Here is a 69244-nt window from a genome sequence, read left to right on the forward strand (position 1 = left end):
GCCTTAGAGGACTCAGTAACTATGCCAAGTCAAGTCTTCCCCATTGACTATTACGTCAATTCTGTTGTTCGCTTCTTGGACATTATACAGTACAATGACACCAATTACACGGCAGAAGAGCGCGTGGCCAAGCTTCACTATGCGTATACCAAGACAGCCAGGCACTTTGCCCATCCCGACAGACAGAGGCACATCAAAGCCAGCCCGAAAAAGCTTCAAGCCTCACTCCAAACCATTGTTGCCATGGTGGTTTATAGCTGGGCCACCGCTTCGAACGAAGTCATGGCCGATCTGAGCATTCACTACACCTATATGCTCATACTTGACGACAGTCACGATGACCCCGCAGACAGCATGAAATCGTTCTACAACAACATGCTTGCCGGTCGTCCTCAAGAGCACCCGTGGTGGCAAATGGTGAATGACCAGTTTCCCCAAGTCCTTCGACATTACGGCCCATATTGTGGCTTGAATATGATTCGTTCCACTACAGACTGTGAGTATATACCCTTCCGTTCTAACAGCGCACATCGATACTGACTACGTGATTCGCGAAGTCTTCCAAGGCTGCTGGGTAGAGCAACACAACTTCCTGGGATTCCCCGGGTCTTTTGACTACCCAAACTTCTTGCGGCGGTTGAATGGTCTGGGCCACTGCGTTGGGGGCTCCATCTTTCCTAAGGAGAGATTCGATGAAAACGAGCTTTTTACAGAGATCACTACTGCAATTGCGCAGATGGAAAATTGGATGGTCTTCGTGAACGACCTGCTCTCCTTCTACAAGGAATTTGATGAGCCACGCGACCAGACGAGCTTGGTGAATAACTACTCTCGGTGCAACGAAATCACGCTAGAACAGGCTTTGGAGAAGTTGACCATGGACACAATCGTAGACTCGGAGCAGCTCCTTCGCGTTTTCCACGACAAGGACCACAAGATCCTGCATACACTGTGCAAATTTCTTCAGGGTTACGTTACCTGGCATCTTTGTGACCCCCGTTACCGGCTTCAGGAGCTAGACTCGCTGACTGACGAGCTTAGCGGAGTCTCAAACAAGCTTCGCAATTATCTGCAGTCCGCCAAAGAGGTTGGCTCCGTTGATCCAAAGGCGTGGGCGTATCCAAGCGTGGCAAATCTTGCGGCCGAGTATATGGCAGATTCCACGCCAGTGGAGATATCGGGCGCAACAGATGAGGCTATTGAAGCCATGTGGGCTCAGAACCTGCGCGACATGGAAGACGCCACAGTGTTCCCCGTTGAGCAGCCCTCCGAGTCAAGCAGATCTTGCGTTCGAGGGCATACATTGTATACATTATCTGGCTTTCCTCTTATGGAAAACCTGGCGGCACAAATATCGGCTCCAAATCTCATTCACGCAGCATGGGCAACTCTGATAGCTAAGGAGACCAATGCAACTTCTGTTACCTTCGCCATATCAGCGTCAGATTCATATCCAACTCCAATAGTCGTCCACATGAATGGCAACCTTTCTGTTGGAGAATTCCTGCGAGAGGTTGAGCAAAACACAATCAGGAGCCTACCATTGACCACTTTTGCACTAGAAAAGTGGGGCAAAATCCCATTGACTGGCCTGAACACTCTGATAAAGGTAGATGCAGATGATGAAGGTGGGAAGCCTATCACGAATCTGCACAATGATATTCCACGCGATGAGCTTGATGAACTCGAATCTTCGTTTCCGCTCGTCCTGGGAGTGTCCGCAAATCAACAATATTTTGAAGTCACCGTGGACTATAATGCACAATTCATAGATCAATCGAAGGTTTCTGTGCTAATTGAGCGACTTGATTTCACCATCAGCCAACTCTGCGATCCGTCCTCACAGAAGACACTATTAAACGACATGAACTTTTGCAGCCCAAGGGACATGGCAAAGATCCTCAAATGGAACAGTGCCAGTCACGAACCGGTGGACGATTGTATCCATTGGGAGTTTTCCAAGCAAGCAGCACTTCAGCCGGAGGCAGAGGCAATCTCGGGCTGGGATAGATGCTTTACCTATCAGCAGCTCGATATCTCTACTGCTCAACTGGCGGAACACCTCCAGTCCTTACCAAAGCCCGTGGGTCCGGGAGTGACTGTGCCTATTTGTTTTCCAAAGTCTGCCTACGCTGTTGTGGCCATGTTGGCAGTACTTCGCGCAGGTGGTGCTTACACACCAATCGACCCAGCCTTTCCACAGAGCCGAATTCTGGAGATCCTTGGGCAGCTTGGATCAACAACTGTCTTGGCGTCCCCAGAGAATGCTCATTTGTTTGACAAAGCGGCGGTTGAGCAGACCGTTGAGTTGTCGGAATCAACTCTCACTGCGCTGGCTGCCGACGTATCGACGTTTGTTGTGACGAACCTACCAGAAGCAAAGCCATCTGATCCGTGCATGATACTCTTCACTTCTGGCAGCACTGGAAAGCCAAAGGGTATTGTCATGGAGCATAAATCTGTGTGCAAGGTGTTTCGGGAACATGGAAAAGCCTCCGGGTTCCGGAAAGGCATGCGAACTTTACAATTCTCCGCTCATACATACGACGTCTGCCACGGAGAGATCTTTGAAACACTATACTGGGGTGGCACGGTATGCATTCCATCTGAAGAAGAGCGGATGAGTGACATTGCCGGGTTTATCAATCGCCACAACGTTGACTGGGCTTGCTTGACACCGTCGGTGGCTGGCCTCTTGGATCCTACCCAAATGCCCTGTCTCAAGACCCTTGGTCTGGGGGGTGAGGCTGTGCCCGGTGAGGTTTTGCGCCTTTGGAGGAACTTTGTTCGCATCGTTTTAATGTACGGGCCTTCTGAGTGTAGTATCTACACCTCGGCCAAGGACCTAGAGTCCGATTCCGACATTGGGACACTCGGAATAGGCCGTGGATGCTCATTGTGGATCGTCGACCCTCATAACCACAATGTTCTCGTTCCTATCGGCGCCGTTGGGGAACTAGTGGTCGAAGGGCCAATTGTGGCACGCGAGTACCTCAAGAATCCCGAATTGTCTGAAAAAGTGTTCATCTCTGATCCGCATTGGCAAGTCAAACGAGATGGTGCGAGTCAAACGGTGCGTCGCTATTGTAAGACAGGTGACTTGGTACGTTATGATGCGGACGGCGCTGTGAGATTCGTTGGCCGAAAAGACACCATGATCAAACTACGAGGTCAGCGGCTCGAGCTTGGTGATGTCGAGCTTCACCTCAAGCTGGCATTCCCAATGGCCAAAACAGTTTACCCCACCATAATCATGCCCGAAGCCCTAGGCACAGCACAACATTTAACGGCTTTCATTCTTATGGATCGAGTTACTCAACATGCTTCGCCAATGCATGCTACCAAGGACATTGACCCTTCCGGGATATATGTGTCTATCCTCGGAAGCGATGAATGGCACAGTATCGTACAGAAAGCTCAAGATATATTGACAGCGTCCCTTCCCCGCCACATGATCCCAACTATGTTTATTCCTATGCTCCAGCTCCCGCTTAGCGCGTCCATGAAGACAGATCAGAAGCGACTGCGCGAGCTTGGAGCGTCCTTGACACTGGACCAGCTTACTCTACTCAATGCCGCCACAACATCAAAGTCATTGATCCAACAACGGCAAATGTCCAAGGAGGAAAAGATCATGCACTCTCTTTGGGCTTTGGCTCTGGGTCGTGAAACCAGTCACATTAGTCTAGGTGATCATTTTTTCCTTATTGGGGGAGATTCCGTTCTAGCAATGAAACTCGTGCGACTCGCAAGAGACGCAGGCTATGCMATCACATACAAGGACGTCTTCCAAGCTCCAATATTGGCGGATCTGGCCAAAATCATGACGGAATCCGTTCTCAAAGAGTCAAGTCCAGATGTTGTTGAGCCGTTTTCGCTTCTGAGCTCGGGAGCAAGCAAGGATGAAATCCTTTGGCAAGTCGCTAGACAGCTTGATATCGAGCCATCAATGATTGGAGACATACTGCCTTGCACACCATTCCAAGAGGCCTTGATCACGAGTACGGTCCGGCAGCCAGGAAGCTATGTGGCTCGTTCCGTCTTTCGTTTACGACAACACATCGACGTGCAACGGCTACAATCAGCTTGTGAAACCCTCGTGTCTTCGACACCACCTCTCCGAACACGCATTGTAGATTTACCAGAGCAGGGCTTTTTGCAGGTTGTGGTGGATGAGCCTCTGCAATGGCTGACACATGGAACTAAAGCCTTGACAGATTTGAGTCGCAGCACTTTGGGACTCAATTCGCCGTTGGCATTGTTCGAGGTTATTGAAGGTTCAGAGGACGCTGAATCATGCCTGATCTTGACTCTCCATCACGCTGTGTACGACGGACATTCTATTCCGTTGATGCTTCGAAACCTAGAGTCATTATATTACGGGGAGGCCATGTTATTCTCCCCAACACCGTTTCCACTGTTCCTTGACCACATTAAGAAGCAGCAAGATCAAAGTGTTGCCTTGCAATTTTGGAGGGACCAGTTCTCTGGAGACTCCGCTGCCTCGGTTTTCCTTGGGCTTAATCTGCCAAACCTTGTTCCCTTTGCAGACAGCCACAAGAAGCGATGCATCTCCAACCTTGCGTGGCCCAAGGTGGATGTGACACCTGCGACAATAGTGCGTACCGCCTGGTCTATCTTGCAATCCCAATACACAGGATCGCTGGATGTCTTATTCGGAGCCAGTGTGAGCGGCCGGCAGACCCCGCTGCCAGGCATAGACTTTGTGGTTGCCCCTACAATGGCCACTGTGCCCGTACGCATTCAACTTGACGAGACTACGACCTTGGACAAGATCCAGCGCAGAATACAGGCTCATGCCCTGGAGATGATTTCTTACGAACAGGTCGGACTACCATACATCAGACGCATCTCCCCTGCTGCAGAACATGCATGTCAATTCCAGACCTTGCTCATTGTCCAACCCGCTTCTGAAGACAAGTCTTTCTCGCCTGGGCTCTTCCGGCCGCAAGAGAGCTCTAGTTCTCATGTTATTCACAGCTTTGTACATGAGGCTAAAGATCTTCCGCTGGTACTCGAATGTCAGCTGGAGCGTGACGGCGTCGGCCTGCATGTCAATTTCGACGCCAGATTTATCTCCGACGAGCAAGTTGGCAGAATTCTCATTCAGTTTGAACATATCCTGCGCCAGACTTGTGACATTGAACTTCGTCAAAAGACCCTGTGTGACATAGATCTGATGAGCCCAGACGATATGTCCAAAATTTGGAACTGGAACTTTCAAGTTCCCGAGACGATCGACAATTGCGTGCACGACATCATCCATTCCATGGCGCAAGAGCAGCCTGAAGCTCTTGCCATTGAGGCTTGGGATGGCAAAATGACCTACCAAGAGCTGGATACCAAATCGACAATACTCGCAGAGCACATGCTCCAGCAATTCGGTCAGTGCATCGGCAAGATTGTCCCGCTGTGTTTTGCCAAGTCCATGTGGGTGCCCGTCGCAGCGCTCGCCGTGATGAAAGCGGGAGGAGCTTGTCTGCTGCTAGATACAGCGCAGCCTAATGGGAGACTTCAAGCTATTCTCGAACAAATTAAACCAGAGATGATGATTTGCTCTGTCACGGAACACTGTCGGGCCATAGCGCTTGGTGGCACAAATATTTTGACGCTTGGAGAGACGCAGATGAGTGACATATGTTCTACGCACAGAGCCCCCGAGATTGCTCTACCGAAGGTCCCGGCATCAAGTTTGCTCTACCTTACATTCACTTCTGGTAGCACTGGTGCGCCCAAGGGAGTTCGCATCAGCCATGCCAATTTTGCCAGTGCGCTGCATCATCAGAAGGGGCGCATTGGATATGACAGGAATTCGAGAGTCTATGATTTTGCATCGTATTCTTTTGATATCTCGTGGTCCAACATCATTCATACTTTGGCATACGGCGGGTGCATCTGTATTCCATCGCTACAGGAACGGGGAGATAATCTTGTGGGCTCTATACAGCGCTTCAAAGCAAACGCAGCCAATCTGACTGACAGTGTCCTCGATCTCCTGAGCCCCTCAACCCTGCCACTCTTGAAGACTGTCATATCGGCCGGAGAAGTCACCAAGCCGTCGACGCTAAAGACATGGAGCTCTGCAGTGTCCCTTTACCAGATCTATGGTCCAGCAGAATGCACACCTCTCAGTACTGGACAGCTGACACAAGACCACTCTTATCTAGCAACCATGGGAACTGGACTCGGATTTAACACATGGGTAGTTGATGCTTCAGGCAAAAGACTTGTGCCAATAGGTGTTGTCGGAGAGCTTTGGCTCGAGGGACCAGCTGTTGGTTTAGGCTACCTTGACGATGACGAGAAAACGTCACAGGCATTTGTTGTCGACCCACCATGGCTCGTCGATGGTACGGTGTCCACCCCTGGCCGTCGCGGACGATGCTATAGAACTGGAGACCTGGTGAAGTACCACGAGGATGGTACTTTGGAGCACATGGGACGCAAAGACGACCAAGTGAAAATTCGTGGCCAGCGAGTCGAGCTTGGCGAAATAGAACATCAAATCTCTCGTGGATTGGTGGCGCTTGGTGAGAGCTCGGTTACCAAAATTGCCGTGGAAGTTGTCATCCCCAAGAACTCGACCGAACCAACTTTGCTTGGCTTTTTGACCCAGAACTCAGTAGTCAATGACGAGAATACCTGGAGAGCCGGCCTGACCAAATTGGGAGACAAGCTCAATTCGTGGTTATCAGATTGTCTTGTCGCGTATATGATTCCTTCCGGCTACATACCTGTCACTGACTGGCCTGTCTCCAGCACAGGCAAGCTGGACAGACGGCGGCTGCGCGAACTTGGTTCCAAATGGAGCTTGCAGGACCTCCAGAACCCAGGTCTACAGTCGCCCGAATCAAACGCGGTTGAAAAATCCATGACTGCCGCCGAAACACGATTGCGGGCTCTATGGGCCATGATCTTGAAGGTTGACGTGAGTGCTATCCAAAGCAAGGACAATTTTCTGCGAGTCGGTGGCGATTCTATCAAAGCAGTCCGCTTGGTGACAGCCGCTCGCAAACAAGGTCTAGTGCTCAGTGTGGCCAAGATACTCAAACGTCCAAGGCTCAGTGACATGGCATTAACCATGACAGAAGGCAAAGAGCTCAAGTATCATGAACCTCAGCCATTCAGTCTTTTGGAGGGCGGAAGCACTGAGACCCAGAGACTTTTGAAAGAAATTGGTCCAGTCTTGAGCTTTTCGACCGATCAAGTGCGAGATATCGCCCCAACCACATACACTCAAGCTCTGTGTGTGGACGCCGCTACGTACACCCCGCCGCAGGGCTGTTTCGTCTTTCACATCGACATACCTGGCCATGTTCCTCTTGAGAAAATCAAGGGCTTTGCTCAGATGCTCTGGAAAAATGTGGACATTCTCAGGACCGTCTTTGTGAAATCTGCCTCAGGAGACATTTTACAAGTTATTCCTGGTGATGTTCCCGTTCCGCTAGAAACCCACGAAGTTGATGCAGCAAGCACGCTGCAAGACGTGGCAGCACTGGTATTTGAGAAGAGTCTACAACCACGCCTCGAACTTGGAGCAATCTATGTCAAGTTCATGCTCATTTACGGCCATGGAAAACCAACAAGATTCGGATTCCGCGTTTCTCATGGCCATTTCGATGGTGTCAGTCTGATTCCCATTTTGGCTTGCCTTGCTGCGACCTTGCAAGATCGGGACTGGCCGATCATTCCCAAGTTTGTTGGCTACATCGGTCATGTCCATAAGCAAGATGCAAAGACCATGGAACACTGGAAGAGAGCTCTCAAAGGGTCAAAACCTATGGCCTTGCAGCCTACCGGAGCAGAATCTCGAATCATGACAATGACCAAAATCATAGAGTCTCCTCCAAGAATCCCAGACTTCACTGCAGCCAATATCTTCCTTGCCGCTTGTGCAGAGGCGTTAGCTCATCTCCACGATACACTGGATGTGAACGCCACACTGACGGTTTCGGGACGTACCATGTTGCCTGGTGGACTGGACAACGTGATTGGCCCTTGTTTGAACCAGGTGCCTCTGCGAGTTTCCCTACCCGCCGATCGATCCTTCGGAACGACACTCACCACAGTGAAGCAGGCTCAGCTAGATATGTTGCCGGCCGAAGTTGCTACATCACAGAGCATCTACAAGACTTGTGCCCAGGATTGGCCTGAACACCAACGGAAGATGTTCTACAATGTACAATTCCACAATGTTATCTTCCCATCCGTCGACCTATTGGGCGACGGAGTCAAGACGCCTTTGAAGGTACACGGCCCGACCGGGGTGTGGGAGCATTCGGAGGAAATTTGGGTGATTGCTAGGCCTGTGGAAGACACTTGGCACATTGCTCTCAGTGCAAATGCTTCGAACTGCACCCAGAAACATTTGGAGAATGTAGGAGATACAATTGCCTCTATCCTGGCTTTAGTGAATAAGTAGGAGCGTGGTTTAGACTTGGAAATACAGGGAGCTTGGGGAAACAAGAGCGACAATGAGACAATTGCTTTTTTGAGACACTTTTTACACTATTCTTCAGTAAGCATTCACGCTAAAATAGTAGATGGCCACACTATTTTATAACACCAACACTGGGCCTAGAGGTCGACGCCGTGTCTCGAACCAGCGTCTTTCTATGAAAATCTAGCTTCACGTCAGGCGTCCCGACTCGCCGATCCTTTTACCAGTGGACGGAGCTGGATAGCCAATTAGGCAAGCAAATGCTCCAATTGAGCTCCAGAGTCTTGACTACTTATGGCCTAAAGTTGTGGTCGGTGCGGAAGCTTCGGAAGTTTGCCTCATGAAAGGGAGCTAGGAGCGGGATAATTTCGGAGAAGTCGGAAGGTGGATTTAAAAAATCAAAGACAACCAAACATATAACAAAAGGGACAAAAACATACAACAGCCGGGATTCGCTGGTGGTCACCCACCCAACTACTAACCGGCCAGCGTGTGGCTTAAGTACGGCTGAGCGGACGGGAAGCCCTGTTCTCCACACCCTGTGGTCGTATGTGCTAGACATCAAATAAAATATGGGAGATACGGTGTGAAAACTGATGTTGACCGTGTTTTGAGTGGCCTGGCAGACTTCTGCGGTGCTAGCCTCCCGTAAGCGCTGGAGGCGATTGGAAAAGGATAGGTGAAGCGTTCAACACGTTCGACCTAGCGGAATCGGGGACCATTTCTTCGACTGAGTGTATTTTGCGAGATTCGAATACCAGTGGTCATGTACTACCTCCTACTTTAGACAGTTAAACAATGTTCTCTGTCGTCCGTTACCGCGATGCGTTTGGAGCGGTCAACTATTGTGATTTTAGTCAGCCGAAGTCTCCGGATCAGCCCCATAATATAACCTTAGCTTTTCAGCGATCTCGTAATATATCCATCGACCCTAATGCAGAGGTGATAATACGAGCAGATGTACAAACCTCCTTGCTGGACCTATCCTACTGTTGGTACTGTAGCTCAAGGCTTTCGGCAAACTCCTGAGGCCTACACCTGCGTATCGCCTGAATGGAGCTATCTCTTTGTCCTGTTTTTCAAAACCTAATTTGCCACATATACTATCACCAAGATTCCCACTTTTCTGCCATTGAAGGTCTTCGACAACCATTGGTGAATAGGGAATGGTTCATGTTCTGGTTTCACTTCAACTCACGCTGGTCGCCACTTGAGTCGACAAAAACTAGTCTACAGCAGGGAAAGTACTTTTTCCCGCCAGTCAGGGACAATGGCCACGAACTTCCGATTTCCGCGACATCCAATATGCTTGTCTTCTCTCGGCATACACAGCAATGTCCTTTATATCAGTTCATGGTCTAATACTAATTGCTGGTGGTAGAGGTCTAGATACCTGAGTGTTCGGTGTGGCTTCGATACAGTACATCTTTGCTAGCTTGTTGAGACATCCAGTATTGCTTTGGTATTAAGGCCATCGAGCTTGGAATGTGTAATTCTTCACCTTCTTCAGTATCTCCGACCTCATTGCATGGATGGCTCCCTGTGGATACTGTAGATCAAGCAGCCCTGAATGAAGGATCCCAAGATGACAATATCTGCAGATTCATGGTTTCATCTTCTCCGAGCCTCATGTTTGGCAGAGAGATCAGCTGAGCAAGGGTTTCTAGCTACTGGCTATCCAATTCTCTTGGCCAATGAGAAAAGATACCGTCATCTTTCATGAGGTTGAGGGTAATTGGTAGCCTTTTTGATACTGAAATTGGCGACGACAGATGGCGTGGAAGGTGGTAACCAAAGTCTCCGGGGCCCAATTTCAGGTCGATCTGGCTCAAGGCCGGCAATCCGACATTAAAGAGAGGAAGACAGTGCAAGGAGTTTGCCAATTCGAGGGTCTTTAAACGTGGGAAGTCCACCACTGTACTGTATCTTTCACCTCCTCTTTGGGGAGCTCTCGGGGACCTCGAGGATCTCGACGCAACATTAATGATGTTAAGGACAGTGTTACAGCCAGAAGGTGATCGGAGATCAACTTGTACAATTCAACGAGAGTATCGAAACGGGAGAGAAGACAAAGGAAACAACTCTTTGGTGGGCGATACTGATATATCGCCTGATAAGGAGCACCTTCTTTTATCAGCCCGATTCGGCTATGTTTGTTCCCATCGTCAGAACCTCAAATCCATCACCGATTCATGTCCTGATCGTCCCACTTGTCACAGACAGGGAGGAACTGCCCTGTAACATCAAGCTCAATAAAAATGAAGGTTTGTAGCTGTGGCCAGCGCCGCTGATCTTTAAGAATTGTCATTAGTAGGTTAACAGTGAATATGATAATTGTTTCTTTATTTTGTTCTGTTTTCTTAAAGAAAAAAAAAGATTTGTGGGCTTCCTTCTCTCCAACTAGAGGGTTAAGCTTAACATCTTTGTATAGAGGACCGTTACGGCATTAGCCCTGGTCTGCTATCTACTCAAAACTTTCTCGGTTAAAGAGGAATGTGGGATTTGCCGCACCTGACGCTATACTTGAGGTCATCAGGATATAAAAATGTAGCAGAATAATGTGGTGTCTCATGGTTAAGATCAAAAAAAAAAGAGAGAGAGGAGAAAAGGTGGGGGGGGGAGGAATCTTATGAGTAAGATAAACCAGAAAATGAATCTTCATATAAATTTGTCTTTGCTAGGCTGAATACGAGCTCATTACTTGAAGGAAAATATATAAGAAGTAATATAGAGTGAACACTATTGTATTTGCTATCTGAAGAACAAAGAGACACAAAAGAAGACGTGAAAATATGGGTGGTGGAAGGATCGTAGGAGAGTTTTGAAGAGAAGATCAACCTTTGAAGCTGTCCACAGGGTAAGGTGATATCTCACACCATGGTAGCCTGAGGCTTCTTATCACTATCTTCAACCACAGAAGGTTGTATAGTCAAATGTGCAACCGTTATGGTTAATATCAGGAGCGCAGCTTAGTGGAACGTTGATACCGTAGCTAGTATAGCGATTACATTAGCCTTCAAATTTTATGCTTTTGAGAAACTTGGAAGCGGTAAAAGCTAATCAATTAGCGTGTAAGATAGATAGTACTTACCAGTTCGATGGGTTGCAATAGGTTATCGGCATAGGCCCTGACAGGTTGTTATCCGTGTAGTCATAGTTCAGCGAGTAACCGGAGATACAGCCTTTTCTTTAAATTAGAATACTAAAACAAGACTTAGGTATAAGGGGAAGGGATAAAGAGAGAGAAACGGCGAATGTAATCAAAACATACCAACATTTTGGTCTCCTGTTCCTACTTGGCCCTGGCAGGTTTGAACACCATTATCTGTTGTGGTTATGTGGCCCGGGCCTTCAAAATAAATGTTTGTCGATCCTGAAATTCGCAGGCATGCAAAGGCAGAAGGTAAAAGGCCCATAACTAGAGCAGCCGTAGCCAAAACCTTGGAATTGTTTACGATCATCGTAGTGATTGAAGGGAGTAAAGTCTGGTTTGTAGAGGAAAAAGCACTTGAGGTATGTCTGATCAATTGATACGATAGGGATATGATGGCTTTTATACCTAGGTATATGGTCGAGTTTCTATTTGTAAGATAGCCCATTCAACATCTAAGCAACTTGGAACGTCTACTAGTATTTTGCCACATGCGACCACTAGGTATCTAGTAGAAATCCACTCTTATCTCCGCCAACTCGTCCGTCATTCGTCGCTGCGTATCCTCATGGTTTTAGTTCAAGGCTTGTAGGTAATGGCTGCATATCCAGGGCGCCTTAATCCAGGGCGCCTTAATCCAGGGCGCCTTAATCCAGGGCGCCTTAATTCAGGACGCCTTAATCCAGGACGCCTTAATCCAGGACGCCTTATAGAAAAAACCAATCAAAACTTCCATCAACTCGCCCGTTATTCGTCGCTGCGTATTATTACGCGGTGCCTGCTGGTCACTGTGAGTAGAGCTGCTTTAGGATTATACTTGCCTAGTTCCACTGCGGATCCCAAGAGTATCTCGCAGCCGTACCATTGCTATACTAAGCCTCACACGGGCTCGGATCCTATTATCTTGTAGGATGTGTCAGGAGTGCGCGCCAAGTACAGTACATCTCGAAACTGGTGCAACAAGAACACTTTTAAGACACTGTTTCCAGTCCCACTGCCAAGACCTTAGCGCAGATCATTTATTAAGGTTGCCACTAAACCTAGTTAAAATCTGCCGCAATAGCCCCATTAGCTAGTACAGTAGCTATCAACTTTACCCGACATCCAAAGCATAGGATCTATTTTTACGAGACGGAGATACAATACCATACAATATCCATTGTAGAGGACCTCAACTTAGCAGGGTCACCTCAATAAATAATCTGCGCTAAGGTCTTGGCAGTGGGGCAGGAAAGAGTGTCTCAAAAGTGTTCTTGTTGCACTGGTTTCAAGACGCACTGTATGTTGTTGGCCCAGGTCAAACAAGCTGACCAATCAGCTCTGTCTGGTGATGTATCCCCCAACATCACCAGCTAATTATAGGTTAAGTCATCTGCGACTCCTTTTCTATTCCCTTGCAACTTCCAAAACAGATCCCTGTGACTACTAAACCGGTTCACTGTAGCCATCAAGACGGTCTCTCAAACTAGAAACCCTATCTGTCCTGTGACACACTTTCTGTCCTGCGACAACCTTTTTGATTCTGCGACACTCTTTTGGTTCAGCGACACCTTCTTAGTCTGCGACGCGCTTTATATGCAACATTATTTTGCTTCTATTTCCGTCAGTGGTATTCTATACCAGGCCGACTATGTAGCTTTAGGCTTCCATCTCATCAGACTCCACATCAGCCTGATGATTGGTTTACAGGAAGGAAGATGACTAAACATGCTTCTCTGGTGTAACGTTAGTAAATATTTCCCCAGGGGGTGTACGTACGAAGTCATCCGTAGGTAACTGGGATAATATAACTAAATTGCTATTCAGAATGGCGAACTGCAAACTACAAACAAGCCCTTGAGATGCAAGCAATAGTTTGCCATACCACAGATCCAGCCAAGCAGAGCCTGAGCGTAGAGCGATAGCCGGTGTTCAAGGTCTGGAATATTGCCCGCAGCTCTAAGGGAGCCTCTTTGTATAGAGACTCATTGGTGTGTACGAGACAAGCCGCCTGCAACCTGCGGGGAGTGACGACCACCAACCAGACGACCCGAGCTGGAGATAGGTCACGTGAAATATACAAGCCACAGGGATCTCCTGCGGGAATGGACGACGCACCCATAGTTGTTTTCCTTTTTAAAGAAAAAGATCCGTCGCGTGGCTAGGACGGAGTATGAGTAAGTCCAACATCTGAAATCTAAAAGCTGAGGGCTGGGCTCTCCTGAGAGGTATTTCTCTCTCCCATAAATATCAGTGAAAAGGACTATATATTAATTAAAACCATAGAGGTAGAGTTGCATTTGGTCCGAGTTCGGGCGAGTCCAACTAGGGTTGGGACCGAACCGCTGCGATTTCGAGTCCAAATCTTAGAAATCGGAACCAAACCTGATCCGTTCCGATTCGGTTCGAGTTTAACCGCAAAAACCCGCTACTAGGCCTAGATAGGCCTAGCTAGGTCCCTACTAACTAACCATGGTTAGATTCGGTTTGATTTTGGGTTGGATAAACCACTACTCCCTTGGTGAAAGTTAACCATTTTAAAATTTCAAATGATCATACTATCTATCATACTACACCCATGCCTATAGAAATTAATTATTTCTATATGAAATATATAGTAATTATCATCATACTAATCTAGATCTAAAATATCAATTCAATATCTATAGAGTTGAATGGGTGGTGGTTAAAATTATCCTTAGATTATAGTGATTGTCAAAGGTTGATGCATATATACATATAAACCATCACCGCTTCCATAATCCATACCAACCCCTGAGAGAAATGATTATTCTCTTATATCTTACTAACCACTAGATATTTTGAATTGATATTTCATATTTAGATAGACTAGATACTAGGCTATCTAGTGATATAAATATTTCTAGCGAAATCCTAGAAATTCCTGATTACTAAGCAAAATGGTGAGGTTTGGTGAACCTGATTTGATAAATCCTCAAAAACTGTAACCGACGGTTTTAACCGAACTCGAATCAGTTTCACCCTACCTAAACCGAAACCGAAGCGATTCCCTAGGCTAGGAACCGAACCCTCACCGCTGCGAGTTCGGTGAGGGTCGGATTCGATTTTAGCGGTTCGGTTATGCAACTCTAGGTGTATTCCAGGTTGGGTTTTCCCTAGGTCTAATCACCACCTCTCATCACTACTCGCGAGCCATCTTCCAGAGTGGTGATGAGGAGTAATAAAGTCCTCACCCACATCACCAGCACCCATGCTAAAATTATAAGGTCGCTTTTTCAGGGGAGGAAGGCTTTTTAAGAATTTACTGCGTTCAATAATAGGCTTAAGTACGGCTGAGCGGACGGGAAGCCCTGTTTTCCACACCCTATGGTCGTATGTGCTAGAGAGGAGACAGCATTTGGATGACATAGTGTGTAAAGCAAGGATTATCCGCGTATTCCGTCCCCCGCACAGTGGGAATTGCCATCTTTCATAGCATTGTTCTGATGGTAACTTCGAATAACTCGGATTTTGTAATTTCCTTGCTTGAAAATATGAGTGAGAAATTTCTTCAATCTTTATGCGAGCAATTGAATCTAGTCGCCGTGGCTCATCAAGCAACTCCAGCAGACAATCAAGATGCTCCATCTGTTCCAATGGCTCTCCCACTGTATATCCTGCGTCGCATTCACACTCCCGCCGGCAAGTGTCACCACCCACCACCTGACAAGCGGCTCAGAATCTAAATTGAAGTTCGCTTGATTGCCATACAAAGACTTCTGCCGCATATCCCATGACGTCTGGACCCTCTAGATCGGACATTCCCACAGCGAGCAGGCCCAAAGCTTGCACGGTTGACGTATCAAAAAGTATACGGACGCGATGTTTCTCCAGAAGTCGCAGGTGATCTGGGGTGCGGGATAAGTACTTGGTGCCAGAGAAGCGTCTGCAGGAGTAAGTATATATTAATCGCTGCCCAAGGCAACCGGTTCGAATACCCCCATGGCTAATCGCTGAGTAGATTGATTGACTATTACAGTGTAACATTTGGCCATCTTGTCCCACCTGATAAATCCAAGCCTGTACAGATTAACATTATTAACATTGAGGTTGACAATGGTGTTTATGCAAATACATGGCTCTTATTTGCTGTAGATCCGGCGTAGTGTCTGGTGTAGCACCTGAAGCGATCTCGGGAATTGAGGCGCTATGAGCTGTGGATAGCTATATACGCAATTCTTGAAAAGTAATTAGTAGCTATTATCATAACGCCCAGTTATCTGGCAACACAGCCTGTACTAAGATTAATATTAATACTCGATGTGTGCAATGACCATGTCAGAAAGGGATCCCGCATGCAGCAGAACCACTAGCGCGCACGTGCACCGGCATCCATCATCCGCAGGATGTTTTCCAAAACAACCCGCCTGCCTTGATTCATTCCTCAAAACTGTCAGATTCTTCACTCCAATGGATTCCTCCGCAGATGGCCCATTTTGGGGCCCCCAGACATCCTATCTCAAGTATGTTTTTATCGGTGTTGAATTCCTGATTTATCTGAACTGACACGCTTTAGCTTCTGTGAAGAGGTACGCCCGGAACAATTCCGCGTCTGCCTTGCTTAGATCCACTTCCATGCACTAACCCTTGACCTGTTCCCAAACACAAGGACTATGTAATAACTCGGTACGTTGCTGAATTTATAAACACATTCAGCAGCTTGATATACAGTACGTTCGAGAAGCATCCGGGGAGTCCGTAAACATTGTCTCATAGCCCACTAATAACCTCGCCAAGTCATCTACGGAGTTTACGGTCTGGTGAAGCTCTATCAAAAGCGACATGCCACCCTTAGCCGCTCAATCCCCTACTTTGGTCTGATGGGCGTGGGGGCCTGCTCAGCTGGCTACCATATGACCCTGAAATATCACACMCAAATGTGTATGCACCCCTGCCTGACATCGCTGCCGCCACGGTTGAGCTTACGCACAATCCTGTCTGTTTCCAGCGGATGAACTATCAATGCATCTACTTGTCACGCCTCTTCTCTACCGGATCTTTACTATCCAGGCTAGCCCGCAGAATACTAGACTCATAGGCATCCTCCTCCTGATTGAGTTCAGTGTTGTGATGGTGGTTCACATGGTCATGAATGAGTTCCTTCTCCATGCCGTGACCTTCGGGTTGGGGGTCCTTTTGGTCGCGACACAGACGATCAAATTGGTCTCCCAGCGGGTCCCGCATCCTTTCACTCGGAAGAAGCTTCGGAACATCGGCCTCTTTGGCGTCTGTATGTGTTTTCTTCCTCCTCCATCGGAAGCAACCTCCGATTAATCGAACTGATAATGAGTTCAGGTAGCTTCGTCTTCGGCTACATGGTCTGGCTGATTGACGAGTGGGCTTGCAATCCCCTGATTCGAATCAGACACTCGGTCGGCTTGCCCTTGGCGTTTGTGTTCGAACTGCATGGATGGTAGGTTTCGTTTCTAATGTCCTTTCTCCGTGGGATTCTAGATCTAGAAACATGAGACCCTGATTCGGCAAATCAATCCAGGTGGCATGTCTTCACCGCAATTGGTGGCTATATCGCGGTGGAGGTTGTGGACATGATCACATCGGGTGAGGTTCACGAGGATCCGACGGATCAGCTTGCTTGGCCAATCGCCGATGTGGCAAGATTCATAGGGGGAGCACCAAGGACCAAGAAATTGAATTGACAACACACTTTTGATGGATGAGTAGCTGATGATGGTCTAAGCTCCATGTGCTATATGCCATAGCACTCCCTGCCAGAGCGAAGGTTGCTCATATTTTCGTCAAGAGCTCAGCCACGACTGAATCCGTACTTCCTCATGATATGAATCGGAAATATGATGCTTGACACTGAAAGTTCAGCCAGTTACGGAAAATACAATAGCCCTTTTCTTGAGAGATATTTTTAGCACAGTGGCAGGTTTCTGGATGAAAAGTCTCGATAGCCTACATATACCTAGAGATCCTATGCTTAGCCCAAGCAAACGTGAAATTAGACAACTGCAATTTAATTCGCAATTCCTCACGCCTCTCCCTAAATTCCTTGGCATGGTCACCTCCACTATTCGACCTTGCCCTTAAGCACCATTCTGCGTCCACTAATTTAAAGGTAAGGCTGATGGCAAGGGCACCCAGTCCCATATATTATTAGACCACACCCAAACACATACTTAATTAAGTGACGCCCCCTGTGGTTTAGTTCTTTGACTAATTAGTTTCATAGCTATAGATTAAACTTGGATGTCCTAGACCTCTAAATATATAGTGATTAGCTTTTCCATACCACGAAAGTATCCAAAGGGCCTTTGGAAGGATCTTCTTCAGTATCTGTGGATGATTTAGAAGCTGGTGAGAAATCCTATTCAATTAAGGCTTCCTTCAGTAAACTGTACATCAGGATTGAGAAAGACGAATCCAATACTCTCTTGAGAATCTGAAATCGTACAACCAATCATACGAATCATATCCCAGGAATTGCAAGCCTTAATGTTCTCCAAAATTGGAGATGTAGTTTAGTAAGGACCCACTTCCCCGAAGCTCCATCCCCAAACGTCTCTCACTCTCTCTACATCAGAATTGCCAAACGCAGATCTTCGCTACTCGCATGCTAATCGCAACACCTTATTCACCCATTCATGACACGACGGCTCAGGATGATTAGAAATCGACCGCCCTTTTCCGTCGGAGACTTCATGTGGATTTCAAGTCTAATGCTATCTTAGCCACCAAGTTGAGAAACCGAGCGGTCCTTTTCACCTATATAATGGGGAGACCACGTCATTGGCACCTTTGATATTTCGAACCTCTTTGGTCAGCAGAAGGACTGGAATAACGGCCAAGGCGGACCTATTGACGGCGTACTTCGTGAGTACGTCTGCTTACCCGCTGCCTCTGTCGTGCAAATCCCCAAAGAGTCGCCTCTGAGTTTTTGTGAATGGCCTATTTTGGTTTGCACTGGTGTGACTGCCTGGAATGCTCTGTACGGAAATATTCCGCTCAAGCCAGGCCAGACTGTCTTATTTCAAGGTGAGCAGCCTTTAATTCCTTAATTATCATCATAAACATTCTCTGACCAGTGGAGTAGGCACAGGCGGAGTATCCATCACTGGCTTGATCCTCGCCAAAGCCGCGGGAGCAAGAACCATCGTTCATCTTCCAGCGATGACAAGCTCAACCTTGTCAAGCAGAATTTCGGTGCTGACCTCACCGTCAATTACAAGACGCACCCCGAGTGGTCCAAAGAGGTCCTTCGTCTGACGAACGGAGAGGGTGTGGATTATATCCTTGAAAACGGCGGATCCGGTACGATTGGCGAGAGCCTGAACGCCATCAAAATGGGTGGTAATATCTCAGTTATCGGCTTTCTGTCGCGAGCCGAACAGTCGAAAATGCCTGATATCGCTTCCCTGGCTCTTGCCAGGGGTGCTGTCGTGCGTGGTATCGTTGTTGGATCCACGCAGCTGCTGGAGGAGGTCACGCGCTTCGTGGCAACCAAGGGACTTAGACTGCCTGTTGACAAGGTTTTTGCCTTCAAAGAAGACGCAGTCATCGAGGCTTACGAGTACGTCTCTTCCGGTTCTCAGATCGGCAAGGTCTGTATCAAGGTCGCGGAATAAGTGTTCTGCGGTGACGGTTTTAAAAGCCTTCGATAGACACATGGGGACGCTGGTGTCCTCGACACAAAGATTTCAAATAGTACTTTCCCATCCTCTATTTCCCGGATTATTTTAATAAAAAGAACTATCGGCCTATGATATGGCGCTACAGTCAGGCTGGACACAGTGCATATGGATATGAATAAACATAGATTCTGTTGATCACTGCCTCCTTTTAGTCGCCACTTCTTTAGTGAGGAAAGTAGTAGTCCTAGTAAAGGATCTCCATATAGATCTGCTCCTTGAACTAGATCATTATGAATAAGGATAAACGATCTCTGATTATTTTAGACAAGAAACTAGCCATTACTTACAATTTCGCGGAACAGAAAGTGATTTTCCACCGCTCTCTTGAGTGATTATCACTACCAGATAGTCTAGTTCATTAATTTCTGAGCTGAAGTACACCAAAAAAGCACTTGAGATGCAATAAGAAACTAGCTGAATAGGTGTAATGGGCGGGACAATCAAAAACTTTGAAGAATGCATGACCCGACTTATGGCCAATCACGGGGGTCCCAGAATGATATCAGACTCGAAGTTGTAGAGCGTAAGGCAGTTGTATAACTAGGAACCAGAGAGAGTTCTGGTGATACCGGTTAATTCGGGAGGCGTTCCTGTTCCCATTCATCGGCTACGGGTAATGCAGTTATGAAGTGTACCTCATCCGGCTTTGAGTCTTGAATGTGGTCCTCGTAGCGGGGGAGAGATTCCTCTGGTGTATTCAGTGTTGACGCAAGGCTTTCGAATTCTAATAAGTAGTTTCTGTTGATGGTTGTCAAGTTCAAATGAATAATACTGGGATGTTCAAGCGGATCTGCGCGGTTGTTAGGATGATTTGCCGGCACAATGCAACCGAACATACCCGGATTATGTCGCTTGGCATTGTGACAGTAGGTTTAGCGTCTATACTCATTCCTTATCTCATTGGGAGTCGTTCTAACGAGCGATGCCAGCCATCCGTGCGTTGACAAATCCACCAAGGACAAGGTGAATCCAGCGTCATGTACATCCCGGCTTGTCCAGTTACAAAAGCCAATTCACGCTACGTCCAGCGGCAAAAGCAGGATTTCTTGGCTGGTTCTCCACCCCCTGACTTTCCGGAGAGCAACAGAAGGACACCTCAAAGGACGGGCCAATGCAAAGGGTCGAAGTCTTTCGGATTTGGCTCGTTGGAACTCACGGGAGGGTAGTCTCCATCAAAGACAGCGTTGGTACTGGAGAAGGCCAACGAAATCCTTAGATTGTAAATGACTACCTGAGTGTATTAACAGTTAGTCTATAACAAGTTTGTATAACATATCGTCAACATGTAATACAGATATATTCAAATGGTGTCGAGGTTATGACTGAGAGCATCGTCGTACGCACCCAATTATGGCTAATATTTGTATTTCCGAATGACGCAACCCAGGTTAAAGTGGCTATGTGTCCAACGTGGAAGCATTTGCCGACGGGTCAGCCTATGGGTGAGCTCATGTTCAACGCGATAAAGGACTTGGGAGCTGAGATTGCGGCGTACATGGAGTCTCTTTCTGTGCGGGACAAATTCACAGGCTCTGAGGGTCGCCCGAAAGGCAGCGGCATGCCCAATTTTGTTCGCCTTCGACACTACACTTAGCGAAAAATACAAGACTTCTCGTATCAAGATCTTCTACGCTACCCCAAGGACTGCCTTCAATCGTATGGTTGATGTCTTCACCCTGGGAGGACGCCTGATCGAGCCGGAAATGGACCGCGCCATTGAAACCCTCCGAATTCTCTGGTCCGCTGTGCGAATGTCCCTGAGCGACCCACAGACGATGAGGATATTTCACCTCAGAACCCGCATCGGTGCGCGGGAGTCATGTTCAAGTTCGAGATCTGGCCGGGTGCTAAGGGACCAGTGCCTAAGATTTACCTGCCCGCCGCTTATTATGGCAAGCCAAACCTAGAGATTGCGGAGGGGATGGATGTCTTCAAAAGTCAGGGATGGGACCAACCGTTCCACTCATACAAGCAGAATTTTGTCAAAGCCTTGTAAGTTGTATAAACTGGGCCCCACCACTCCACAGAGGTGGACCCCTATTAACTGATGGGTGAATTACGCGGCAGCGGCAGTAGTAGTCGGATGAGATCTATGGGCGGGGCTGGAGTAGTAGTGGTCATGAATCCCGCGTCGTATGAACTGGTAGTGGCAGTGGAGGACAGGAACTCTGTCTGGGTCAGACTGGCTGTGCCAGTGCCGGACGCAGCACTGATTCCGGAGAACAGTGTACTCCGACACTTAGCGGGAATGATGGCAGCGTATGCGGGATATCGGCTGTAGGACACTTTTTGATGCAGGCAATCAGGGGGTCGTCCGGGCCTTGGAAAGACGCGCAGGTGCAGTCTGCGAGTATCTGACCAGTTTCATCGCCCTGGCACGTTGAGACCTCGCGATAAGACGTTGCACAGCTGATGACGCATTGGTTTTGGCTTTGGGCGATGGTCGAACATACGAGAAGGAAGGCTGTCCAAATGCTGGTGTCGGGCCACATCTTAACTGGAGAGCGTAGAGGGTAAGGGTATACTGGTATTTTCCTATGTTGAACTGGAAAGATTCACCCCTCAGCTGGGGACGAGAAATCCGAAAAGAAGCTTCTGAAGGGTCTTTCAATGCGCGGGGATTAGGCTAAGCATGATCTAGTAGCGCAGCCACCTCGTATTCTACGTCCACTTAGGATCTGCGGCAGCTCAAAGATCTACGTAGTATCCTGAAGTCTACCAATGATGGATATGGACAAGAGTACAGAAGATTGTAGTACCTTCCTGTTCTGGTAACGACTGGTTGATCTGCGGTAGGAAAATTCTCGCCTGGTTTCAGACACTAAGAGTGTTTATCCTAACATAATTTGTCAACTGCGTAGTTACTAAAACTACCTTGATACCGGAGTTGGGCCAGTAACATGTGGATGGGGGCCATTTTCTGTCGCCTCGAACACTGTCATAACACTCATCAACACGTAGACAATCAGCTCGCTGTACCAACCACCTAGGGGAATAGCCTCGATACTCTCCGTTTTCGCTTCTTTAAAGCAGCAACGATGAATTTCGCATTCTGCATGGTGGATCGAGCCATATTACATTTTGGCGCGGGCGAGAATGGCAAGTATATTGGAACCTTACTGCTAGGAGATGGTGGTTTTTAAAGTTCTAGAGGCAGCAAATACTGCTGGCAAAGACCAAAGTGGTATGGCTTGCGAGGACCCTACATTTAAGACGCTTAGGAAGCGTTGCTCCATGATTATCAAATTAGGTGTCGTGCTACCATAGCTTCCAGCATCCACTGAGCAGCCTTTTTGAGGCATATCAACAAAGGGCAGTGACAGTTTTTACCACGGAAGCTGCTCGCGCCCCTGGAACGGCCCGAAGCGGCGTCTGACATGTGATAGTCACCACTTTATTGGCCGGTTCTAAGCCGCCTCCCATACGCCGCCATATTACCTTAGCCTGTCACTGCTTAGAGATTAAAAGCAATCCATCCTGATTCGGGAACGCGGTCGTGCGACGTACCAAATCCAAAGTTTGATTGTCCACACCCAATACAAGAAAGATTTGGCCGTCTACTCTTTCTCACCTCTTGAGCAGCTGTTCAGCATTTATTACTTCATCTACACCGTTGCCCGTCTTAGAGTACATCAATGGTCATCGACTCGTCAAGTCGCTTGTGCGATACGGTTGGGCTATTCTTGACCCCTCAGGATTAGTCTGGCGTCTGGCGAGCCAATCTCCAATTTGAGAGTCTGGGGTTCGTTTCTCCATTATTTCCGTTCCACGGCTTCGCTTATTTCTCGCCACCATTGCCACAAGGAGATCACGGTCCTGATAGAAAAACGTCATTGTGCAGGACATGACATATAGAAGTACAAATAAACTCAGGGGTCAGTCAGAGTTATTCACTATCGCTCAGAGATGGCAGGCGTGCAAGGGAGAGAGTTGTATGGATATTGCCCTTATCTCTCCTTCCCTTTGGGCGAAGGCGAAGATAGACGGAACATCAGGCTGAAGAAAATGTAGTGGATTATAAAGATCCTTTCATGGTAGGCTCCCACACGTAATTCTCCTTCTCGAGATGGATTAGGTTGATACGGCGCGAATACATTAGATGGTAGCCGCATATGACTTTAGGGGAATATTAATACAGGGGGCTGCCATTGACGTAGCTAATGATAGATTACTTCTCGTATCCGATTACACGAAATCACATGGATGGACGTCATGGCTCTACAAAGTAACTGTACTAGCCTTGGAAAGCAGAGGCTCTACATAGTACATACCTCCTCCCACCCCTTCCCTGATAGCTACGCTAGAAGCAATTCTAGTTTACAAGCGGGGAGCACGAAAACCAATTAGTCACCACTTACTCCCACTTCATGTTCTCGGAGCTGTCCAAAGTCATCCACAAATGCATCACTAAATAGCTCTCATGTGACACTCTGTTTGCGCATGAATGCAACCGTCTCCTCCCTTTGGCCAATCGGACCCCTGACTCTGACACCATCCATGTCCTCGCCCTGGGACAGCAAGCTCAAAGGTGCTACCTCTTGCGGGACAGCAAGAATGTGCTCGTTGATTCACGCAGGCTCAGCCGCGTCCTGCCTGGTTAAATATAGAGGCGAGTCTACCCCTTCGAAGTAAATCCCAACATCAGTCCTGAAAAATACCAGACCTTCCTGGATCTGTTCAGCATGGCAGTCTCGCTGCAGGACCTCACMGTCTCAGATGTCGCCGGTATCATCGCTGCAGCCATTGCAGTCGGTACGTGTGAACAGCCATGCCTGTTGGAGTGTGCATAGTGACTGACTAAAACGGGTTCTAGTTCAAGTTTTTAACCCAGTCGCTCTACCCGTGATTTTGCTCGGATTTCTCAAAAGCTCCACGGCTACGTTGTCCGCTGTCACCTGGTATGCATCGCTGTTTGATATTATGGTCTGAAACAAACTAACTGCTGCCATGTATAGGTCTGTCCTTGCACGAGAATTACACTCTTCCTATTGGCCGACTATCCTGAGGACGGACTCGTCGGCGACATCTGACGTATACAGACCAGTGGTGGTCATTTCATGGCTGAGGACTGGCGCCAAAATTCTGGCCGCCGTTGCTGCTGTAGTGACCCCTCTAGGTTTATACGAAGATATTGTCCCTCAATCTCCAGAATCGGCACAATTTCATTATATCAAGGACAAGTCTCTTTTTGGTGAAGGGACGCCACCACGGGATGCCGAACTCCGATTTAGCCGGGCCTGTGGAGGTTGGGCCCCCGTCGCATGTCCAAATTCCTACGCAAATATCACTACGATCGAAAATGCTACCAGTGCGACCGTAATCGGAGATTGGTACGACACTCACGTTCCGCAGTATGTGATTGACTCGTTTCAGAGTGGTCTTTCCCTCATGGAGCCTTCAGTTTCGAGCATCTTTGATATTCAGTCACGCTACTTGACTTGGTCGCAAATGATTCAAGGCGGAGATATGGTCACGGTCGACAATAACACAGCACATCCAGTAAGCTTATTCCGACCAATTAGCTCCCTTATTGCAGAGGGAGGTATTCAACTGGCAGAAGGCCTGGTAATCGATCTACAAGAAGGGGGTATCGGCTTTCGCAATCATACAGCGCCGCGGTGGCAGCCTTACGGGAGCGAGTGGGCAGAGGACTTGCTCTTCGTGCAACCGGAGACGCAGTGTGTCGACCTTAACATAACCATAGACTATGACGTGGCTAAAAGCTATTCCCTTGGTGGTGGCGGATATCAAAACCTCGTTCTCACCGATCGTGGCGGATTCGCGCACCTTCCGGCCGACTTTTCTCCTTTAGATTGGACCATAACTAACAGTCAGCAGAACCCGGAACTCTTTGAGCGGGCATATACTGGCGCATGGGTCAATAACTTTGTGTCGATGATCTTTCTCAATGTTACTGAACCCGGTAATCACACCAAACCAGGAACAGCATTTAGATATCTAGATTCCTCTGTGGGCAAAACGTTCCCTCTACTGCGGAATGGGACTACATGGAGCTTCCCGTTCGCCTCCATTCCGAGCTTGACTATTACAGCTTCATACGGGAATTACCTGCAAGACACAGACATTCCTTACACTGGAGTTAACATGAACGGCACTAATTACACCGATTTAGGCAACTTAGCAGACTCCCAACCTGCACTGCAACCAAATCCCTTTCATATTGATCACCATAACTTCACGTCTGCAGGTGGGGTTCATTTTTTGCCAAGCTTATTACAATTTAGCTGATGCCTGTGCTCATGCTACCCAATAGGTGTTCTATGTGGCAGGTCAACTAAGTTTGACTACGCCAATATAAGCAATCTCGCTACAGGGTGTGGATTAGTCTACGGTGTTCCGCAGCGCCAAACGCCAGGGAACCCTTTGCTATTTCAAGAACCCGGTTCATACTGGTCCATTCCCCTGTATTCATGCACAACCGGCATAAAGGCCTGGATCAAGACTGTGTCCTTCAAATTCAACGGCACAGACGATCTGTCCGGTTTAAAGGTCACAAATATCACTGCAAAGACATATCAAGACGACTCCTCCAAGCCACTGTGGGGTGTCGAAAATACGGGCTTGACTTTACGTGATGTTTCTCCGCTCTGGGGGTTGGTGTTGCCAGAAACTGCCAGCCAATTGAATGTTTCCACTCTTCGACAGGAACACTTATGGCTGCCAGGTAGTGGCGAACTAGGCACATTCTCAACATTACCAAATGGCGACAATCTTCCGGGAATAGAGTTCTATAAGAATGTCCTTGCAGGGACATACGATGTCCCAGTGGGCGGCAGCAGTTTTGATTACTCTGGTGCAGCCAACTATGCACTTTTGCAGCGATGGGGACAACTATCACGAACGGCAGGAGGAACGGCGCGGATTTTGAACCTGATTTGGACGGATCTTGCGGCTAATCACGTTCTGGGAACGAGAGGTTTGACCACACCCGCCTCTGAAGATACGAGTATACCGGAGATCCCGGTGATATTTTACGGGAGCAGAGTGCGGTACCATGTGGTGTACGGAATTCCTGCATTTATACTTCTTGGGCTGACAGCATTCGTCTGTATCTTTACTGTCGGATCCATTTTTGTGCAGGGCTCTGGACCGCAGAGGATGCGTAGCTTCTTGAGCGAAACTTCTCCAGGGCGCATATTTACGTCACTTGATTCGGATTCTGGAATCTTTGCTATCTCTCCGAAACCGACTCCTAAATGGATTCAGGAGGAAGGTAAACGTTCCATCACTGTTAAGGAACAAGAAGACGAGCAGCCGACCCAACAGAAAGATGATGCTCCGAGCCAGCAGGACCGATTACTCCATAACGAAGATGAGAGTTAGTAATTTGGCGGTAATTTCGGAAATAAAAAAACTCCTGTCAAAGATTGCCATTTTGTCACCACTAGGAGGCCAGGTCCCCCTACTAAATCCATTGTTAATGAATCCCGCGTTATTAAGCCGAACTCTCTCTCTGCAGCTCTCTGATCTTACCATCATTTGCAACGGGGCCACATTCCTAGTATATAAAGCAGTTGTCTGCTCACAGTCACCAGTTATAGACGCTGCCTGTACCGGGGACTTCAAGGCAAGTAATAATACTGAAGTAGACCTCTGATGGCCTAACTGTGCCCAGGGAGGTGAAATTTACTAATGTCATTACGGTGGGTTGTCAGAAGTGGCCGCTTGGATGATACGATCATTAAGTGCATCTAGGAAAAAGGATAGAGAGAACAAAGGACTTGAGGTGATTGATATGTTTAATAGGACCAAACGATTCATGATCAGCAACATGATTAGAGTAGAGTGTAGCGGAGTAACTCAACTACTACGAGTACATAGTAATTTTAGATGAAAACTATAGATGAGATTATTTAGGAGAGACTGTGACAGAGATGTCGATGGCGTTGTTGATGCTCGTAGATGTGAATAAGGCCAGAGTACGCTTGTCGAGTACGTACTGCAGCAAGCTGCCGTCAGGCGAGACCTGCACTTTATAGCCGTTGGGGAATGTGGATGGGGGCAGGATAATTTCAGTGGGCGCTTTAATATTTGGATCAGACGTGAACTGCAGCTTGAAGGTGGCCGAGCTCTCATCAAAGCTGAAGCTGTTGGGAGTGCCAGCGACGGCTGCGGGGTATGCACGGCTGTAGTGCTTTGCCAGTTCAGGGTAAGGCTGGCCAGATGTGCCGTTGTACAGGTTCTCGTACGCCCAGCCGATCCAGGATACCATGTTTGCGTCGGTCGCCGACATGGCATCTGCTAGGCCCTGCATCTGCTTATCATCGCCCATCCAGAAGGTGAGCTCAGTCAGCACACCGGCGGTCCTAAGGCGCTCGTTGTCTTTGCGGCGGTTACTGAGCGTGGTAGAAATAGACGACAGCTGCGGCGGGCTGTAGTAGTGAAATGAGTGCACTGACTTCGAGCCGTCCCCAAGAGGGACGTTGTTGAAACCCGACAAGATGTCAATGGTGGCGCCTTCGAACCAGATGAGCGTGTCATTGTCGACGGTACGGATCTGCTTGGCCGCGCGGTTCCAGAGCCCTTCTAGGACCTTGTGGTCGGCAACACCTGGCACTAGCAGAGTCGGATCGGCCATCGAGTCACCCACCCACGGCTCATTCAGCAGGTTATACCCGACCACGTTTGTCGTCTCGACATACTCTGACGCCAGCTTCTTCCAGTACGCCGCGAACGCGTCGCCCAGCCCGTCGTAGTTGTTGTATAGCCGCCCGAACGCGTTGCACACCGCCACCGATGTGTAGCTTAGAGACCAGTCGACGGTGCCGCAAAGCGACTGCGGCGATGGGAACCCGCTTTTATCCACAGGGAACGGCGTCAGCTTGAGAGGAAACGGAAACATCTTCCAGCTTGGTACCCAGTCCTTCTTAACAAACCACTACGAAGCAGTGTCAGTATCAGGTATGCCAACATGGCTCTGCATCTACTTACGTCAGGGACGCCGTGGCCACAAAGCTGCCGCGCCAGGACGTCCTGATGCACGTCCACCAAAACATAGAGGCCATGGTCCTCAGCCATCTTGGTTTGCTTCTTCATGATATCTAAAAATGTCTGGTTGTACTGCCCACGAACAGGTTCTGCACCGGCCCAGCTGTGGCCTAACCGCACAATGTTCAGACCTAAGTCGTGCAGATTTTGGACATCTTGTTCGCCAAATGATGAGACACCAGGCGTCCACTCTAATGGCCGATGCCACGGTGGCTCCTTCATAACGACATTGGTTCCGTGGAAGAACCGCGTACGGCCAAATTCATCAACAATCTGATGCGTGTCTTGGTTCACCTGGCTGATACGCGCCATACCTGGATGAGCCTTGTACCAGCCCTCGGCGTCCTGGGCCAGCGCACCCGCTGGCTGTGTACCAAGCACAGCTAGCAGCGATGCAGCAGCAATGGGAGTGAACAGCATCTCTATAAAAGGGACAAGTCAATTTCGGTACGAATAAACAGAAACAGGAAAGGTGACGGAGGGAGGAAGTGTTCAGATAATAATAAGTTCGAGGGGCCACAGGGAGATATATATGCCCAGTGCTGCTCTCTACATAAAGTAGGATTACATCTCTTCTACCATTCTCGCTTAATTGCCTGAGTAACTGGTTGTAACATGCCCCGCAAAACTACTGCAGAACTAGGATTAAGCGATGGAGACCAGGCGGCTGGGCTCGGCAAGCTAATCAAGTGACGATTTCATTGATACACCGCTGAGGAAAGAAGAGCTGAAAGCATCTGCTCATATAAATTGCGCCTATTCGGAAGATCATGTGTGATATTTCACATATTCAGAAATGATCAGTGCAGCAATTATCAGCAGCTCAACCAAGCCTCTACAAAAATATAGGTAGGCAAATATGTGTAGTATAAGGAGATCAGACCTTTTTACTAAGTTGAATTAGATAGCTATATCATAAATACCATTGGTCGAATAGTATACTACCATCTTTATATTAATAGTTGCATCAATTCCGGGCGGCTCCCTGTATGATCACACCTGTTATGGTAGTTTGTATGTGATGGATTCCACGTGCTTGTATCTACGTTCACGATCAGTCGGGCCCTACGATCGTATGGTTATATTAAGAAAGTAGCCTGACGAATGCCTAGACCTCGGCAGGTGTTCCGGATTACCCAACCGAAACATGTGTCAACCCCAAATAGATAGGCTCGTCTCCCCGCGGTGGCATCGATCAAGATCTCCAATTTCCAGCGGGGTAGGTAGTATTAGCCTCGACGAGAGAGGGGCTAAGTTGTCCTCTTGTTTTACCTACATGCTGTGAAGGCAAGAGTATTAAACATTAAAACTTTGCATCCGAATTGAAACATATTCTTTAACTGTTAGTTAATTAAGGCTCTCTAAGGCCTCAGGCCTGCCAAGTGCATCAAGGTGGATGCCCCTGAGGAGGATACAACCACCGTTAGCCCTAGAGCTACAATGATGCTAGAAAAATGACACGAGGTACTACGTACCTTATTGTGTATTTAGTGTTAATAATGTTCATGATTATTTCTCGGTAGACAGAGTGCTGTCATCCAACATGGTTGAAGGCTGCAATCGCCTGACAGTTGGGTTTGGTCCAAGCAATGATCCCATTTCAAAGGAACATACCGTATGAAATATTAAAACCAGTCAATCAAAGTGAAGCCTATTTTCATATATAAGAGGAGTTGTATAAGGAGGATACATAATATATCACTAGCATACCGATTATGGTCTATTGTGCTACTGTAATATAACGATGGAATCAGCGCGAGGTACTGTTTACCTCCCTTGCCAACCTACTCTGTGCCCTTATTCTCGGACCGTACAAGACTCACACCGAAGGGCCAAGCCAGCGGCTATACCACCCAGAAGGCTGGCTGCTGCGCCAATTTAAAACGATCTCGTGGTTTGTGCTCCTGAATACACTATTCCTATTGATCCCCTGGGCGGGTTTCATTCCTACACAGGGAGTCTGCGGCAAATATGCCTATTAATAATGCGCATGTTGCACATTTAAGCTAATGTGACAATGTCATCCCTGCATGCTTAGAGCTACTTGCGATTCTATGTTCCTAAGGCCCTAAGCAAAGTTCACTTCTGACTAAATCTGCAATAACAATATCACATTGATAATATTATCTGTTGCGAATATCGAGATCATCTGATATTATGCACGCGGTAATATTATGAATGTGGAAATATTAACATCTTCTAATATCTTCCATAGGGTTATATTCTCAATCGTAAAATATATATATTCTAAGAACTAGAATAAATCACTTAGTTCTTACTAAGCTATTTAATTCCTCTATTACTATTCGCGTGCACAACGTTCAGAGAAACTATTATCTGAGGAAGGCAGTGGCCCGCGATGAAGGCTTGCCAGCGGTTCGCGACGTGACACTTATCTTCCCAAAGCCAGACAAGGAAGGGATGTACCAATATACCTTCATAGACCCTTCGGTAAGGGGTTCGAGTATGATGAGAAGATTCTAATGGGTGACGATGTAATAATCTAACCCAGTTCGCATCCGCTCAGTTACACAAGCAGAAATCATAGTCGGTGTAGTGGGCAGAGCGTGACCGGCATTTTGAGAGTTGAGCTTTTGCGTTCAATAGCCAGGAAATCCCTGCATATATGATATAATAACTATCCGCGGGTCTCATTCGGAATGGATCTTATGTGATTAAGGCATTCGACTAATAGGTTCAAGGTTCAATAGTGGGAACGCGTGTGGTAGCACAACGCCGGTCATTTGATCGAATCTTGAAAAATTTTCATGACGCAGTGTTACACAACTCATTATATTGCAGGACCCGGATAATGTTGCAGCAAAGCCTGGGATGAGATTAAGTATGCAGACTAAATGCCACAGATACTTTCACAACCAAAACCTTGAGTGTGCATCATTTGCCTGGGATATGAATATAAATACCCGCGAGGAATTTTACCTTGCGTAAATAGATTTACAAACTCACCCAGCCCTGAACCTGAGCCCAGCGTCGCAGCACCATGAAGACCTCTCATATCTCTATAATGATGGTTCTTTCCATTACAGCTTTTGCGACATCCAATCCGTCGCTCGGTAATCAAGGCAAATCCGTCGACAGACTCAATATACTTGAAGCCCGGACACCTTGCAGTGGCAACCGGATGCACAGTGATAGATGCTCAGGTAAACGGTTAGGCCCACAGAACTCCTTCMACAATTGGTAAGATATATACATAATCTTCATTTCGATATATTGCACATCTAATAAGTGTCTAGTAAAAACCGAGGTGCGCATTGCTGTGCCAAAAATAAAGACGGAAGTGGTGGATTGGATGCATTTAAGGGACAGGGTCGCGAGGACTGTGGCTTCTGTTTTACAGGAAAGTGTAAAGGAGAATAATCAAGGTACGTATCTTTAGCCAGTCTTGGTTCGAGGTTAAGATCTGATCAGTCTGATAGAGGAGCCTAATCTGTTGTCTTGTATAATGACATTGCTGACAAGGACCGTGAATTCCGACGACCGAATAATCTGATTAGTCGGATGTGGTCAGAAGTGGGAAGCAACTATGACATAGAGAACCAAACTTGCTGTAATGCATCATTCTTAGATAATCACACTTTCCAGAATTACTTATAGGTTGTCAAACGTCAAGAAAATGGGGGGCTAGAGAAGTCATAGACATGAGGATCCCAAGGGACGACCTTCATCAATTCGCAGTGGAGTAAACGCATGCCTAATGGAGTGGTTTGTAACCCAGAATTCTTCTGTAAAGGGTATCATAACAAACATCTTGTCTGTTTTTAAGGGCAGCTAATCATTGACCTTGGTCTTCCATAGGCGCCCAGTATTGGTGGGATTTGAGGCATGTGAATCATGTGATCCCCAAGACCTAACTTTGATTCGCGACAGTGCCACTGGAATGTCACGTTCCGCCTGCTTAGGGAGTCGAACTGGCTACTTATGCCTCACATATCTGGGAAGCCCGGCCGTCAGCAGTTTTGACCTTTTCCACCCAGGAGACTGAGAAGGAGAAGCCATATTCTTTCCCACGAAGTAGAAGAGAACGAGTAGCTGTGGTGATGACCACTATCTATATACTACTCAGGCTCCCTGACTGAAGATTACTGACGGGAGGCACTTGACAAATATGTAGGCCTGTGTCAATGACCCATTGGCCAGTATTGTCCAACCATGAACCTTGGGCAGGCGGTCAGTCCAGAATGAGCTACCAGCCTTTATATAGTTATGTGGCCTGCCTCCCTGGGAATAGCAGCGTCCGCTGCTTATGGCCGCACGGGATGTCCTAATAACTCAGGTTTCTTCATGATCAGCCTAATCATGAGCATTAACCCTTACGGCCTTAACTACTTACGACGACATACAGGACTACCATAGACTTATTGCGAACTTTTTTCCTGGGATTAGAGAAGACTGATAATTAATTCTTTTACACTAGCTAGCTCTTGCATTCTTAAGTTCTTAAGATTCCTACCTCTTTAGGGCTAGAGGAATCCTCCTGAAACATATGGAAGAGATCTCTAGACAGTGCATCCAAACTACTATTATGCCCCATCCGTTCCTCACTGGTTGAATACTGGACTCCACATACACTCGCGAAGATTAATCAAAGCATATTAATTGCCACAGTATGGATCCAGTAGATAGCTGCATGATATTTACTGTGTAGTACACACCAAAACCAGTTAGCTTGGTTAAGTCCGTGTCCTATATTACTGCACCGGGGAAGGTGTGTCTTTATGCTTAAGCATATAAAGGTAGTAAAAATAGGAAGAGCAAACTCACTCACAAATTAGATAAAGCAGATAACATCCAGGATCTATAATGCCTTGGCGTAAAGGCCACCATGGTTGTACTCATTCATGTAGTTCTGTAGATACCAGAACATATTACACGACGCCTTGTTCCCAGAATACCTCAGTCATAGCCATTCAGCAAGGTCTAGCTGCAGATAAATAGGTCCTTCACTTCTGCAGATTCCAGTTGTCGCCCGCGGCGATAGCCATAGTATAGGCTAAGGCGCCAGCAGCAATCAAGGAGCCGGCAGTAAGGATGGATAGCTTCATTTGAGGAGTGTATTGTATTTAAGAGATAGAAAGGTAAAACACTGGTTCTTAAGGAGACTGGAGGATTCTGAAGTGGAAGGAAGTCTTCTGCAAGCAGCTTTGTTACTTTTCTCTTCTAGACCTCAGGTGTCTCTAAGACCAGCAAGCTTATACAAACCCTGGAAGCACGTGCAATAGTCAAGGTTAAGGAAAGTCAAAGATGCCAATACAGAATGCAGAAAAGAGGACATCAATGATATCTCATTGATATCAATGCAACTGTTGCATTGACTTACTTTAGTATTCACCTACTACTCAAGGTAGGAGACGCTCTCTTACTCAACTTCTCGACTCTCATCTCAGTGCCGTTTCCAGGGGATGCTTTTAGCAGGGTGGTCATTGTGCTCTAAATTCTACACCTAGTAATAACTGACAGACGGACTTGCGCTGCAAATGCCTACTCACAGCCTCTGAATATACTCTAGATAGGCAAGACCCGGAGGGTAGCATGAAGCTTGTTTAGCTTAAATGTTCATCTTCTAGATCTCTTCCACTCTTTATAGTATTGAGGGAAAGCATAGATTTTTCTATTTATTGCCAATAAAATATCAATATCCTGGCCTCTTTCTACTAATTATGCACATATACCCAGTTCAATAGACTCCAGATGCACATCCTTCCGCATCAGCTCTTGTGATGGTCTAAGCCCAGGCTATAATTACTTAGCCAGTCTCTCTTACCCCAGATAGCAGCGACAGATTAGTAAATATGTGAACTGTGGGCCAAAAAGAGACCTGCATTTTAGCTCAATTTTGGTGGCTTCAATGACTGCGGTTCGGGGGTAGATGATGTTCTTTAGATTGTTGATGGGTTTCCCTACTTCCCATGTGATGACCGGTGAGCGTATACTGTACTGAATTCCCTGGCCAATCTTGTGTAGATCCATCTATTTTTATATAATTTTACTATTGTGTGGATGGCGTGGTTGAAGAAATTCGTATGCGCCAGAGAATGTTTTATTTGATGTCGGCGGCCGTACAGAGACATTTGACGTAGAACTGTACATGTTCCACTATCCCCTGAACAGTCGATCACCAATGACCTTGCTGGACGGGTTCCCTTTCGATGCCTGGCGCGGCTTGCACTATGCTCACAAATTTTATAAAAATTGATACTAAGGGGAAGAAAGATGAAGCGAGAGTCTAAGTCGTTCTCTCGTTTTACCTACTTGCTGTAAACATGAGAGTATTCAAAACACTCAAACTTTGCATGCAAATTGGAACATATTCTTTAACATGTTAGTTAATTAAGCCTCTCTATTACTACCAAGTGCATCAATGTTGATGCCCCTGGGGGAATATAAGCACCATTAGCCCTAAGTTACAATGCTACTAGAAGAAATACACCATCAAAGGTGCTATTACCAGTTTGATGATAAGAAATTTGGGAGGTTGAAATCATGCGATGGTATGGCTGTTTTTCTTTCCCCTGCAGATTGTGCTCTGAATGAKACCTTAGGGCAGAATGAAAAGTTGTAGAATCAGGCGAAAGAGTTAACTAAGAGCTCCTGCAGGAGGGACGTTATCGCCTTCATATGCCTAGAGCCTGATCGACTCTCAGTAAACTACGTACTAGTGTAACAATAATTTTACAATTATTATTTGTAAAAACTGCAATATTACTGTTGAATTCGGATTTCGAATACCAGAAATAGATAGTCCTTTTACAGAATAGATGTCTCTCAAAATTACATTGTTTTGCTACCATTGACCACTTTTACCATCAGCCACACGAACTAAGGACATACAAAAATTGATATTTTATTGTAATGCTGGCTCTTCAGACGCTACTCAAACCTCCTGGGCTTATCGATTAGTGTGCCCTCCATACCTTGATGTTACGCCCCATATCGTGGCACCTAATGATATACATACTATCTAAGAACTTCCGGTTCCGCCGTACCCAGGCCCTTCATCATCTCCTAACAAACCATCGGTCTCCCCAGCATGGACTGCCTCATCCATAGCATCCCTCCGAGAACGCCAACAAAGCGCGTACCAAAACAAAACCCACTGTCCCACTGCATAAACCGCATCATCGACAACCGGCCATCCAATTATATGATACCAATACATCCAATCCACAGGTCTTCTCATCGGCATCATAGGAACAGGTTGCTGTACCCTAAGTACCCATAGTCCGGAAACCAAAGCAAATACTACAGCCTGATACGCCAGGCCTCTCAAACTCAAGACCGATGACTGCCCCCGTCTGTGGCGAAAGATCAGTCGGGACTGATCTATAAATCCCACGATGCGGAGCATGGCCGATAAAGGCAGGATGGTCATAACATGAGCGGAAAGAAAGAGTCCGATGATCCAGTTCCTCTCACCCGTTGGCGGCCTTTGTTTTCTCGTTTCCTCGGGAGTGGTGATTGCGTCGATGATCTCGGGCAAGATAGATATGCATAGGTATGAAATGTATATGGTTATTAGGATGAGTTTGCGGCATAAATTGATGTGCAGGTTGTGGATTGCTTGACTGAAGAGGACTAAAAATCCCATCCAAACTGCCAAAAACTGGCACAAGTTCAACCAGTCTCCGGTCGTGGGGGGTTCATGGATGAGGACATTTCCGCCGCTGTTTACCAGCAATGCGAATAGGATGGTAAAGTGTTCTGTTGCGCCGATTAGGTTGAAGAGAAGGTAGGCAGTGGAGATGCCGTGCGTGGATTTTTGAAGTTGGATGCACTGGATCTGTGGGTAGAAGGAGGACGTGGTCAGGATGATGAGGACTCTGGCTGAATTAGACTGAATACTTTAATAGGTATACACAGGTATTTCGGGGAAGGGGCGCTGATGGAGAAGTCTAAGGAGACTAGTGCACGCACATCCTTATCCAGTTAGGAAGTGTTGGTAGAGTCATTCTTTGATACAAGGATCAATGCCAGAAGGACCAAACTTGACAGAGATGGAAGGCAGAGAGAGGGTAACATGTGCGGAGATATTATTAAATGAACTGTGGAAGATACATAGTACTATTAAAAGATTGCGGCCTATTGTGGAGAATCTAAATAAGTACACATGGACTTATCGTATGGATAACCAGAATGATAGCTTATGCAGGTCCTAGCGCCTATGTCTCAGCTGAGCCTTCAAGTCCCATTGCTTATCATGCCAATAAGCTGCTTCCCTACTACTCAGTGTAGAAGCCGAACCCCACATTACGCCCAATAAGCCCATTGCATGACTCAAATCACCGCATATATACCCCTATCACAGAATTAAGGCCCCCAATATCGCTATGAATGATGCCAGAGNCTCATGATTTGGTACCATTCTGGTTCATCCTGGTACCATATTCGGGCTAGTGATTGGTTGCTCCACACAGTACGCCCAATAAGCCCATTGCATGACTCTATCACCGCATATGTACCGCTGTCACAGAATTAAGGCCCCCAATATCGCTATGAAGGATGCCAGAGCCTCATGATTTGGTACCATTCGGGTTCATCCTGGTACCATATTCGGGCTCGTGATTGGTTGCTTGTAAGTACACTTGTTTCTGAACGGCACATAGGATGAGGCATTTTGCACATGATAGATGACTGGAGGGCTGTGGAAGTATTAAAGCGACTCACAGTATGGAAGGGAAGTGAAAGGTGCCAGCAAAAACAGCCCTGATAATGGCGCATCTACTCTTCTTTACGGTCTTAAATCTAATACTGTCTCTTCTATCATCTACTGTCACAGGAGCAGCTGTCCCTGTTACGCGATCCACAGCCAATTCGAGAAATATAGACTTTGATGCTGCTGAATGGCATCCGTCAATAGCAAAACGAGATGATGCCCCGAAAGTCCCTTTACGAATCCTCCCTCTCGGCGCATCAATCACCTGGGGATACCTATCTTCAACTGGAAATGGATATCGCAAGCCTCTACGTGACAAACTCCGCTTCGAAGGCTGGGAAGTCGACATGGTCGGCAGTAAATCCAATGGTGACATGATAGACAATGTATGCATCTCTCCCTCATCCACATCCTTTCCCCCTCCCCCAACAGCAGATAGACAGACCAATTAACATATACACATGGGGAAAAATAAATAGGACGTAGAAGCCCACAGCGGCGACGTGATATCGCAAGTCCAAACAGCCGCCACAAACTCCCTCGCCTACAAACCGAACGTCGTGCTCATAAACGCCGGCACCAATGACTGCGACTACAACGTCGACCCAGCGAACGCGGGCGAGCGCATGCGATCCTTAATCGAAACCCTAATCAATGCCCCCGATATGGCCAACACGTTAATCGTCCTGTCAACCCTGATTCCCTCCGGTTCCACATCCCTCGAAGCCAACAGGCCCTCTGTCAATGCACAATTCCGAGCACTGGTCGCTGACATGCAAGCGGGGCAGAATATCTCCATCGTTCTGGCAGATATGGATCCCCCGGCCCCGAGTCCCGGAAATAACTGGATCAAGTACCCCGATAACTACGCCGATGACAAGCACCCCAATGACTACGGGTACTCCCAGATGGCGGATATCTGGTATAATGCGATTTATGACGCCGCGGAAGCGAGGCTCATCGTCAAGCCTGCGGACCTCAGCATCTCGACCACGGGGACCTGCGACAAAGAGTACGGGAGCGGAGTCTACGCGGGCGGGTTCACGCAACAAGGAAGTGGTGAAGATGATGGGATCTATCGACACGACAGCGAGTATAGCGGGGCATTGTTTAGTGTTCGCGCCGGAAAGGGTGCACTTGATCCATACAGAGATGATGACGAGCTGTTCTTTTTCTTTGGGAGGCTTTATACGAGGGAGTATGATGACTTGATCATCTTCCAGAAAGATAATGAATCCGGGGCGGTAACGTTTGTTTCTTACACGAATAATGTTCACACTGAGGAGAAGGAGTTTACGAAGGGGGATTCATTCTCGACGCATAATAATTGTAACCCTGGAGGTGTGCATTTTATTGATGTGAATGGTGAGCACTGGGTCTGTCCGCTGAGGAAATAGCTGGGACTGATTTTAGGTGACAATTTATAGGTGACGGACTTGACGATTACATCTGCATTGCCTTGGATGGGACTACCTACGCAAGCATTAACAATGGAGACGGTGATGCTGGGAGTAACAAGCCTCCATCCTTCACGGATATCGGATTATGGAAGAGTCCAGAAGGACACGATCAGGCGCATGTACGACTTGCTGATATCGACGGCGATGGTCGAGCCGACTATTGTGTTTTGGCTGATAACGGCGACATCACATGCTGGCGAAACGGATGGATAGAAGACGTCCCAGCATACTGGCAGCCGCTGGGCAAGCGCTTCACCGGAAAAGGCATGGGTGACCTCCGCGGCGTGCGATTCGAAGATATAAACGGCGATGGGCGCGACGACTGGATGTGGGTTGATGATGATGGTGCTACAACAACATACACAAACTCCCGGAGCTGCATTAAAGGAGAGGCTGGTGACGGATTAAACGTTGTTTGGCGCCAGGGGTTCTACCAAGATGCTAATTCAGGCCCATCACATCCCGGGATGGGAGGGTTATTCGGTACATCCGGATTACGGGATCAGATTTACTTTGCTAGAATTTATGGTGAGGTGGCGGATTTTGGAGAGCTCGGGAGACAGGACTATGTGTTCATCGAGAAGGATACCTCTGACGAGAATCTTGGGCCGATGTATTACATTCATGTGTGGAAGAGCAAAGGGGCGGGAGGGGCTAAGATCAAAGGTATGTGTGTGTGTGTGTGAGAGTGTGTCAGAAGGAGGTTCTTATAGAAAAGGTTTAATTGCTAATTGTTGCAGCCGACGGAGACAGGTATTGCAATATGGTGGGCCACGACAACGGTATGATGGATTACGTTTGGATCCATTCAACCGGCCATATGCGCCTCTATCCGAATAGAGGCCTGGTTGAAGTACCCACTGACGGGTCGAGCTTCTGGGGAGGTAATGAGATTATCTTCGACCCAACCCAGGAGCAAATTGGCATCAAACTTGACCGGCGCGATCTGCATCTCGCAGACTGGGATGGCGACGGAGCCTGCGATATAATTTGGACAGACCCCAACAATCAGAACAAGGTTCAAGTTTGGCGGAACATGATCAAAGAAACTGGGCAGTTTGACTGGGAGTACAATATTAATGCTGCAGATCAGCTATACTGCCCCGAGCACCGAGGCCTTGGTTTCTTTGACCGTCCTGTCCATTTTGCTGATGTTTCTGGTAACGGCAAGGCCGATTACCTGTGCGTTGAGAAGGACGGCCGCACCTGGGGTTGGGTTAATGGGGACGATGGATGGGAGTATATTGATCAATTCAAGTACTCCGAGCAGAAGGACAGGGCGAATCTACACTGGGCAGACGTGAACGGCGACGGAAAGGCAGATATGATCTGGACAGACAAGTTCTCAGGAGACGGGTCGGTCTGGTATAACCTTGGCCGACGTGATATCAAGGGATCCCGATACGAATGGGGACCGCAAGGTCCCAAGTACCGAGGTGCAGTTGAAGGCTCATGCACTTATTTCCCTGACCTAAACGGTGACGGCCGTGCAGACATGCATAGCATTTGGAATTCCATCAACAACACAGCGCAGACATGGTACAACGAATGTGCCACCAAAGATCACACCGGCGATGACGGCCCGATAACTGACCCCAATCTACCTGTATCTCCTGAAAACGGCTTCATCGACGTCACCCCTCATTATCAAGATGACAGCGGCTGCACTAGGGCCGAGGTGCAGACGATCCTTGAAGAAATGCAATATGCGGCTTATATCGCGTCGGATGTTGGGTTATATGGCGGATACTATTCATATAGGGACCTCTTCTTCGCCAAATCACTCAACGACGACTCGGTCTGGATTCAGAATGTAAGGAACACGTTCGACCGGATGTTGTACATGGTTGCTGGGCACCACGATAGCGATGATGGAAAGTTCACGATAACTTGCAAAAATCTTCCGGGATGTCGGGACGGGAGAGGCTGGCTTGCCATGATGAACTCTAACAATCGACTTAATTTCTGCCCAAAGTTCTTCACAGGTGACATCCTTAAGAGTACCAAGTCAGTTCTGGCGAAGTGCGACTCAATTAACCTCCAGGATGCCCATCTCACTCGAGCCGCGGCGATTTTGCACGAAACAACGCATACAAATTGGGTTATGGAGATTGTCAATGGGGAGAATGGGTAGGTTTCATATATTCTTTCTCATCCCCAGACCGATACTGATTCTTTTACCTTAGGAAATGCCGCGATTATGTCTATAAATGGAAAGGAGCTCGAGATCTTGCCGCAGGGACCCTGAATCGACACTGTACCTACTCTGGCCGAAAGGCTGAAGAAAATGCCAATAAGCTCCGTATAGCCGGCGATGCTAACTGGCAACGCAGATTGCTTTGTCCAGACCCAAATAACCCGGGGCAAGAAGGCATTTGTGACAGCAAGTTGTCCGCCTACAATGCGGATTCATGGACTCTTGTCGTAGTTGGCGGGTACTATACACAAAAATGCGGCCGAGAGATTCCCCTTCCTGAGGACTCTTCTTCTTCTTCAGCGGATGGCTCCAGCTGTCCGGCCTACGATGATTCTTCTTATGATTCTGACCCTTTGTACGGGATCAATGATTACGCTCACTTCGGTGACTCCTACGCCGCTGGGATGGGTACAGGAACCACATCCGGCGACAGTTGCCGCGTGGGAAGTAACAGCTACGGCGAGCTCGTCCAGGAGTGGTTTGATAATGAGGACTTCAATTATACTAACTTTGCATGCTCCGGGGATACAACGGTTGAACTGAATAAGAAGATCGACCAGTGGCTAGGACAGAACCCCACGGGGACTACCATGGCAACCCTGACAATTGGTGGGAACGATGTGTTCTTCAGCGATCTGGTTTCCAACTGCGTGCTAACGATGTGGTGGTACTCACTTGAGCAATACCGCCAGTGGTGTCTGGAGACTGAAGAGAAAGCCCGCAACCTGATGCAGGATACAGGATCTGATGGACTCGGTGCGAAACTTAGGGCTGCATATGAAAAGATCTTGGATGGATCTGGCTCTACCGTATATATTCCCTCCCTTTCCACAATTACCTTATTTATTCCCTCTCGTGCTCTTCTTCATCGTACTGACTTTTACTTCAAACAGTCGTTCAACCTTTACGTCCCTGGCTACGTCACCTTCTTCAACGAAGACACCCCAGATTGCGACTCAACAACGTTCTGGTATGAAAGCCCACACTACGACCCCCAGCAATCCGGCAATTATGTGTGGCTCACGACCGACATACGTAAAGAACTCAACGACCTCGTCCGCATGCTCAACTCCCTAATCCAATCCACCATCTCGGACATCAACACCGCCCGAAACAGCCAACAGATCCATTACATCGACATGGACTCGCGCTTTGATGGCCACCGTTGGTGTGAACCCGGAACCCAAGAACCAGACCCCGATAACCCAAGCACTTACTTCTTCCTATCCGCATGGCCCGATATCGCGATTGACGGGGACACGGCGGCCGAGAGTACGAATGCTACCGAGACAGATGAAATAACAGCGCTTATGAACGCCGGATCTATCCAACTGCCCGATGCGGATACGTGCCAGGCTGCTTTGGGTTCTGGCCCAGACCCCTATGCAGCTTTCATGTGTGACGTTGCTATCCACGTCAAGGGGAACTCGTCGAGTTTGATTGCTCAGAGTTTGGATCGAGCGAATCAAGCGATTGCGAATCAGGACTATAGTAGCCAGGATATCTCTTGGTGGTTGCCTACTAGGCAGATTAAAACGTTTCATCCTAGGAGTCCTGGGATGATGTTTTATGCGGGGGCTGCGGTGGGTGGGATGTTGAGTGATTGGGGGTTTGATTAGTATGAGCATGTAGACATCGTTTAGCAGTTAAATGGACGGCGAGAGCTAGAGGATATATGTTAGTGAAGTACATTTTGGTGAGAGGATGGGGAGAGGGTTTGGTAGGTAAACCAGTTCTTTTATCTGCGGGTCATAATAGATTGGTATATATTCATATATTGTTAGCAACAGCTGATCTCTAAACTGCCTCCTAAACTAGGGCTATTCTAATAGACAATTCAGAGCTCGTGACAGTACATGAGTCTACATCAGGTGGAACTTCATCGTCAATCATTAAACATGATGGATCTCATGAGCAGCACGGGAATCTCTATTTGTTCCAGACGGCGTGCTGTCACCGGAGGACGCCCTGGCTCCCTTTTCCCTAACATGGATCTCATCCATATGAGATGACTAAATAGCCCGATCAGCCGCATCATGCGTGGCATACCACTCAGGAAGATCAGCAAGAAGAACGTTTTCAATCTGATGGCCCTGTTCAACATTTCCTTTGCGATCTGTTTGAGATCCAAATTCATGTCAAGCAACAAAAGTAGCATCACCACAGAGGAATTTTCTCACCCTGCATACGCAGTGTTATGTGGGACATCTTGTCTGTCTATTGACGTGGTGAGCGACTCGACTGCAATCTTTTGAGTTTATGGTGGAGGTCAGTGCGGTTCCAACTCACCGCTACACAGCAATCTTCGCAAGAGTGATTCGAATGACCTCATGCTGTGGGATTTACCTGGGTTGAATCTATACATCAAACTTAATCAAGTTGCGTTTAGGTGCCGCCACTGCGAGGATCAGCGCCGCCAGTGGACCCGGATATCCCAAGAGCCATAGCAATCTTTACCAGTTTATTTACCCGACCTTTTATTCGTGTTTCTCCGCATGAAGCACTCCAGGGTGCAAAGTTGGGAATTGATGAGTATCACATATAACACCCGGAGGTGGTTGCCTGTGATAGCTGGCGGGAGTTTGTATAGGAAGGCTCCGTCATCGAGGGTTGGAATATGTTTGAACTGGAGCTTTGAGTTGAAGACTACCCGTTCGGTGAGAGGACTCGGTGACCGCTATCCTGGAAGGCTACATCGTAGGAGTCCGTTAATAGGAGATGTTGCAAGTTTCCTTTCACAAATTAAGCAGACCATACCAGGTCAAGGACCCCAGGGATCCCGTCCTTCAGTCTGTGATAGAGTTGAACAATGAATCTTCCGAGTTCGTCCAAGTTGGCAAGCATTTAATTGATGTGTTCCCCGTGCTTAACCATTTGCCAGGGTTTATGGCTCCATGGAAAGCCAAGGCCGAGAAGCACTACATGGCAAAATACAAGCTACGTGATGAGATCTTCCGGCGGGGACTTAGCTCCTGTGCATGGAACATTTCAAAGCACCTCAAGAAGATCGTTGAGTGAAACCAGCTGGATATGCCCCTGGATGAATTGGCCTTTGAGCTCGGAACAATGATTGACGCTGCGCTGGATGGCACGACAGACAAAAATGGGAAGGCCATGTATTGATGCAAGTCTAGAAGGGCCGGAAATATTAGGTAGGTAGCTAGTGACGCATCCACCATCGAAACTCCGAAAAAGTATAGTGAGGCTTAGTGCATGAGTTTGAAACGAGGGCAAAGTGAAAAGAGCGACTTTGTTTGATCCGGGTCACCATAAGCCACCTTTTATCCTGATTGCCAAGTGCTGCGCCTGTTCTGCGCCTCCATACGATGGATTTTAATTGGTCGATATGCTGACACAAGGACTTGTAAATGAGTAGGAGCAACAGTGTTGTAGCAGTCGGATTGCGTCTCTAGATTTCTTGATATGTGATCATCCATGTCTCGAGCATATTACCTTGCCGATAGTGACGTGTAGGTATAGCCCGAGACTGCAATTCAGACCACGATTTTTTGTAGAGATGTAGATATTCCTTGACTGGTTTCAGTCTCACGCATGAAGGCTCCAGCAAGCACAACAGCCAGCGAAAGGCCATCCAGCTTGTTTACGATGGCGCTAATATCTATAAGGTTCGAGTTCTCTAGGCTATAACGGAGCCAGAAGGCAGTCGGCATTCGCAAACACCGTGCAACTTACAGTTTCATACCATTCGCCTTCTGCTTCCTTGTCACGACGGCTGCCTTACAGTTCAGGCCTGCGGGCCATCGCTAAGGGAGCGACGTTCTGGACCAAAGGATCAGCCACAAATGTTGGCGGTATCATGGCGGCTACGTGTAGCCGCCCGGATGTGCCTACAGTACCGATAAGATATGGCAGAGACTCGCGCATCCCTAAATTCAAGTCATCTATACTTAGCAGCGAGGGAAGAATGCTAGTGATTATAGAGACTGCCTGTATAGCCGACACTAACTCGAGGGTCTCTACTATGGGCAACTCGGCATTTGGCCTTGCCAGTAAGCTCAATTCTATATCTGCTGATAGAGAATACATCTTCAACTGCATATAACAGACAGCAGGACCAACCTTAATAGAAGAACTAGATATCAAATGACTACATGTTACTTAAATTGCCTAGATCAAACACATACGACCATAGGGTGTGGAAAACAGGGCTTCCCGTCCGCTCAGCCGTACTTAAGCCACACGCCGGCCGGTTAGTAGTTGGGTGGGTGACCACCAGCGAATCCCGGCTGTTGTATGTTTTTTTTCCCTTTTTTTTGTCTCTTTATGTCTTTGATCTGAGAATGAATTGTTCACTCAGTTGCCCTACCAATATCTCTCTAACGGAAGCCGCAATTCTCTCGCATCAGCCCTGGAGAGTGACTGTGTCCGGGCTTGCCGGGAGTTCGAACGAATGCGCCCCTCGCAACCAATAGCTGGGCCACCGACTGATGTCCGTTCAGGCGCCAAGTTCAATACCGGCCATCGGTCTAGAGGCGGGGGAGGAAAGAGCTATACTGGGTGCCAGGTGCAGGACACGTCGACCTCTATGATCGCGTGGGTCTCATCCCATTCGACAAGCTTGCCCATTTCTTCCGGAAGAGCCTTTAGGAAATGGGAGACGGAACCAGCGCGAACTAAGAGGCCCCTTGACCTACACTATAGCCCTCGGTGTCAATCTTAAGTTTTGCATCGGAGGTTTGTTGGATAATAACGACGTGATCAGTTGCATGTTTCTAGGTATCGAGCCACGCCAATTTTGTACCATTCATATCTACATTTCTTGATATATATCCAGGAAACCTATTTTTAGCATTCCAGTATTTTTAACACCTTAAGTGATATGCCCAATCTCAAACCTCAATGCGATGGAAGGCCTGGGAGTACTGCTGTAGAGAGATACTGGCGAAGAGATATGCACACATTTGCTTAGATTACAGCCAAGTCTGTATATTTTTAAACTATAACGGACATCGCATCCACTCAATAGTGGATACCTGGAGTACCTTCTCTCAGAGGGCCAAGTTATCTACATTAAATCTTTGATTGAAGGCACCAGGTCTGACGACAGAGCTGTTTAGTTCTTGAAAGACTATTATGAAGATGTAAATCCATAACCTTCTTCTGGAACTATGTCGGTTATATACATTGGCCGGGAAAGCCAAGACTGTCACGGTCTTTACTATGTCACTTATCGGGGAAGATAGTAGACTATTAAATATTCCAAGTGAATGTTGACATCCCGTCAAAGAAGAATTTAGTCACAGTGAGTTAATCACTTCACCATCCATCCTGCCAAGCATTAATACCTGGAGGAAGCCAAGGCTGCGATGGTCGCTTAATTTGCAGAGTGCTTAGATTCCCCCAGGACACTAATGCCCATACGGCGTCAAGTCACTGCTACGCTACAACTGGCGTCCGACAATGCATAGGTAAAGAATCAGAGTTCAATGTTTGGATATTCTATTGCTCCCCCATCATTTTTCGGTTAAGAATCCCGAATCCCTTGTACCTAGTTTGTCTGCCTGCATTACTATGTTGTCTGCTACCAAGAAGGAATGATTTTCCTAGTTTCTAGGCCTCGGTACAGGCTTTTTCCCAGTTAGGTATGGTCTTCACTGTATCTTTGAGCCAATATAAAGGCAACACAACTATTTTACATTTTCTCCTAGCATCAAATCCACTAGACGGCTCTCACAGACCTGGTCAGCATTTCATAACCTACTAGCTATACAAAACATTTAGAACCGAGAAGATGCGTACTGCTGCAGCTAGAAGACTGCTGAGGATAAAAGGCCAATATAGACCACGATAGACGAAAATCAGCTCCGCGCAAAAGACTGCCGAGGAAGGAAGACTTGTTTTACAATGTGACCTCCTTTTTCAGAGTACTGATTGATTTAGTCGGTGGATCCGCAGCGAGAATTTTTATACCTTTAACTCGTCCAATGTATTGTACTATTCCAAGAAAGCCCCTGTAATAACAAAGCTCATCGTATCAGCTTCTTATTGATTTGCTATTCACAGTATTTGCATGTATACCATCACGCTCTCTCAACGTGTTACATGAAATCTCCCCATAAAACCAGACTGCATCACTCTTCTTCATACAGATTCAAGGTGCTCCTCCTTTTCGGGCTTCTCCAAGATCGAAACGGGGTCAGGAGAGAGGTGGCCATAAAGATCGCGAACGACTGCATCCTTGCGCCCGAATAAATATCGCCGAATCCACCACGGCAAAACTTCTGTCAACTGATATTTGGCATGAGCACGGGTCGAGATGCTGAAAACACGGTCGAGTTCCTCCAGAGAGCGCTGCTTTGTCTCTGGTAAGAAGAAGAAGATGAGGAGCAAAGCAATAATATTCAATCCTGCGTAGAAACCAAAAGCTCCTTGTGGCTTGAAGTCACGCAGCATGTACGGAAACGTCAGAGACAGCACGGCTGCCCAGAAATTGTTGGTCGCCACAGCCCATGCCATGCCAATCTCGCGGTGAGTCAGAGGGAAGACCTCGGCTGAGTAGGTGAAAGGGACGGGACCTTCCCCGGGGGAGTAGAAGATATTGAACAGGTAAATGAACAGGGCGATCAGACCTAGATGGGCGCTACTACTCGCGGGAATCCAGAAACAGAATCCGGCAGCGAGCAGGGTCCAGCACATATTGGGGAAGGTGGCGAGCAAGAGCCAACGACGACCAAACGTGTCGATGGTCCAGACGGCCGGCCAGGCGAAGAGGAAGTTCACCAAGCCAAAGCCGAAGGAAGCTAACAGGGCCTGGATATTAGTGGCGCCGGCTTGCTCAAAGATGGTGGATGAGTAGAACGCGATGATATTAACTGTTTGCATTATGAGCCATGGTCATGACTTGCCACTAAATGGGGGTCTATCGAGAGCATTCACGTACTTCCGCACATTTGCTGCGCAATCATGACAATGCCAGAAGCCTGCGTAGCCCGGCGAATTCGGGGGACCGTGAATAATTCCAGGGCTCGTGCAAGGATATTGCCGCCCTTTGTAAATTCAGATTCCCGGAGGAGCCGAGCTTCCATTTTGATTTGCGCATGGATGTAGTAGAGATCGCGAGATGCTTGCAATGGACTGTTTCTCAGTCGGAGCAAAGATTTATACGCCTTGCGTGGGTTTTCCTTTGACAACAGCCAACGGGGAGATTCAGGGCAGAACCAAATTCCCAACAGGAGAGGAACAGCGGGAATGAAAGCTGAACCAAGCTGTAGCCTCCAGGCAATGTGACCGGTGTTAACCACAGCAAGGTTAGCACACGTTCCGAGGAAGATACCAAATGCAGTCCCTGGATAAAATATGTTAACCCAGAAGAGGACCCTAAGCAAAAGAATGATCCAGAGAAAAGTGAACACCTACAGACTTGCCAGGACATGACCAAGCCTCCACGGATGCTAGTGGGTACGTTCTCTGCAGAAAAAACAGGGACAGTGACCTCCTTCAAGCCCATACCAATTCCCAACAGTATACGACAGCCCAGGAGTTGGTGCCAGTTCTGAGTAAATGCGCACGCTATGGGGGCAACCAAACTGAACACGGCAGCAATTGCAATGACAGCCTTGCGGCCCAGCCAGTGGTTGAGAGGGTCGGATATCCAGCCAGCACTGCGAATTCAATGTTAGATCGGATATTCTTCAGGCCAAAACGCGTTCAAGCCATCTCAGGACGGAAACTCACAAGAGCGCGATGGTAATGTAAGGCATGGCGTTGATCACTCCCACGATCCACTGATTACGAGTGCACTCTGCTTGAGTCAAGCAGCCATCTTGAGGAATGCCGAACTGCTGCGCGAAGGTGAGGTTGGCACCGTTAGAACCTAAAACTGCGGTTGAGCACGCCGGTAGCAAGAGGCACTGGAGATACCCGTACCTGTTTGATCCCATCCTTGGATGGCTGCGGCAATTGAATTGAGCACAACCGTATAATACAGAGTCCAGGGGTGCTTCCAGCGATGGGTCACTTCCTCACGTAGGAACTGACGCTCCTCGGGGGTAAGCTCCTCGATATTGTCGAATTCCCCTGGTCTCTGGGCGGCCAATGCGCCCTTCTTCAGCTCGGGAAGGATGTCATTCAAGTCATACAATTGAGCATACTCCTCCACTTCTCGAAGCAGTCTGTCCTTTGGGATCCGAGCCAAGGGGTTTTCGAGGCTGGAATATGTTAAAATGGGAGCTTACTACAGCAGATGACAAAGGAAAATGCAAAGGGGGTTGGAAGAATACTCATCGAGGACCCGCTCGGTTGCCTGGCCGGTTTGCTTATATTCATCTACCCTAGAAGAATAATCGTCAGCTAAATCACGAGTATAAGCTCAGAAACAATATATACATTTTGGTTGAGAGCCCGAACCCAGGAAAGCGGAAGGTTGAGCTCAGATTCTTGAAGGTGAGCTTCAGATGGTGAGGTTTGTGTCCTGTCCGTCAGCTGTTGTTGTGATTGAGGGAACAGGGCATCAATCTAGAAGTATATATATTACGCGTGCTATCTGGGGTCAGCGGGATTCATCCATGTGCGGGGTGTTAATTATGAGTTATTTTCTATCTTCCCTCAATTTCTATTTATCATAACATTATTTTTTTCTTTTTACTTTCGCTCAGCTTCTATTCCCCTTACTTCTATCACATCTACTCGTTGCCACGGGCCAGGTATTCCTCCACAAACCCCCGCACACACAGCAAATGGATGGGGAAGAGGACCCCATGATGGGCGAACACGAAGTCTACGGGGACTAAAATGCTAATATGATACCATTCGGCCTGGGCGCTGCTGAGATGCGCTAGCGAACTCAAAACCCCACGAAGACCCTATCCCACTATAAACTCTTGATTGGCACGTTCAGCTTTTTTAGACTGTTCGAGCCAGTTAGTGCAACGGAGAATGGGCCCAACATAAAATTGTACTATGATTGGTAAACTATACTGGTACGTAGGCAAGGTTACCGCGGGAAGTCAACATAGCCTTAGCTGTCAGAACTCCGCGGATTTTTCACCCTGAAATCTGGTCGACTGCTGTGAGCAGAATCTCATTGGATACTTGCCCAATGATAGTGGTGCCCGTCCCAACTTCCTTTTATCTTGGGTGTACTCTCTATAACCAGGTAAAAGCCCAAACAGAAAACAGGTGGGAAAACAACAACTGATTCGTTTCCCCTCCCTCCCTCCCACCCAATGGCGAAAGAAGGGCAAAATGTAGAGAGAAAAAGAAACAGAAAGAGAACGCAAAGGAGACACTCTTCCATGCTGGTCTCCCTTTGGACAAATTTTCCCGCAAGCTCCAGATTTATACTTTAGAGGTTTCATCCACCTTCCCGGCTTGAGTAGATGCCGGGCACACACATGCCGACTTCGGTCCAGTTGGGTCGGCGTTTGCTAGTTTCAAGCCTCGTACTCTTCTCGAGTCCGAGGACCCGTCTTACCCCACAAGCTGGACCGCACACTTTAGTATTGTACTAGATGTTTTACTAGCAGTCTTTATTAGCAAGAAGATAGATCAAGCCGTTCCGGGGCTACAGGGTCGCTCTTAACATTCCTCGAATAGAAAGTTCTGCGCTCTTCAATTACCGCATTGGGCAATGTAAACGCTCAGTCAGAATCTTTGATTCATGCTGTTTTTGGTCAGGTGATGTACGATCATTGCCAGACGAACCTGGTATGGAAGCGATAGCATCCGGACCGAACCAGGTGGCAGTAGCAGTTCATTGCTGATAATTCTGCACAGTGATATCATGTTTTGGGATTTAAGGCAATATGTCAATTCAACGGGTTGTGGTATAAACAGTCGTAACACTGTTCTATATAAACGCCAACTGTGACAGGAGCCGCCTTTCCTCACTCAGTGATAAAGAAAGGCATGCTATGGCATTCGCGCTGATACTCACGGTTGCTTTGGCCTACCTCTGCGCCAGACCATTCATTGTCTATTTCTATGACGCCAAAGGCTTACGGAAGTACCCCAACCTGAATCCTCTATCCGGCATAACTAGCCTTGCCTATGTCTGGGAGCATTCGAACAATTTCCGGACGAGACGCCTCTACCTTAAGCATCGAAAACATTCCGTGAATCGTGTAGGACCAAACGTTCTCTCCTTTGCTAACGTAGGAGCTATCAAAGATATCTACGGCCATGGTACTCCCTGCCGCAAGGACGACATCTACACCCTTACTGTAGGGAGCCACGCTCATATCCTCACTTACCATCCTGCTTTGTCTATGTTAGTAGTCTGTGCAGGAGTCTCAGTGGGATGGTGCCTGCACGTACCTGTTCTTCGCCGTTTCCCCGGTTTTCTTAGGCTGTCCATTTCTTTATACTTGAGAACCAAATAGCACGAATCTATGATCGCACACCTTTAACCTTTACTGGGCTCCAGGAGGTTACCTTGGCATCGGTGGCGAGCACAGGAGAAGAAAGGGAGAAGAAAGAGAGAAGAAGAGATGAGAAGAGATGAGAAGAGATGAGAAGAGATGAGAGTGCAGAATTATTCTAACAGTACTGCCGATTGCAGTTGCCACCAGAGGGTCGTTTCTGCAGAATAGCTCCAAAAGAGGAGGTTATGTTAGACTGATGTGTCCATGGAACGGGTCAGCCAGATGGGACCTTGAAGGGTCTCTAGGCCAGGACAGAATGGTGGTCTGAAAGGATACTAGGGCCAAATGAACAGGAGTACCAGGCTCTCAGATGCAGTATAGGCTACCAACACTGCCAGTGCCACAGTGGCTCACAATGAGTTCCCCGCTAACCCAATATGAGCCATCGATCTGGAGGCGGTGGGGAGGATAACGGAGGCATGGTAAACGAGTTGCGAACCAAAAACCCCAGTAACCCGCCAAGATGTGTCGGGACTGAGGGCCGATGATCGGACAAAGGCCGAAGTGACTTGTGGCTTGCTGGCTAGTAAGGATGAATTCCCCCTCCATCTGCACCGTGCCGCATTCTTATTAGGAGAATATTTTAGCACATTAGTGTCAGGATTATCCCTTATGCTCGTATTAATAATAATGATTTCCCGGGGTGATGGCTCTCAGTCTCCTCCGGCAGCAGTCGTTGCCCAGACATGCGATGGCAGCACGTAGTGAGCAATCTGATATTCTCACGCGACATGGCGGGAAAGCTATTGAGTAGTCTTCCGCTTTTGTCAAAAATGTACATCCTACCATTGCCCTGGATAACCATCCATGCCCACAGGGACGGTGTGACCCAACTTTCCTTGCTCTATTGAGGTTCTGGTAGAACCACAGATATACGGAGTAGACAGGTAGCATTTCGGCCCATCGACAATCAACACAGTTCGGCCTCCACTCCACCAGAATGTTTTTGTGGGCTGTGGCGCGTGGCTGGCTGACTCGCGTGATAAGACCGGGTCGGCTCGCCGTCGGCTATGCTGGCATCTTTACTCTTGGGCATCCATTGCGCCAGCTGCAATGATTTCTACCTTACAAGTGTAAAGCGTGGCTCACATGCCATATCATCCTCACCGAAGCCAGATTCGGTGAAGCTCTAGTGCCAGGTCCACGTATAGGGCGTAGCTCACTCCACTAATGATATCACAGCCACCGTCAACCAATCCCATTTGACGTGCTAATGCTGAGCGTCTTGGTTCAGGATAGTTGCCTTTGTTATTGATCAAGATTAGTTACTGTATACTCTGATCATTAAACGCTGTGGAGATATCCATACTAATAAGTGAACGCAGTCCAGTACAGGTCTATTTACCATTTAATACAGCTCACACTCCGAAATTAGTTTGAAAAACCTCGTCAACAGTCAATATATGTGGGGTGAATCCCCGTCAAAGCAGCGCTAGCGGGTTCCCTACATATTCACTGCTTTCGTTTCAGTTCTTCGTGCCCTTGATAACTCATTTTTCCAATTGCTTAATCTTCTATTCTAATTGAAACTCGAGGGTCACGACCTCGAGTACTTTTCTCAAAGCCTTGTTGCAACATTCCTCCGCCTCAATCTGATATTCTTCCAGAGCTGTATTTCTTTCATCCATCTCGGAAACCCTCGCTTTTGATGGCTGCGCATCCTCAGTAGCTTTTGCTGGATTAGTAGCCGCCATCCCTTACTTGTTCAGCATTGATTTTGTCCTTTGCAATGTCTCAAGCTCACTTTGCCTGCTAGCAGATATGTGTTTCTCGTTGTCAAGCTCATTCTGAATGCGGCTTATGTCTTGTGAATGGTGGCTCTGGATCTCGAACCGAAGACTCGCCCCACGGAATTTTGTTTGGCTTCCATCAGATCAGCAGTTAACTCTAATTTTGTCAGATAATCAGGGGCACAATGATCCGCAGATGTCATTTTGGCAATTATCCTCTAGTCTCTAATGTAATCTTGTCAGGACTTTCTCCTCAGGACTTTCTCCAGTCACACTACACCCGCATTATTTTGAAGATGGACTTGGCAAGCGTAGGCATTTCCCAACTGGAGCCCAAAAGCAAGCTTTTTTTTTTTATCATATGAGACTAGGACACCTCGAAATGATCTTGGAGCTGCATTAAATGCCGAGTCTAAATTCATTGCTCACATAGCCTCTGAATTTGGCCATTGAGCTCCTGGATATCATCCCAATGGGTCGCACTTTGACATTATGTTCAACGGTGTAGACCTTGCCGAAATTAAGACGAGACATCTCATCAAGCTTCTCATCAGGTCTTGCTGGTTCGACCTCCAAGGGTTCCTTGTTCATTCGTGGCTCATTAGCTTTGCAGGTTGGAACGGATCCCCGCATATATATAATGGCATGTTTTGCTGGGTCAATGCCTGGCTCGGCTACTCCTTGGCCACTGTAGGTGGTGATGGGCCTGAACAGAATAATTAGTTGGTAGGGTAGCTCTTTTACTAGCTTGACTTACAAACACCAGGCACTTTCACTCATCGCTCTAACAACCACCATGCGCCGAATACCACTGAAGATCTCCTCTCCAAATCTGCCTCGGGTGAATTGGCCCTGTGTGGATTCGCCTTGGCTGATAAAGTCTGAGATAACAGTTCCTTGTTGTCCTCTGCCTTCGTGCCAGAGGATTGCGAAGACCTGTATGAGTTGTCAGACAGTGCATATAGTACAGAAGGGGTTTGCAGAAAAGAGGATTATCTAAAGGCTCTGTATATAGTCCTTACCCTTCCCACAACAAAGAACTCGCCGGGAGATATCTGAACTTGGTAGCCTAGAGATTATTAGATGGTTCAATGTGGGCCATGGGTAATATATGTAACATACGCCAATCAAGAGAGAGTCCATACACCCCACATGATTCTCCGCGGATGCTGTAAGCCTTTCGATTTCGCAGGGTCTGAAGATCTGGCGTCACATTGGACGTAGTCGAGATTCGATGAATGCCTGCCATGAAGAGGGGGATGCCTGTGTAGCCAGGAAGTTGTTCCCTGCTGAAAATGAGTATTCGTGAGTCTGATGCGGATCCTGAACCGCAGAACAAGAACCTGAACAACTCGAACAGGTCTTTACTTTGATCCGGATTTAATGCATCGAGTCCGTCAATGATATACACCGTGTCTGGGATGTGGTAGAATAACTGGATGAAAACATCCTTCAAATCGTCAAAGTCGGGAATCACTCGCTTCTTGCCGAAAAAGCGGTTTAGCGCGTCTGCCACATCGTTGGGGTAGCCTCTGTCCTTTGCACGAAGATAGCCGCATAGTTGTTCGATGAGACTGGAGAGGATGTAGGATCCATTGAGCTCGTCCGGTCGGTCGCTCTCACAGTAGAAAAAGACCGTTGGAGCAGAGTGTTCTTTCGATCGAGATTTGGCAGCATCAATGGCTGCCGAACTGTGGCACGATTAGCCTTATTACCATGAGGAGAAAGAGCAAAGGGATACTGACGCTATCATCGTTTTACCCGAGTTGACTAAACAAGAGTGATGATTAGTGTTGACCGCCGTCAAGGAGCTCCAGGGGCACGCTCACTTTTCCCGGAGCACCACAGTCTCGAGAATTTCTTCTCTTCCAGCCATGCCTTGAAATCGGGATGATCCAAGAACCACTGCACTCTACCCAAGACTCGTTTGTGAGCAAGTCGCCGGTGAACGTTTTCATGCTCGTAGGCTGAAATGCGCCTGAATATCGCCTCGTCGAGATCACCTGTAACGAATGAGTATCTGTGATATGCAGAAAGTACTGGGTCCTGCTCACTCACCATGTTGCCAAGGCAACCAAGTTGATGAACCCCACGATTTGGACAAGGCCTTGCTGCTACGAACGACTGGTATTTTTTTAGTCGGGCTCGACAGGTTCACGGTATCGGCAACGTGAACGGCATGGACCATGGAGAGAAGCTCCTTTGCGTACCCTGCTGCCGTCGCAGCTGCATACTCTTGCCATTGTTTATTCTTATGAGAATCGGCATAGTCACAGATGCCTCGAATTACTAGGCATGGGAACGTGTCCACCAGGCCGGCCGCTTCCATCTCAAAGCACATGATCCCTAGTCCCCGGGCTAGCCGATCTCTGGTCCAACCATCCTTGATGACCTGGTTGCCGGATGCGATCAGACCGTAGTGGATAACAGGATCATTTCCATCTCTCGGCGCTCGGGTAACTAGCCGGTGTCTATCACAGCCATTGCAGGTTATCGCGGGGCCGATATGATTGTACTGGGCCTCAAACAACAAATCTTCCCTGCGGCTGTCATACGTGAACTTCTCCCTCATACGGGGACGCCGCTCCGCCAAGTCTGCGATTAGATCAGGAATACGACTTTTATCCGCGATGTGTGCTGATTGTAGCGCTGTCACGGCTGTCAGGAGCATTGTTGGAGGCTTGTTCAAGACACCCGTCCGTTCCAAGTGGCCGCCGCTCACGGCCTTGCCATAGTCGTATTGGATCACTCCCCCGGAATCCCGCGTTGGTTTGCTGACAACGACATCACCGAGCCGAATATCATGGTCTGCACTAGGGACTCCCCCTGCAATTCCCACCATCAGTCCAAACCGAATGCCCTTGAAGGTGAGCCGCATTTGAGACGCTACGTTGGCAGCAGAAGTCGTCCCATAAACCCCAGCTGGAAGACACATGATAATAACATTATGGGAGCCCACCCTGCCTGCGATGTAAGTATTGTCGTCGCCGGGGACGGTGGGTAAGGCAGGATGTCTCGCATCCAGCATTGCCTCGGCGGCTGCCATTTCTATGGCAAGGGCGCAGATCCATGCCACTGTATAATCGTGCGGCTTGAGTAATGGTGTCGGTACGGCGGCCATTTGTGTCTACACCATGCATTACTCAATCGTATGTCTCGAATCCTGGATATGATGGAACGATCCCAGACTAGGAAGTCTGTAGGACGTCGAAGGCCCGGCTGAAAAGATGGAGACTCAGCCTCGCCCCGCTCGGTTCGAGCGTGTGAGGAGCTACCAGTCGACGCCACATCCCTGCCGCGTGCGGTGGAAAAGACCAATCATTCGCACTCGACGGTGAATGACATCCCTGTCAATGGAGTTCTTGCAGGAATATAGGACATGGCAAACACAGCTTCCCACCTATTCTTGATAACTAAGCGCCAGTGTGACAAGCCACTCCTCCCTGTGTGCCTGAAATTCGTCGGACCTTAACTCGCTAGCGACAATCTTTCGCGCTTCTTCTATATTGTCCGGATTTCAAATACCTTCAACTCCTGCTCAATAATGATAAGAATGCTCGCGTCCATGCATAGAGAGGGTTCTCTAATGCCGTGAGCGGGCAGGCAGGAACGGTCCGCCAGTCTGACTCCTCGAAATGCTCCCATTCTCGGATAGTCTCTAGTCATCTATCAGATTTGTTCCTAGTTGATTTTGCCATCATCAAGGTAATACTTACAGTTATCAATGTCATATAGCAACTCAAGCCCCTATACCAAACCCGGGGTTAAAACCAGGATACTATGGCCTATCCACATATCATCTCGTTCCTAATATGTCGGATCGCGCGCAGAGTCCCTTCATCAGCAGAATCCTCATGCCGCTCTTCATCAGTCCCGAGGGCCGGAAAATCGCCCTTGACTCCAGCAAAATAACATAGCGAGAGAGTCTCAGCATGACGCTGCACATCCTTATCAATGACGTACGGGATTCGACATGCTAGTTCGGTAGGAGTAGTATCGTTAAAGCCGTTCGTCTCGCAGCAACGTCGTTGATTGAGTTCGGAGGATGATGGCCAGGGTGGGCAGAGAGGATAATAAGCCAATTGGGATGGGCGTAGCATAGATCTACCAGCAGTGTATAGAACGTGATTAGGGCAGAGGTTAAAGTTTTATGGGGATTATCATTGTTGTAAGACATGGTGACTTCCACACCTTCACATATTGAGGAGGAGCGGAGAAATCAGACCACGGAAGTAAAAAAGGAAAGAAAAGTTGTGTTGCAATCCTCTGGGTTAAGCAGCTACAGACTGTACAGTGCCTCTCTCGAGAATCTGATAATTCATTGTCAGCCACTCTGCGCCAATTACTCCGTATAAAGTAGTAAACACATATATGGTCTGATTCTTCCAATATATCCTAACCTAATATAGTGTTTGTATCTAAAGAAAAAAGAAGCGCAAAACCTGTGTAAATTAGTAGGTTGAACCATAATGAAATCTATTAATAATAATTAGTTAATCTAGAATTTAATAATCCTGAGTAGGTGGTCGATCTTACCGTTTCAATAGCCCTTGATCGGTTCAAACAACTTGCGAKATGCAGTGTCATATAGCTGCGAGAGCGGAAGCCCGTAACTGTTCTAGAAATAGCTCGGCTCAATGTAGACCATGAACCCTTCTCCATGTCCATCTGACAAAAGGTCCCTTCTATCATGCTCTTCCGGACCTCCGGTATTTGTTATCTCTGCTCTGTGGACCAGCAGTGGGTCCACTGGGTAAGGGCTGATTTTATTTACCGGTTATCCAGTAAGAGGCGATGTAATAGTGGATCTTGCAATGCTGACATGAAGCTAACCACATCTGTCACAGCAGTCATTTCATACTTCGAGAACAAGTTGCGTCAGGTCAGAGTCGCTGGAAGATATAAAGCAGCAGAAACTTGCTCTAGCTTTCCTTTCTTTCTTTCAAATCAATATCCTCTCAATACTTCGCAAGCATCAATAACTATATCTCAAGAACAACATGTCTTCCCAGCAGATCCTGCCCTCGGAGACCATCCTCCACCGATATGGTAGCTCCCTAGCAGGCAAGACAAGTATGCGGCCCCTCCTGTAGCTATTGATATTATCTTCTAACAATCCTCAGTTCTGATAACCGGCGTATCTGGCGACTCCATCGCCGGCGAACTCGCCATCCAACTAAGCTCTGCAGCCCCCCATCTCCTCATCCTCAGCGCTCGAGCGGAGGAAAAAGTCGCCCCCGTCATCGAGAAAATCAAATCCATAGCCCCCAATGTCAATACCCGATTCCTAAAAATGGATCTGGGAGACATGAGCAGTATCAGAAAGGCGGTTGACACCCTCCACGACATCCCGAAGATCGACCATCTCGCTTGTGTTGCGGGTGTCATGGTTCCTCCGTATGGGACTACAAAGGATGGGTTCGAGACGCAGTTCGGGGTGAACTATCTCGCGAACTTTCTGTTGGTTAAGTTGCTTCTTCCCAAAGTGAGGGCTGCCGGGGCTGGATCGTCCATCGTTATTGTTGCAAGTAGTTCAGCCAGGAGTGGGAAGGTTCATTTTGAGGATGTTGGATTTAGTGTACGTCTCTCTGCTCTTCCCTTAATGGTGCTGATCTAATTATTCCTGATAGGAAGGCAAAACATATGATCCTCTGGTGGCATATAGCCAATCCAACGCTGCCCGGGTCTTGTTTGTGAAGGCGCTGGCGGAAAAATTGGGAGATCAGGGAATTCGGGTCTTTAGCATTGATCCTGGCGGTATGTGAAGTTCCCTCATCTACAGTCGGTGAATACCTAGGAACTGACCTGTAGCTAGCTGTGCAGTCTGGTCTGCAACGCCATTTCACTCCAGAATTCCAAGAAATGGTTGCCGGGGTTATGTCTTCTGGAGGTAGGCTTTCGTCCCCTGGTATCTTGGGATTTGAACCGCATTGACGGGGTCAAATAGGCGTGGTCGACCTTGATGGTAGGCCCATTGAAATTCCGCCATGGACCACAAAGTCTGAAGGCGCCGCGACTATTTTCACGGGCATGATCGACCCTACGATCCAAGGTTCGCAGACCGTCCCATTGTATTGCCTTACTGAGTACTTACACCGCTAGGACATAACGGGGCCTTCCTCCATAACAATGCCGTTGCCAATGACGAGTTGAATAGCCACACTCGCAATCACGACAATGAGGTGAGGCTCTGGGAACTTAGTGAGCAGATGCTTCACGAGCCATTTGCTGTTTAAGGATCGTCTGTTGTGCCGTGTGGAAGAATGTGCTTCATTGGATGAAGATGTCGCTCTCGTTGAGATAGTTCAATCAGAAATGACAAGGGTCTCCTCTCCCCGCTGCAATCTCCAGTAATTCGTAGAGCAAATCACCTCAGGACATTCCCTCCATAGCCACCCCCATTTCCGAAACATCTTTTCAGATATCTCGTATCCATACGGATCCCACGCCTCACCCCAGGTTAAAAGTCCGGTCGGCTGGGTAGAATCACTGGAGCCTTTGAAGAGATCGTCGCAAAGTTCATCCTCCGAGTAGAGATGGAGATTTCGCAGAAGAGCGTCCCGGACTGAGGAAACGGCACATAGGTCGATCCAGGGATGATGGATGATGGATTTCTGTAGATACGTTGGTTGTAAACTGGGTGGTAGAGTTGCTGTTACTGGTCCACAGGTATTGAAGGGGGAGATGATATCTCCTGCTAAGAGTGCGATGGTTAGACCCATTGTAGTGGCGTTGGTGCACATGGCGCGGATGATGTTCCACTGGGTAACTGGGAGGAGTAATTCTGAGGAGAGAGCGTGGGTGATGATGCCTCTGTTGACACGGTCATGTAACATATTCAAAACGATCTGGCGGGTTTCTAAGCTGAGGTAGCAGAAATGAACTGTAGCTGCGTCGTTCTCTCCCTGGGTGGGATTGTGGTTTGGTCTTGGGGATGTCGCTGTTTCCTGCGACGGGGCGACGTAAACTGTCCACTTTCGAGTCGAAGACCGGCGACTGTGGGAAGATAGTATAGCTTTCCTCCTGCCTAGCGGGTTTATGAGTCGTCTCGCCTTCTTGATTTCCATCCTTCGGGTTACTTACGGCTGGCACGCTGGTTGAGGCGGTTCTGGATTTTTCTCCGCTCTTTGGGGTCATCCATGTCGTGCGTATCACCACGGCCTCAAGATGGTCGTTTGGGAATCTAACGGTTGGGTTTTAGAGGAATGAGGTTGATTCAATAATTAATGGAAAATGATGGAGTAAAAGATGGAGTAAAAGATGGAGTAAAAGATGGAGTAAAAGATGGAGTAAAAGATGGATTTAGTGGAGGAGAATTGGAGACTGTGGCGGACGGAGTTAGGTGCTTAATCCCGAAACTCCGCGGCCCTGCCGCAGTAAACTACAAGCATTTGGGTTCAACTACATTGCGCATCCCACAAGTTCGGATATCGTTATTTCTGGCCGTCACTCATATTTCCTGAATCCAGAACATGTACAAAACATTGGCAAGACGCTGGTCGCTATCCGCAATCAGTCATGAAATATTCAGCACGAAGCACAGGCGATAGTCTACCGAAAAATCGCATCCCAAACATATCTAAGTAAGCACATTATGCTGTCAATAGTAGAACATAAGTTGTTACTCTTGATGATAGCTTCGATGACATGACCAAGGGAGTGGCGCCGGTTCGCAAGATTGCAAACTGTCATTGTTTTAGATGACGTGCACCGTGTAGATGCCAGAATGGTTGTCTTCAGGATATTCCGGACAGCGTGGGATTGACGCTCGTATTGGCAACTTCATCTTAAATTGCTGCCAGGATGGTCTAAGCATTCTCGTCTAATGCAGCGAAGTCCCTCTCAATGGAGGTAGCAGCTGTGAGACAACCTACACCATATCATTAATGGATTCTCCCACAGGAAACGTCTCCAAGAATTCCGAACCGACATAAATATCGTCAGGCTGCCAGATTACCCCAATCAAATTCTCCCATTGCGCCGTATCAGCAGCTGTCTTCCACTCAACAGACGAATCCACCATGGCCAACGACTGACTGTAGCGCAATTCTTCCTGTCTATCCGCCGCCAGCACTCGAATTCTTCGGCTTTGGTGGACAATAGGAGCTCAATGGGATAGCACAGCCCCCAACGCTCATGAAGGTTAGCAATGAGCCAACATCTGTCGTTTGAGAAAAGACTCGACGTCGGCGGTCTTCTGTACAGCTGCCTCAACGTCGTCGGGAAGGGATTTCGAATCATACCTTGTGTTCCGTATCCTGTCTGAGACTTGATTGTCCGAGTGAAGGCAGGAAGGGAGTGGGGATCTATCCGGAGGCAAGAATCAGAATGTGCACAGTGAATTCAATTGAACACAGCACTGAATGTACATGGGTTCCTCCGGTTAACCATGAAATTTTTGTCTCACATCAGTGAAATGTACATGGGTTATTCCGGTTAATCATGAACTTTTGTGTCAGAGGTATCATTTCAATTCACAAACACTATCCTAGAAAGTTCATCTCAACTGGAGATATCCATTTTACAGCGAATATCTGTGCCGGCAGTCAGGTATAAAGAAGGACATTTGTCATTCCCATCTCTCTCACTGTCTTCTCTCTCTTTCAGTTAATTCAGTCGTATCCCACACGTTCACCATGTCGGCGAAGTTCTATTTCGTCCTAGCCATGTTGGCTAGAATTCATTTCTTCTCTCTTGTGTTGGCGGCCTAGTGATGGCAAACAGACTATCGGAAGATACTCATCTTTCAGTTTTGATCATTGAAAGGGGCGGTTCCGTTCTCCAAAATCCTCTGGTCTATAATACAAGCGCGTATGGTGTTGCCTTCGGCTCAGCAATCGACTATGCGTACCAATCTGCTCCGCAGAGGTACATGGGCAATAAGGTCGAGACGCTGCGGGCAGGCAAGGCTCTAGGTGGAACGACCACTATCAATGGCATGTCGTATACCCGCGCCGAGGATATACAGATCGATGCCTGGCAGTGGATCGGTAATCAGGGCTGGACCTGGGAGAGCCTCGTCCCTTATTACAAGAAGGGCGAGGGCTTCCAGGTACCTACCCCGGCACAGTACAGCGCTGGTGCTAATTACAACGCATTGTACCATGGAAAGTCTGGCCCACTGCATGTGGGATGGACTTGGGATATGCAAAACAGTACCATGCACACAGAGCTGAAGAGAACATACAAGCACCTGGGCATTCCGTACCTTCCAGATGTCAACGGAGGCAAGATGCATGGCTACTCCATATTTGCTCGGACTGTGAATCGTGCTGAAAAAGTCCGTGAGGATGCAGCTCGTGCCTACTATTACCCCTTCGCATCCAGACCTAACCTCTCGGTCATGCTCAACACCACTGTAAACCGCATCCTTTGGGCCAATCAGACCGGCACTTTCGGACCCGCTGTTGCCAGCGGTGTTGAGGTCACCCTCAGCGACGGCACTGTAGAAGCCATTACGGCGAACAAGGAGGTCATCCTGTCTGCAGGTTCACTGATCTCCCCTGCCATTCTGGAGCGCTCCGGTGTTGGTAACCCAGAGGTCCTTGCTCAACATAGCATTCCCCTCGTCATCAACCTGACCACAGTCGGCGAGAATCTTCAAGACCAGATCAACACCGAGTTCATCTACTCCAGCAACGTTTCCTACACCGGCCAAGGAACCTATCTCGGTCACCCAACCGCCTCTGACATTTTCGGCAGCAATACGACCAATGTCGCCAACGACGTCAAGAACAACCTTGCAAACTACGCCGCCAAGGTTTCTGCCGCCAGCAATGGCACCATGAGCGCTGCCAACTTGCTCTCCCTCTTCAAGATCCAGTACGACATCATTTTCGAGAACCCTACCCCTATCGCCGAGGTGCTCGTTACCCCCAAGGGCACCAACTTCTACACCGAGTACTGGGGCTTGCTCCCCTTTGCGCGTGGTAACGTCCATATCGCCTCTACCGACCCCCTGCAGCAGCCCACCATCAACCCCAACTACATGATGCTAGGATGGGACATGCAGCAGCAGATCGGCTCGGGCAAATTCATCCGCAAGCTCTTCAACACTGCTCCCATGAGTGAACACACCACTGGCGAATCGACACCGGGTTACACCACTCTTCCTTCTGACGCAACCAACGCCCAGTGGGCTTCCTGGATCAACTCTGCATGTAAGTCCTCCTCTCCTGCTATGAGCTATGTACAATGCACATGCTAATCTCTGCTCTAGTCCGCGCCAACTTCCACCTCGTCGGTACCGCAGCCATGATGCTTCGGGACATGGGAGGTGTCGTAGATACTAATCTCATGGTCTATGGTAACGCTAACGTCCGTGCCGTCGATGCTTCCGCTCTCCCGTTCCAGGTTTGCGGTCACTTGATGAGTACCCTGTACGCTGTTGCGGAGCGGGCCGCAGATATTATAAAGGCGGAGAATTACGGTGGATTATCTGTACAAGACGGTCAAGGATATGTCTAAGGATGCTAGCTGAGATGTGCCTTGGATATGTAAATGAGGTTGAGATGGGAGTTCTTGTCATTCATTTGTGTAACTCATTAGATATCTATCCTATTTTATGGTTTGTCGTTGGCATGTAATCTGATCATTAATGGGAACAATCGCATTGGCTGCACTGTATTCTCTCAATCATAAGCCAGGAAGATTCCAGAGACGACGTATGTATCCCTCGGTCCATCAAGTTTCATCGCTGCTTCCCAGTGCAGTAAGCAGGCACTGTGGGGACAGAAATTCAGGCCCTCTGGCCTGACTGCAGAAAGACGTTCCTTTTCTAAGGGTGGTTTGCTCTTATCCAACCGACTAGCCCCAGAATTTCCCAACTAGGCCAGGGTTAAAACTTCCCTCCGCGCTGTCCACGTTGGTTCTTTTAGTGCCTTTTCCCGGGCGTGAAGGTTGCTCTCTCGTAGGGTCGCCCAAGGGCTGGTTTGTCTGGCGAGCCGTTCGTCAGCAGCAATATCAAGTTTAAAATGGCATTGAAGCGAAAGGCATACCAGACGCAGCCCATAAATTTCCGGCCAATACGTCGCGTTGTGATCTTTAACGACGGCCGCAAGAAAAAGGAAACACTGCCGAATTGATGGCCTCGTTTCGGTCGCGGTTTGGTGGTGCAGAACGGGCTCTGACACTAGGAAGTTCGTTGAGGTTGACCTCATTAAAAACCACGTTTTCTCGTATGTGGAATAAAACCCAAAGCGACAACGATGGTCATCCATGTACCGTGCCAGTTGGCCTTGATCCAGTCAGCATCTCTGGGTACAGACTACCAATGGAGTGTTTTCAGAGAGTACAAACCCAGTTTCTGCGCCAAGAATCTTTTCTGGCTCTGGCCTTTTGGTGGATAGAATGTCCAGTATGTCTTCATTTCGCCTACCAGGCGAATGACATTATCACTGGAACCGATCATCACAAGATCAGGCTGCCTCATGCCTGGCTCCATGGCTTCCTTGCTCTCAGCAGAACCAGTATCAATATGTACGCCAACCTGGTAGTCAGCCATCTGGACACCAAGGTTCAACGCATTAAAAATGGGTCCCAGCGAGGTGCCCACGTGCTGGACATATCTTCCCTGTAACCCTCCCTCGTTCCCAGTGATGTGATATTCTCGTGGGGTCCGAGGCCTAAAGTCCTGGGGAGGTGTTCCCAAATTCTCTACTCGCTGTAGGACATGACGGGGAAAATCCGTCCACCGTGTGAGTTGATCAGGTCGCAATGTATACGTGGAGTCGCTGGGATGAGTTGTGTGACGGCCCGGAATCACACGCAACGTTGGCAGAGGGGACCAGAGAATGTGCTTCTGATTATTGGGAAGGTTTAACTGAGCCATCATGAAGATGTTTTATGATGCGTCTGGAAATCAGTGATGTATGATTTTGAAAAACCACAGAAGTGTCTTGATGTAAAGAAGACTATGTTTGTATGTAGCCAACAGAAGGTGTATTTAAGTCAGTGGAAGTTGAATGGTCTTTATCAGCCTCTAATTCGGATTCTTCCAGACAATACGGGCGTTGAATTCCATCCATGTCCATAGCCCAGAACTACGAACAAAGGTCACACACCAGTAAAATAGCCAACGTGAAACAAAGGCTGCGAGCAGGAGAGACATTCTGGCATGGCGTTGATTTGATCTACTGGCAAGCCGCCTTGCCGTCAATGAATTCTCATGCAGAGAGCGATTGCCAAACATCCCTCCAATTCTACTATTTCCTGACCACTGCTTTCTGTTGGCGCTATATCTAAAATAGCACCACATGTCTCTAAGATGAAGCATGCAATGATTGTATGGCAAATTGAATTAGCACTTTTCTTTTTCCTGAGTGAGATCCTAGATTCCTAGGTTTCGGGATTTCACATGACTACTACCTACCCTGATTGGGTAAGGTGTCACAGTTTCCTTAGGAGTACCCTTTAAAGAAAGACAAAGATGACGTATATTTTATACTTACACTCTTTATTCACTGTTTGCTTTGCTGCACCCTTAATTCAAACATTCCTCAGAAGTAATGAAGGTCCCAGAGCCTCTGTTCTTCCACTCTCCTCTCTACATATCTCGTCTTGACATCTTGTCTTAAACATCCTCTCTCAAACATCCTATTTTGAACGTCCTGTCTTAGACATCCTCTCTTGAACATCATCTCTTAAACACCTTGTGTTGAACACACTCTCTTGAATATCTTCTCTTGAACATCCTCTTTTGATATCTCCTCTCCGTGTATCTCCTCTTTTCTATCCCATCATTCTACGTCATCCACTAAAGCTTCCATCCCAACAGTATCCATCTCTTATCATGCCTGACTGGAGGTTTGACCTCACTAATCGGGTTCGGACCATCTTGGGAAGACCCGTCCTGATCGAGGAGCAGCTGACAGAGCTTCCCGATCCGAGATATTCTGAAAGACAGGTCCTAACGCTGGCTCGCTATACGGATACTAACGAGCCAATCATGCTGAAGATCCGCTATGAGTGAGTTAACTGAGCACACCATTAACCAAGCCATTTCTCCTACTAACACTACATATATCCTTTCAGACTACGACCTGAGAGCTTCGGTATTAGGGACCCGGAATATTTGCAGGTAATGCGACAGTGGGCTCAAGAGCACTACCTTGAAGAAGTGAAGCTGGTCGAAGATGTGGAAGAGATTGGCCACGGACCTGCATACCTCGCCCATGCCACTCAGCGAGCTGGAGAGATGTTCCCTTATCCTGACGGTACCGTGAACTTTATCGTTATGACGCGGGTACCTGGTGAGAATGTGGCTCGTATTTTCCGCACTCTTTCGAAGGAACAACTTGAAAGCATTCGACGCCAGCTCGCCTTCATACTCGAGTAAGTGTATCACTCGCCTGTCGGAACGAAAAGCCATGTTCTGACCGGTCCAGGCACATGCAGCAGAGGTGGTTCGTTCTGTCAGTTCAGAGTCCACATTTCCTTCGATACGACAGGGCGAATGACAAGCTGTAAGCTGGATCCTCTCTTCCACCCCCCCTGTGTCTCTTTTTTTTTTTTTTTTAGTCATCACGCCCATATATTGACAAACACAGGTACATCATAGATTACAGCTACATGACCTTCACGGACCCCAATGATCCCGACTCCTTACCGATCACCGTCGATGACATGTACGTCCTCGCATTCGACATCTGGCGCGGTCCCGAATTCGAGCCTAGAACTCAGGGAGGCCCATCCCGTACAGACAGAGGGTTTGATAGCAATGCGCCTTCTCTCAGGTCTGGTAATACTCCGGGTTCTGGAAGTCCATCCAAGCAGCCCCAGCAGCGCACTGGTCAGGACAGGAACCAGGAGAACAGACCTCCGCTCCCACGCTGAGCTGTAGGGGTCGGACGTGTGGCTCAACTGCAGAAGGCAAAGGATTCGCTGCCTCTGACGAGAATGTTGAGCATTCTGGCATCTGCACGGTGCATGTCGTCTCCAACAATGAGGGACAGTGAGGACTTGCAATGTTGGGAACCGGCGCCACTCCATTGGTCATGCCATCGAAGCTATCATCAAGTAACAGATATATGTTCTCAGATAGATATGTTTCGGATGCAACTTTCCGGCAGACTATCGCCAGTGCTTCGTGCTGACTATTCTAGAAGAATCAACAGTAGAGGCTACAAACAACATTCACTTTCCATAGACTTAAATAGACCTTCTGATGGCCACATGTAACAAGTATCTTCTGTAAGATATCTCCCTTACGTCAAACACCTTCTGCTGGTATTCAGAATGGCCCAACTACGACTCACCAGTGACCATAAACATACTCTCTGGTCGCCTCTGCCAACCATGTGTGTGTTTCCTAACAGTCTTACCACTCGACCGAGCGAGTCCAAATACACACTGTGAGAGGACCAGGTCTTACAGTAGTTAGAATTCCCTCACAACGTGTCACAGAGGGTAAAGCAGCTGGGGGAGCCTCCCGAGGGCTTTACGCCTCGAGTCCCTGCAGAATCCCACGTGACCGGAAATGAAAACGGTCTACAAGGACGTTACGTTCAGCATGTAGGAAAAACGCTGGGACCAATCTTCCACGAGTTGAGACTCGATCTCCTTATGGCCGACTACCAGGTCGGACTGCAAGTCGATACCCTCTCCACTGATAGGTCGGAAGCGATGGAGCGGCGCAAGAGGCAGCCCGACCTGATAATAGTGGGTGCCAGCGATCATGTAATTCGCCTGGTTGGTGAATTAAAGACATACTGGACGTTCCAGCCAAAAACGGGCCAGAGTGACGGTGACTACCTGGCGCAGAAACTGGGTTTGTCCTCTCTAAAAAAACACTTCATTGGTAGCTGACCGGATCAAGGCCAGCTCGCTCGTTATATGGACGACCATCGATGCCGGTTCGGGTTTTATTCCACGTACGAGAGAACGTGGTTCGTAATGAGGGCAAGCTCGATGACCTTCCAGGTGTCAGAACCGATCAGGCACAACCAGGCCGCAACAAGCACCAAGCCGTCTGTTCGGCAGTGCTTCCTTTACTTCGCGGCTCTTATCAATGACCGCAAAGCGGCCTTCTGGCCCGAAACATTCGGATTGCCCTTGGTATGCCGCTAGGCCCGAAGGCTCATTTTCGGATTGCTGACGTCTCACCAGACAGATCAACCCAGGGATGACCCTGCAAGAGTACAACCTTCACGCACTGGAAAAGGTAAGAGAAGGAAATTCACGGACACTATGCAGGAGAGCTTTGACCCCAGCCTAGCTGGAAAATTCTGGAACTAGTCGGTTGGCGAGCAATTCGAAATGCTTGAGGGGAAACAGCCACAAGAGACGGGAGATACCGTGCGAAGCCGTTCTCCGGAAAATAACTCGATGCTGGTTTCGATATTTTAAAGTGTTTAAGAATGTGAGCGAGGCGTATTTATAATAGACTTCAGATTTATCTTATAACTGTATAGCTACTTTATTAATATAAGACTAGAGAGACTTCATCTTCATGACTATCCTCGACAGAGCTCAGTAGACCTTCCGCCCTTCCATATCAAACAGTAGCATCTTGCCCTCGTCCCTCTCCTGAACAAGTCATCTGAAACTCATGTACAAACTACGTACAGCCCTCAATCCATACAGTCATCTATAACCTCACAGGCCTATTCTCCCTAAACCAGATCTTCTCCTCCTCCGTCCCAGCAGCCGGCGGCACAAGCCCATTAATCTTCCACAGATCCCTTGGGGTCTCCGTCACAAAATACTCCCAGTCGATCCCCTTGGGCTCAAACACCGGCGTCAAAATCGAGTCAATGCGTTTCAGGAATCCCTGCCTCTGCTCCTCGGAGGTCATCGTCCGCGCCAGATGGTAAACGGTCAGGGCCACGAAGTTGTGGTGCTGCTCGCCGCCGATGAAGGATGTGCCGGCGGGTTGCTCGATGAAGTGCACTTGGGCGTAGAAGGGAGGGAGGCCGGCGCCGACGTAGACCTGAGTGATTTGTTGGGCGAGTTGGGATTTCTCCTCCGGGGTGAGGGTATTGGGACTGTGCTGGATGAGCCAACGAGGCATTTTGATTATTGGTGGGATGGTTGTGTTTATGGGTAGATGAGTGGGGGTAGTAGTTTTTGAATGATTGTCGATGATTATCGAGGATGAGTACCGTTATATAGTCAGTTACTGGAATACTTGGATCACCATGACAACCAGTCTGTACAACCTAGGGAACTCGACAGCCTAGGAAAGGGGCCGCTGTGTTGGTAAGGATACTATTACTACTATAGTCCGCTACTGGATAGACATGAAACTGTGGTACGCAAGCTTTGCATATCGAGCGGGGTGGTGACACGCTGCATCTCGTGAATACTAATCATCCCGTCCTTGACAAGGTGTAGTTGTGCTCGAACACGAGTATCACTAATCAGTGATACGAGAAAGTCGGGTACGTCACCCGACTGTCTCCACCAACTGATCACTAAACATTGCACTCACCGGGAGCCAAGGTACCTAGTGCCTTTCTGGCTCCACATTGAGCCAAGTGTAAAAAGAACCCTTCCTGCCAGATATAAACCCCCCACTGCATCCCAT

At 48.0% G+C, this 69244-nt stretch overlaps 15 protein-coding genes and 2 non-coding genes across 17 annotated transcripts; 10 read left to right on the forward strand and 7 right to left on the reverse strand.

The window, feature by feature from the left end:
• Positions 1-21: 21 nt before the first annotated feature.
• Asppvi_005927 (nonribosomal peptide synthase) lies at positions 22-8443 on the forward strand (the record flags this gene model as incomplete). The annotated part of the gene is made up of 2 exons (XM_043301836.1): positions 22-496; positions 558-8443. 2 exons carry the CDS (start codon positions 22-24, stop codon positions 8441-8443), a joined length of 8361 nt encoding a protein of 2786 aa, XP_043157771.1.
• A 451-nt stretch (positions 8444-8894) lies between these two features.
• Positions 8895-9014, reverse strand: Asppvi_r0012. Its single transcript, XR_006253300.1, has one exon. It is a non-coding gene; the product is annotated as a 5S ribosomal RNA (ribosomal RNA).
• Positions 9015-16574: 7560 nt separating this feature from the next.
• Positions 16575-19201, forward strand: Asppvi_005928 (uncharacterized protein; the record flags this gene model as incomplete). The annotated part of the gene is made up of 3 exons (XM_043301837.1): positions 16575-16842; positions 16908-17025; positions 18670-19201. The coding sequence occupies 3 exons, from the start codon at positions 16575-16577 to the stop codon at positions 19199-19201; spliced, it is 918 nt and encodes a 305-aa protein (XP_043157772.1).
• Positions 19202-20666: 1465 nt separating this feature from the next.
• Positions 20667-21263, forward strand: Asppvi_005929 (uncharacterized protein; the record flags this gene model as incomplete). Its single annotated transcript, XM_043301838.1, is given in 3 exon segments — positions 20667-20837; positions 20890-21012; positions 21030-21263. 3 exon segments carry the CDS (start codon positions 20667-20669, stop codon positions 21261-21263), a joined length of 528 nt encoding a protein of 175 aa, XP_043157773.1.
• A 2686-nt stretch (positions 21264-23949) lies between these two features.
• On the forward strand, positions 23950-26611 carry Asppvi_005930 (uncharacterized protein; the record flags this gene model as incomplete). Its single annotated transcript, XM_043301839.1, has 4 exons — positions 23950-24019; positions 24081-24165; positions 24223-25475; positions 25542-26611. 4 exons carry the CDS (start codon positions 23950-23952, stop codon positions 26609-26611), a joined length of 2478 nt encoding a protein of 825 aa, XP_043157774.1.
• A 526-nt stretch (positions 26612-27137) lies between these two features.
• Asppvi_005931 (putative endoglycoceramidase) lies at positions 27138-28696 on the reverse strand (the record flags this gene model as incomplete). The annotated part of the gene is made up of 2 exons (XM_043301840.1): positions 27138-28166; positions 28220-28696. 2 exons carry the CDS (start codon positions 28694-28696, stop codon positions 27138-27140), a joined length of 1506 nt encoding a protein of 501 aa, XP_043157775.1.
• Positions 28697-37297: 8601 nt separating this feature from the next.
• Positions 37298-42226, forward strand: Asppvi_005932 (uncharacterized protein; the record flags this gene model as incomplete). The annotated part of the gene is made up of 6 exons (XM_043301841.1): positions 37298-37336; positions 37430-38315; positions 38378-39076; positions 39151-40540; positions 40597-41416; positions 41501-42226. The coding sequence occupies 6 exons, from the start codon at positions 37298-37300 to the stop codon at positions 42224-42226; spliced, it is 4560 nt and encodes a 1519-aa protein (XP_043157776.1).
• Positions 42227-44746: 2520 nt separating this feature from the next.
• Positions 44747-44866, forward strand: Asppvi_r0013. The gene has a single exon (XR_006253301.1). It is a non-coding gene; the product is annotated as a 5S ribosomal RNA (ribosomal RNA).
• A 1843-nt stretch (positions 44867-46709) lies between these two features.
• Positions 46710-49326, reverse strand: Asppvi_005933 (putative MFS sugar transporter; the record flags this gene model as incomplete). Its single annotated transcript, XM_043301842.1, has 8 exons — positions 46710-47440; positions 47509-47913; positions 47985-48229; positions 48303-48441; positions 48495-48775; positions 48848-48898; positions 48954-49038; positions 49287-49326. 8 exons carry the CDS (start codon positions 49324-49326, stop codon positions 46710-46712), a joined length of 1977 nt encoding a protein of 658 aa, XP_043157777.1.
• A 3792-nt stretch (positions 49327-53118) lies between these two features.
• On the reverse strand, positions 53119-55840 carry Asppvi_005934 (uncharacterized protein; the record flags this gene model as incomplete). The annotated part of the gene is made up of 7 exons (XM_043301843.1): positions 53119-53425; positions 53477-53655; positions 53742-53788; positions 53842-54410; positions 54465-54489; positions 54549-54722; positions 54778-55840. The coding sequence occupies 7 exons, from the start codon at positions 55838-55840 to the stop codon at positions 53119-53121; spliced, it is 2364 nt and encodes a 787-aa protein (XP_043157778.1).
• Positions 55841-57719: 1879 nt separating this feature from the next.
• On the forward strand, positions 57720-58955 carry Asppvi_005935 (uncharacterized protein; the record flags this gene model as incomplete). Its single annotated transcript, XM_043301844.1, has 6 exons — positions 57720-57792; positions 57843-58297; positions 58350-58476; positions 58535-58609; positions 58667-58771; positions 58822-58955. 6 exons carry the CDS (start codon positions 57720-57722, stop codon positions 58953-58955), a joined length of 969 nt encoding a protein of 322 aa, XP_043157779.1.
• Positions 58956-59024: 69 nt separating this feature from the next.
• On the reverse strand, positions 59025-59860 carry Asppvi_005936 (uncharacterized protein; the record flags this gene model as incomplete). Its single annotated transcript, XM_043301845.1, has 2 exons — positions 59025-59746; positions 59803-59860. The coding sequence occupies 2 exons, from the start codon at positions 59858-59860 to the stop codon at positions 59025-59027; spliced, it is 780 nt and encodes a 259-aa protein (XP_043157780.1).
• Positions 59861-61432: 1572 nt separating this feature from the next.
• Asppvi_005937 (GMC family oxidoreductase) lies at positions 61433-63186 on the forward strand (the record flags this gene model as incomplete). Its single annotated transcript, XM_043301846.1, has 2 exons — positions 61433-62879; positions 62939-63186. 2 exons carry the CDS (start codon positions 61433-61435, stop codon positions 63184-63186), a joined length of 1695 nt encoding a protein of 564 aa, XP_043157781.1.
• A 339-nt stretch (positions 63187-63525) lies between these two features.
• Asppvi_005938 (uncharacterized protein) lies at positions 63526-64549 on the reverse strand (the record flags this gene model as incomplete). The annotated part of the gene is made up of 3 exons (XM_043301847.1): positions 63526-63654; positions 63717-63955; positions 64018-64549. 3 exons carry the CDS (start codon positions 64547-64549, stop codon positions 63526-63528), a joined length of 900 nt encoding a protein of 299 aa, XP_043157782.1.
• Positions 64550-65509: 960 nt separating this feature from the next.
• Asppvi_005939 (uncharacterized protein) lies at positions 65510-66552 on the forward strand (the record flags this gene model as incomplete). The annotated part of the gene is made up of 4 exons (XM_043301848.1): positions 65510-65685; positions 65752-66051; positions 66105-66182; positions 66267-66552. 4 exons carry the CDS (start codon positions 65510-65512, stop codon positions 66550-66552), a joined length of 840 nt encoding a protein of 279 aa, XP_043157783.1.
• Positions 66553-66954: 402 nt separating this feature from the next.
• On the forward strand, positions 66955-67953 carry Asppvi_005940 (uncharacterized protein; the record flags this gene model as incomplete). Its single annotated transcript, XM_043301849.1, has 5 exons — positions 66955-67020; positions 67123-67486; positions 67535-67773; positions 67829-67879; positions 67912-67953. The coding sequence occupies 5 exons, from the start codon at positions 66955-66957 to the stop codon at positions 67951-67953; spliced, it is 762 nt and encodes a 253-aa protein (XP_043157784.1).
• Positions 67954-68305: 352 nt separating this feature from the next.
• Asppvi_005941 (tautomerase family protein) lies at positions 68306-68728 on the reverse strand (the record flags this gene model as incomplete). The annotated part of the gene is made up of 1 exon (XM_043301850.1): positions 68306-68728. One exon carries the CDS (start codon positions 68726-68728, stop codon positions 68306-68308), a length of 423 nt encoding a protein of 140 aa, XP_043157785.1.
• Between the last annotated feature and the right edge of the window lie 516 nt (positions 68729-69244).

Source organism: Aspergillus pseudoviridinutans (genome assembly GCF_018340605.1).
Source record: "Aspergillus pseudoviridinutans IFM 55266 DNA, scaffold_4, whole genome shotgun sequence".
Lineage (NCBI taxonomy): Eukaryota > Fungi > Ascomycota > Eurotiomycetes > Eurotiales > Aspergillaceae > Aspergillus > Aspergillus pseudoviridinutans.